The following is a 72,089-nucleotide window of genomic DNA, read 5'->3' as shown; positions in this document are numbered from 1 at the left end:
CCCCTTCTACCGCCCAATACCCTCACTTCCTTCCCTACCCTGCAGCGCTGTATAGTCCTTGTGGCTTAGCGCTTCTTTTTGATTATTTTTTTTTTATTATCACACTGGCCGATTCCCACCAAGGCAGGGTGGCCCGAAAAAGAAAAACTTTCACCATCATTCACTCCATCACTGTCTTGCCAGAAGGGTGCTTTACACTACAGTTTTTAAACTGCAGCGCTGTATAGTCCTTGTGGCTTAGCGCTTCTTTTTGATTATAATAATAATATGCATCGGCGATTTCACCCACTTCATGCCCTATTTTTGGCCCATTCCATTGTTCCAGTCTACCCAACTCATAGCTATTTCACTAGTATTTCTTCTATTCTGTTGACTGAGTACAAGAAATTGCCCATTTACCTATTTCAACTACTCAGTAAAATGGTCAAAAATCAGTAGTTTCAAGAGATGCCAATTTCAAAATAGGGCTCAGAATAAACAGTGCAGACATTCCTGGCACTAAAATAACATTTTCTCTGTTCATCAGTCACATCTCCAGGCCCCTATTATATTATGCTTGCTTTCCATTTTGAATTTTTACTCACACAAAAAATAAAAGATTTGTTGTTATGCAGACCACTGCATTACTGTAATAATTATATAAATAATATCAACCCATTTGTGACCATGTATTAGACAAAAATCAAACATTTCTGCTACTTTGAGCTCAATTTCAAGGTACTTCATGAAACCAATTAAAATCATGTCTATTTCTGTAATATATCTTCCATTCTATCAATGAGGCCACAAAAACAAGAATAAAACCATAAAAACCATCCGAAAATACACCAAAAACATGGTCGCAGTTTTTTTCTCATGCACTGCATGCTGCAGGATTATTTTTGTATAGTGCACACTTACCACACAGATATACTCTCTCATATGTAGGTCCAAATTTACCGGTCACAGCTTATCTGAGTGAGCTGAGCTCATAGCAACCAACAGTAGCTTCAGATCCACCTTATCTTTTATGGACAGTGTACTGTGTATGTGCTGTACACAATGAGAAGCATTTCTTTTATTCGTTAGAACCATGGCTAGGGCTAAAAGTGAGCAGGTTATAACAAATGGAGAAAAAGAAATTGGAGTAGTTTATGCAGCAAGTAGCAGCAGGTTGGTGTGGCAGCCCCGGGAGTTTGAAATTATTATAGCCCAAATTAATGCCAGATTATTGATGGAACCAGGTTACTAATTTCTAGACTAGCGATGGTCGACCTGTTTAAAATACAGCAGACATAGTAAGCGTTTATGAGTGATGGTCGACCTGTATAAGATACATTGGACACAGTAAGTGTTTGATTGTTACATATTACACATTACATACAGTTTAAGAGATGTTTCCTTATAGCATTTTTTTTAAAGATGTTAAGAAATAATTTTTGATCCTTCAGGTAGGGTATTCCAGATTTTTGGCACTTTGATATATATATATGGAATGTTTACTCAGATTGATAGGTTCACATAGAATATCAGAGATTTTTTCCATTGTTATGCCTGTGTGATCTGTTACATATACTTTAGATGGAACAATTTCCTCCTCTTTAGGGTTAAGGAAAAATAGTAATCACACTCAGTCAAGTACTTAAAGGTGTGGCTGGAAATTTAACCTGAAAAATCCAAATTTAATTATTAGTTGAATTGAGTAGAATTTATATGCAAATCCTGTAGTGTCCTAATGAATGTCTTCCATGTCTAACTCTTTTTTTTTCATGGTGGTTGACTTATGATCTTTGTCACTGCCTTGGGTCATGGGTCTTCCTTAGTAGCCCTCAATAGTGTGACAATGTTTGCAGAGACTTAATAAAGTGCTGCTTCTGTGTATCTGCCTTTCCTGGAGGCTTGTAGATTTTGTCCTTGCACTTTCCTGAGAGTTGAGCCTGTCCATCACATGGCAGCACTGTTTTTAGGTGTGTGAATAGAGATAAAATGGGAAGTAGAGTACTAGCCCTGGTGTTTGTATTTGATAAGGGTTCATTATGCATTGAATGGTATTTCATTCTTTTGACCTAGTGGTTGCTAACAAGCCTTTTGAAAGTTACTTGCATGTATTTTTCCATTCACCCTGGGGCTGTTAATATTTTAGTATCTCCTCTTGTTGGGCTCCAGGGATGGCTCCAAAAGTTTTATATAGGAATTTCTTAGGAGTGGCACTATAATTAAAAGAGGGACCTGGGGGACTTTTTTTGAAGTGGTTTTATTATTATTTTTATTTGGAGGCTTTGGGTCCCAAAGCTGATGGAATTTTTAAGGAGCCCTCCCTTGCACCCCTTGTTGTTGCCGCTGTTGGGCTTAGTGGCAGTAGAGAGAGGAAAGCTGAAGTTATATTATTGTTAAAGGTGTTTTATTTCTCTTGAGACACGTAAGGTGGATGACCAGGCCTACGAGTGTGATTTCTGGAAGTTATGCAAGAGATGATTCTCTTCATCCTATTGCACCCAACAAAATGTCTTGCCGGCAGTGCACTTAGTGTTCATCCTATTGCACCCAACAAAATGTCTTGCCGGCAGTGCATTTAGTGTTCCTCCATTGTCCTTCCTAGTTTCCTTTCTTCTCTTAGAATCTGCCCACTGGAGTGCCCATCATTTGAATGTGTTGGTCCTTAACCCTTAAACGGTCCAAATGTATATATACGTTCTTACACGTACTGGTCAGCATAGAATTGGTCTTAAACCTTGGTGTGTGCAGTATTAAAAAAATCTGGGACCACTTAGTACCTTGTGGGAGCGCCAGTTAAATTGAGCGCCAGCTAGAGCAAACAGTGCGGTAAACACCAAGGATTCACTGATGTAATGTCATATTAACACTTCTCTTTTAAGAGGAAAGTGATGTTAACCCCAAGTTTAGGGTCTGTCTATCTCTATATCTGTCTCTGCCTATCTGTCTCTGGCTTTGTCTATCTGCCTCTGTCTATCTCTTTCAATCTGTTTTTGTCTGTCTCACAGGTACACATAAATACAAGTATACATAGTATAAATTACCTAGGATAACCCAAAAATCCAGACAAAGTGCTATACTCTGCTTGAAGATGTGAGTAAAGGTGATGACAAAGTCTTGTGGCTCTATCTGAGACAGAGAGCTAGACGGATAGACAGATAGACAGGGAGCTTGACAGACAGAAATGTTTATGTACCAGCAAAAAAAAAGGGAGGGGGATGGTCATCTAATCTTTTCTAATCTAATCAAGTCCGGCCTGCCGGTTTCCCTGAACCCCTTCATAAATGTTACTTTGCTCACACTCCAACAGCACGTCAAGTATTAAAAACCATTTGTCTCCATTCACTCCTATCAAACACGCTCACGCATGCCTGCTGGAAGTCCAAGCCCCTCGCACACAAAACCTCCTTTACCCCCTCCCTCCAACCTTTCCTAGGCCAACCCCTACCCCGCCTTCCTTCCACTACAGACTGATACACTCTTGAAGTTATTCTGTTTCGCTCCATTCTCTTTACATGTCCGAACCACCTCAACAACCCTTCCTCAGCCCTCTGGACAACAGTTTTGGTAATCCCGCACCTCCTCCTAACTTCCAAACTACGAATTCTCTGCATTATATTCACACCACACATTGCCCTCAGACATGACATCTCCACTGCCTCCAGCCTTCTCCTCACTGCAACATTCATCACCCATGCTTCTCACCCATATAAGGTCTATATCCATGAGTCTATATCCATCCTGTAGTAAGGAGACCAAAACTGAGCAGCATAATCTAAATGAGGCCTCACTAGTGATGTATAGAGCTGCAAAATAACTTTTGCCTCCAAGGACAAAGTTCTTTGTCTCCACAGACTCCTATGCACCACTCACCCTTTTCCCCTCATCAGTTCTATGATTCACCTCATCTTTCATAGGCCCATCCGCTGACACGTCCACTCCCAAATATCTGAATACATTCACCTCCTCCATACTCTCTCCCTCCAATCTGATATCTAATCTTTCATCACCTAATCTTTTTGTTATCCTCATAACCTTACTCTTTCCTGTATTCACTTTTAATTTTCTTCTTTTGCATACCCTACCAAATTCATCCACCAATCTCTGCAACTTCTCTTCAGAATCTCCCAAGAGCACAGTGTCATCAGGAAAAAGCAACTGTGACAACTCCCACTTTATGTGTGATTCTTTATCTTTTAACTCCACGCCTCTTGCCAAGACCCTTGCATTTACTTCTCTTACAACCCCATCTATAAATATATTAAACAACCACGGTGACATCACACATCCTTGTCTAAGGTCTACTTTTACTGGGAAATAATTTCCCTTTTTCCTACATACTCTAACTTGAGCCTCACTATCCTCGTAAAAACTCTTCACTGCTTTCAGTAACCTACCTCCTACACCATACACCTGCAACATCTGCCACATTGCCCCCCTATCCACCCTGTCATACGCCTTTTCCAAATCCATAAATGCCACAAAGACCTCTTTAGCCTTATCTAAATACTGTTCACTTATATGTTTCACTGTAAACACCTGGTCCACACACCCCCTACCTTTCCTAAAGCCTCCTTGTTCATCTGCTATCCTATTTTCCGTCTTACTCTTAATTCTTTCAATAATAACTCTACCATACACTTTACCAGGTATACTCAACAGACTTATCCCCCTATAATTTTTGCACTCTCTTTTGTCCCCTTTGCCTTTATACAAAGGAACTATGCATGGTCTCTGCCAATCCCTAGGTACCTTACCCTTTTCCATACATTTATTAAATAATTGCACCAACCACTCCAAAACTATATCCCCACCTGCTTTTAACATTTCTATCTTTATCCCATCAATCCCGGCTGCCATACCCCCTTTCATTTTACCTACTGTCTCACAAACTTCCCCCACACTCACAACTGGCTCTTCCTGGCTTTATCTTTTAACTCCACGCCTCTTTCCAAGACCCTCGCATTTACTTCTCTTACAACCCCATCTATAAATATATTAAACAACCATGGTGACATCACACATCCTTGTGTAAGGCCTACTTTTACTGGGAAATAATTTCCCTCTTTCCTACATACTCTAACTTGAGCCTCACTATCCTCGTAAAAACTCTTCACTGCTTTTATCTACCAAACTACTGTCATTTCGCCCTACATCATATCTTGTATACTTATTTATCCTCTTTTTCTTAAAATATGTATTACCTATAACTAAACCCCTTTCTATACAAAGTTCAATCAAAGGGCTCCCATTATCATTTACACCTGGCACCCCAAACTTACCTACCACACCCTCTCTAAAAGTTTCTCCTACTTTAGCATTCAGGTCCCCTACCACAATTACTCTCTCACTTGGTTCAAAGGCTCCTATACATTCACTTAACATCTCCCAAAATCTCTCTCTCTCCTCTACATTCCTCTCTTCTCCAGGTGCATACACGCTTATTATGACCCACTTTTCGCATCCAACCTTTACATTAATCCACATAATTCTTGAATTTACACATTCATATTCTCTTTTCTCCTTCCATAACTGATCCTTCAACATTACTGCTACCCCTTCCTTTGCTCTATCTCTCTCAGATACTCCAGATTTAATCCCATTTATTTCCCCCCACCGAAACTCCCCTACCCCCTTCAGCTTTGTTTCACTTAGGGTCAGGACATCCAACTTCTTTTCATTCATAACATCAGCAATCATCTGTTTCTTGTCATCCGCACTACATCCACGCACATTCAAGCATCCCAGTTTTATAAAGTTTTTCTTCTTCTCTTTTTTAGTAAATGTCTACAGGAGAAGGGGTTACTAACCCATTGCTCCCGGCATTTTAGTCGCCTCATACGACACGCATGTCTTATGGAGGAAAGATTCTTTTCCACTTCCCCATGGACAATAGAAGAAATAAAGAAGAACAAGAGCTATTTAGAAAAAGGAGAAAAACCTAGATATATGTATATATATATATGCATGTGCGTGTCTGTGAAGTGTATTATTATTATTATTATTATTATTATTATTATTATTATTATTATTATTATTATTATTATTATCCTTCTCCTCCTCCTCCTCCTCCTCCTCCTCCTCCTCCTCCTTCTCCTTCTCCTTCTCCTTCTCCTTCTCCTTCTCCTTCTCCTTCTCCTTCTTCTCCTTCTCCTTCTCCTTCTCCTTCTCCTTCTCCTCCTTCTCCTTCTCCTTCTCCTTCTCCTTCTCCTCCTCCTCCTCCTCCTCCTCCTCCTCCTCCTCCTCCTCTTCGTCTTTCTCCTCGTCCTCATTGTCATTATATACTTCCACATATCCAGAACATTGCTGGGACATATTAATACTTTGTAGATAGTGTTCCAAGACAATAGTAAATGGCTAGGGCAGGTGTAAATGTCTGCCTGTCAGTGTGTTTGTGACAATTTGAGTACAATTTCAGTACCTAATATATACTAATGTCAGAACAATGATTGGTTATAAAATGACAAGAAGAACTACAAATTGTAATTATCAGAACATAAAAATTACATAAAATATGAAAAATAGAAAAAAAGGTATATTGGCAACACTTCTGCAAGCCGCAGGACTTGATGTTGCTGTCAAATGAGCATCCAGTGCCAACTTCTTGGCCTCATATCTTGGTAAGTACTGACCCTAAAAAAATTTTTTTATTCTAAAATACTTAAAAAAAAGTGCTCTTTTTTTCTTAAAAAAAAAAAACGATTTTTTTTTTCAAAGTATTCGGGGCGCTGCGTATATATACGTTTGGACCGTTTAAGGGTTAAGACTCATATACAGGCCTCCCTCCACATTCAGGAGGGTTAGGGGATCAAGAACCTCAGGAATGTTGAAAAATCACGAATGTTTGGTGCCCAAATATATTGTAGGGTAATATAATAATAGCATTTACTTTACAGTGATTTTGTGCGAGTGAGGTGAAAGTGTTGAATGATGATAAAAGTATTTTCTTTTTGGGGATTTTCTTTCTTTTTGGGTCACCCTGCCTTGGTGGGAGACGGCTGACTTAAAGAAAAAAAAAATTACTTAGCCTAACAATACTGCTTCCTTAACCTATTGAACCATGAAGAACCATAAAACACATGAAGACAATGTAAAATATTGTACTAGTGCCAGCCCTTTGGTAAAGAAGGTGAGAAAGACTATAGAATTCAAGAAAGAACTCATAACAGAGTACCAAAGTGGAGGAGGAAGAGAGAGGGGAGAATATGCCTTCTTCAGCGATTCTACGATATCTAGGATACTAAAGCAGCACGAGTCGATAAAGGATATAGCACCAGCCAGTGATAATGTAGCATTAACACTGTAGCAAGTAAATTAGGCAGTTAACTGATAGAAAAAGGACAGCACAAACCAAACCCCTCCAATGTTGTTGGAGTTAGTTTAGTTAGTTTAATATCTTTATTATGCACCCCATACCCATCCTGTGGGTGGTAGTCAAAAGATTACAGAGGTACATAATGGGTCCAGGGACTGGGCCTCAAAGTTTTGATAGCTGAACAAGTTAAAAAGGTAATTAACTCACAATTTACAAAGGTAATGAACTCCAGGTAGGTCTGGTTACAATCATGACAAGTTACAAAGGTATTTACAGATTACAGAGGTATGTAATGGGTCCAGGGACTGGGCCCCCAAAGTTTTGATAGCTGAACTAGGTACAAAGGTAATGAACTCACAAGTTACAAAGGTAATGAATCCTGTAAGAATGGTTACTTACGTTTATACATAGAGCGACTTACAACACCACTGTTTCTAATCTCTACTGCCTCCACCACCACTATGTAAGGCTTATGTCTCAGTGGCCCTTATGCACCCACCACCACCAACATAACACTCGTGACATACTTAATGACGTATTTTATTCATTCTGAAGTATACGTTGTGTTTCTGTGTTATTAATATTGTTTATTATGTCATACTAGAGTTGATAGTGTCATAATGAAGGACCATCTTGTCCTGTCTCCAAACAAACTCTGCCACCACCACAATTCCTAACATATATAATGACATATTTTAAATATGATTGGGCAGCTGGGAATTCGCGAATGTTCGAAGTCCGCGAAAGTGGAAAATGCGAATGTTGAGGAAGACCTGTAATTTTTTTACAGTTCAACCAAGTGATGCAGCATGGACATTAATCCTTAAACTGTTCAAATGTAGATCTACGTTCACTCGCATAGTGCTCCGAACGTAGATCTACGTTTTATTTTACATCGCACTCATTTAAACATCTGGACAAGCTAATGCCCTCATAAAATTGTAGAAACTGAGTAGTGTCTATTATGATTTACATTTATGTATATAACTTTACTCAGAATGTCTAACTGTTGTCCTCTCACACAAGGTCTCACAGCTACATCCTTTTCAGGACTGAGCATTGGACTTTTGCAGCCAATTTCTGTGTGATATCTCTCCATTGTTAAAGGAAGACATTTTTGCTACCCACAGGGTGTTGAGCTGCTAAACTTATCTTTTACTTTCATGATCTTGCTGCTGTCTATTTGGATGATCACAGTCTGTCAGTCTGCAGTCAGTGCTGTTTGGCATCTTGTCAGTGCTGTAACTGGTGGCACTTTTGCTATCCTCTGAAGTACAGTAATTTATGTTCTCAGCCAAGTGCTCTACTTGCCAAGTTATATATTATATTGATGTTTCTTGTTCACTCTGCTTCATTGCTTAGAAGCTTCCCTATCTTCATCAACATTTAACAATTCCTCAAAATATTCCTTCCATCTTCCCAATACCTCTAACTCTCCATTTAATAAACTCTCCTCTCCTATTTTTAACCATACCTCCTATTTCCATCACTGATTAGTGTTCTTATGGGAATGTGCGGATAAAATAAAAGAGAAGGTATGTAAACACGGCCAAGACTTAGCCAATCTCCGACAGACTGATTGTTGTCATTAAAGTTTCAAATTCCCTTATGGATTTGGCCCACTACAATTTAGCTGCAAATCCACAAACTTCTGATTCATCTCTGAGTACCATAATGTAATGTGATGACTGACACCTTCAGCTTATCTTGTTTCTGATACTTCCTTATAGTTATCCTTCACTCTGAATCCCATATGTTTGACTTCCATGACTGTCCTACAACTGACTCCATGCAAATCCTCTGCATGATTCTGCCAGTTGTCAATCTCCATAGTGTTCTGTCTGCCTTTTAGTGTTTTTCCTGCATGTTATCTATGTTCAGCCATGTGATTGGTTGGTGCATCTCTGGAACATCAGTAGGCTAACTGACTAATGTTCCACTTACCTGATTTGAGTCCAAACTCTGAAGTACTATACCACTGCCTGTGTTTAATTTGATAAGTGGTATGGAAATAAATGGTATAAAATACCGACACAATGGAAATATAATCACTTAAGCAGTATAATGTGATCCTTTATTGACAATGTTTCACTCACACAGTGGGCTTTATCAAGTCACAAACAGATCTACCTGGGTGAAACATACGTGAGTATTTATAGGATGAGAATGCTGGGTCAGGTGGAGAAAGCTGCAGGTGACAATCTTCCGAGTAGGGTGATAGTCTAAAAACTTAGGTAGCTTTGACAAGAGATTGGATAAGTATATGAGTAGACCTTCTGCAGTGTTCCTCGATTCTTACGTTCTTATGTGGGATAATGACGAAGAAGTTTCTTGGCAAGGGGTTCAGCTATGTTATAGAAGCCGTTGTTCAGGTTGAAGTTGTTAGATGTACAGATAAGTGACGATTCCAGGATTCTTCGGTATTGAGTGTTGTCTTCTCTGGTGATAAGTCTTGCATTTCTGTAGTTGATTAAATGGTTGTGTGAATTTCGGTTTTGAACACAGTCATTCCTTAGATCTGCCTGCGTACTGGTGTTCTGAAATACGTGTTTGGAGGTCTCTGGATGTTTCGCCGATGTATAATTTGCTGCAGTCATTACAAGGGATTGTGTATACGCCTACATTGGATTGAAGCTTTTCCTGTCTATTACTGGTAATGTCCTTGATGATGGTGGATGTAGAGGTAGATACTTGGAATGAAGTTTTGGAAAAGATGTTGGAAACTTGTTTGGCAATGGAGTTGGTGGGGAGGACTATGTATCTCTTCTCGGCAGTGTCTTCTCTGGGTGTGTTAGTTAAAGATGTTTAATGCCCGTCATCTGCACTCTCCCCTGGAGGGAATGGTCTCAAACATGAACACTGAACAAAAGATTTGGCAGATAGTGCAAAATACCTCTGTTGAAAAGCAGGGGATCAGTGAGTACACTAAGAGAGGCCTTGATGAGTGTCAGAAGTCCCCCAACTCTTTAACGGCCTCCTGTGCAGAATAGAAAATGTTGTCTTCCTGACCAGCCGGGCTGTGGTTTGTATGCAAGACTGTTCAGTCAGCAGTAACAGACTGGTCGATTAGGCCTTGATCCACCAGGAAGGGTTATCTGGGTCTTGGGGGCATTGACCCCTGGAAACATCCTTCAGGTATTTTTCAAGTTGAGCTCCTGGCTATCCTCCCTTCATTTTTGTAAGCTGTGGGAAAATGTACTCTTGTGACTGCAAATTAGTCACACCAAGACCTATATATACATGGTCATTACATAGGGAGATTGGGAAAGCAAAAAGAAAGGCAGAGCTACTTGGAGAGAATTTCAAGGTTCTCCTAACAATACTGTATCATTTGATATTTTCCCATTCATCAAAGAGGACTCAAGATTCATTCTCACCCTCTCTTTCAATGCCATGACAGCCTTACTCTGTCTTCTATACTCTTTGAAAGTATGTACTACTTTTAATGAAAATAATGAATTTTTTATTTGAAATTGATCTGTTACACCACCTGCTTTTGTACTTATACTCAACATGTCCGAATTTACCCTTAATCATTGTCTCCTCCTCCTCCCCCCCTCTTTCTTCTTCAGGGTTTTAGGGGCCACTGACAGCTTTCATCATATTGAGTTCTTCTTCATAATGTATGAGGAAGAAGTATTGCCCAAAGTGGGTGATGAAAGAAAATGGAACAGGAATTACTCCTGCAAATACTTACAGGGACAAAATGTTCACGTTAGTTATTGTCAAACACCACAAAATAAGCTACTTACTTTCTTAACACTTTACATATCTAAATATATTTTTTTTCAGTGCCTAAATTTTTATTTAAATAATGCAGTTGTCTTGTAGATTATCTATTAATGAGATTATTTTAGAGTAGTTTCACTTCCAATGTTGTCACTTAAATGTGAATTACTGTATAAAGCTTGTTAATATTGTAATACTGTACAGATGATTTTTTTTCCAGTAGTTGCAGGACTTAATTGGCAGTGCTTAACAAGTACAGCATTTCTCACATTATATTGTCTTTTGGAGGTCATGACTGGAAATCGTTTTGTTTTGCTAATTTTGATATGGTCCACAATATGTCGAGATAAATTATTGTGGACTGAGGAAGCTGCTTTATACTAGAATTTATCTTCACCTTTAAATCTTACTGTTTACTTGTGTGTTACAGATTTTCTGAAAAATATTTCACTTGAAAGTATTGTATATAATGCTGTGGCCATGATGTAGAAGCAGTACTAAAGAATAAAGTGTATAGATAAGTTTTGAGGACAGGATATATATATAAACAGGTACATATCTCTCAGTGAGAGATATGTACCTGTGTACATATCTCTCAGTGTATTGAAAGTTTACTTTAATTTGCTATTTTAGTGATTAAAGTATTCTTAACTGGTGGTGAACAGCTGAAATACACCATGTTTGACCTTCATGCATCAGTAGGCTTTAAATCTAAGATAGCAACCAACACAAGACCACTTACAGAGTGATTGAGTGTACACTACTGCTGGAGAATTAAGTGCTATTTGTGGAGCATTCTTGGAATAAACAGGTTTCTCTTTAAGCATGCTCTAATTATCTTCAGTAAATACCATTTTTTTATTTTAGTGTTTGTTAAATCCTCGTAGATTAAATTTTATTTCCTTTGATTTGAATGAACTGATAAGTTACTTGATCTTTAGTTACAGTATTTATTTTGTTTGGCAAACCATATTAACTGAATTTTCACCTTTAATTTCTCACAAAAATCTGAAAACAGATAATGTAATTCCATATACTGTATAACCACTCTTGAGGAGACTATACAAGGCAGGAGAATGATAAAACATTGTTAAAATTAAACCATGAGCCTTTGCCACATGATTCAGTACTTTAATCAATACAAAATGGCACACTACTAAAATATGTCATACAGGTTATATAGGAATAATAATAGGAATATTATGTTGTCTGGTATAGAAGAATCTGTCCATGTATATAAAAGATAGAAAACATACTCTCAAGAACCACCCTCCTGAGAGCATCACTCAAAATTGGTGTAATAATCTGGCTCGAGCAAGAGGTAAGTGACCACCCTATGTTATTAAGCCATCACACCTACCCCTCAGGGAGCATAATGAAGTGCATATGTTGACTACTTGCTTTATTCAAGGTTGGGTTCTTTCTCTGATTTGTACAATTGATGAAGTGAACCAGATAATCACTGGTGTTCTTCATAACCCTACTCGAGAAACCTTAGATTTTTTATCCCAGTCTATTGTGCACTTAATTATTTACCTTCAGAATGTATAATTAATAATCACTTTGATCTGATATATAGTCTCATGAGAAGAACTCAACTTTATTAGCATAAACCACCAGTTTGTCGAAAGGTGCAACTTTTTTTATATAAGATACCATATGATCTCATTATAATGACAAAAGTGGTTATGGAGTACTCAAGTCTCCTGTGCATAATATTTATGGTGCATGTACAGTCATCGTTTCCCCCTGCATGATGAGTATTATACTTCAGTCTTCACTGCCATAACATTTTTTTAGCCATTACTAAAGGATTACATTATGTAAGACATTTAAATATATTTAAAATTCAGGTGTCAACCATAAATATATTGCACTAAAGTAAAGTGGCTGTTGTATTTAAGTTCTTTTACAGTGCATTAACAGTAGTGCAGTACTTAAATAATGTTGGCATACATCCGTATCCATAAGATAATTGCACAAAAAAAAAATCTAATGCAACAAGACTATACAATAGTCTATTGATATAAAGTTGAGATAATTCTGTTTCTATAAAACTTTTCATTCTCTGATGGTAAATATGTGAGAAGACACTAGGAGACTACTAGTTCAGATACCGTTGTACTTTTAGACAGGTGTATACAAATAAGAGACCAGTCTGGGACACTGGGACCTTGCCTTCTTCTGTACTAATATGTGTTTTGTCCCCACACATCTGCAGAAGAAGATAATGATCATGGTGTGTGTGTCGGTTCTGTGTCTTGTGCTGAGCCTCAGCGGCGCCTCCTACCTGGGTCTAATCTAACCTTCTACTGCTTCGTTGTAACTAAATTAATAACTCTACTACCCTCTACTGGTAATGAGCCTCCAGTGAGTATGTCTTTAACCTCTCTCTGCAGGGAATGAAAACTGAGTGGTTTTGCAAAGTGCCCTGCAGTTTCCAGCCATCCAGCATGTGGAAGGTTCCTTTTCTTACTAATTTTTTTTTTTTTTATTTAGGGATATCAGTCTAACACCACTTTAGTGCTGGAGCCTTCTTTAGCATTTATATTTGTCAAATTTTGTGCCAGAAATATAGTATAAACAATACTTTAAAAGTAAAAGCTTCCTGTACATTGAATATTTTCATTTTTTTTTTTTTAATAAAAACCAGCATGTCAAGTGGTGTTTAAATCTTTACTCTCCCATATCCCTGGAAGATCTTCAAAGGAACCTCTGGGATACCCACAGGCTTATATTATGTTTCCACCTATCAATTTGCATTCAAATTAAAAATTCTGGAAATTTAAGTTTAGTGAATAATTATTGCAAAAATTTCATTTAAACTATTTTTATTACTAACTTTTATTCTTCATTCTTTCATAGTCCATATTAATAGAACTGCTAATGAAATGTGTGCTACACTTCACTGGCAGTTATGTTTCTTCTTTATTCTTGCTGTGGATAGCATGATGGTCAATGCTTAACATTTCTAGTTCTTTTCCTGGCCTCTCCTCTCTTTATCTTTGTAAGGCCACCTACTTGGAATGCGTTTGGTGTGGTATACAAAATTTAAGAAAGAAATACAGAAGTGGTTGATGGGCCAAGTTAGTGTTTGTCTTGAGTTTTAATGACAGCTGTCAGTTTCTCCTAATATTAATTATTAGTGATAGTCTACCAGGGCATGATCCTGCTTGGCACCTAATAAATTTTTTCTTCTTTCTTTCTTACTTTTTTACTCCACATCTAGTGATCCCAGGACAAACACTGTTGCTGCAGCAGGTGCATGGGTTCCACTGTCCCAGTCAAAGGTAGCCCATTAGTAGCTACATTCTGCTTAAGGCTTCTGTAGAGGGGTGGTGACTTTTTAACCTTCATGGAGGTTTGTTTTTTTATACGTACATCTTTATGACTTTTAATGAGTGCTGTGCCTGTGCACCCCTTGCAGAAGAAGATCATGATCATGCTGTGTGTGGCAATACTATGCGTGGTGCTCGCTTCCACCATAGGAAGCTACTTCGGCTTGTAACTCAACCTTCAGGCACCTTGTAAGTATGGCAAGTCGAGAGTAATATCTCATGCTCGTGCTGGAAGAGAGCAAATTTAGCAATATTTTATATTAGACCTTACTAAATAGAGCAATTTGAATTTTTAAATATTTTTGACACTTAATATATACAGGAGTTTCCTGTACTGTATACACACACTCTTCTGGTGCCAGCATGATAAACTGAAGTGTTTTGTGATCGTGGTAGTAATTGGCTGTACGTGTTTGTTTCATTTTAAATCAAAAGAAGACGTGAGTAACTAATCACTGTCATTTAAGAATTATTCCCAATGCAAACATTTTGCAAAGGTACAAATGTACCCTATCAAGTTGTAAAACTTAGTTACAGTTGAAGTCTAAACACCATTAGGATGTAAAGTCAGATATCACACTTGTCTGAACATTCATAAGTCACATTATCCACCAAATGCAAGGTAAGTTTGACCTTTTTTTATTTAAGTTTCCTGTCCTTTTTTTGCACTTTCATTAGTGTTAAATCTCATTCAAGTAGCAAGCTTGTACTTCAGGAAAACATGATTCCCATATCACTGTAAGGCATAAATGGAATGTCCTGTTTTCCTTTTATTGTGTGTATTATTGTTGTATGAAAGATTCTTCCTTTCTATAAGACGTACTGAGCTATTTTCTTGTATTTTCTTTATATGATAAATGATTACTTTGCTATGTTGTAATATATAGACCTGAAAAGTAAGGCTTGAATCAATGCTGCTTGATACTTTGATGTTAAATTTGTTTTGTACCTAGAGTGCTGTCTTCTACATAATAGTTCATTGCTTTAGCTATATAATGACTGTACTGTATATCCAAAATATTTAATAATGAAAACTCTTCATTCTCATGGATTCATTTTCTTTGCCTCTATTCTGATTTTCATTTTCAGATTAATACTGTACTTTAACAATGTATTAGCCCTTTCACTGTCGCAACCTCTGAAATTAAAAATGCTGAAAGTGTCATGTTTGAAATAAAAATCTGAAACGGTAGAGAATCTTTTTCTGAAAGTAATGACACCAAAAATGCAAAATTTGATGGAAACTTGGAGAATTAATGATTTCAGTGGCCATCACATAGAGAACAAAAATGCACAATACTGTGACTGGAACAATATACAAATAACCCACACTGTGACAGTGTAACTTTATAAATGGTCCAAGTCAGACCAAAACGTTGTCATAAACTGCTCTCTCATGTGTGGGTTATTGTGCATCAGGTAGAGCTACGTTATGAGGTCAGCTCGTTCAGATAAATTCAATTCAATTCAATTCAAGTTTATTCTCTATAAGGGTTACAATGTGGGGCTTAAAGGTTTTGGGTATTGTGTGGTTTACATGTTATAAAATACTAATTACAGAGGGGGCCACTAGGACACGTAGCCTGGCTAGGCATTTCGAGCAGACTTAGATTAATTCTTAACATTAAATCCTTACAGATTATGGTATTAAGGCTAAGTGACTACATTATAATTTGTGAGTTTAGCAATGTGAATGCTTTTGTTTTGGCACAATACAAAGTGTCTATATTGGAGTATCATAGGCAAACTTATGACTAGTTAGGATTTATTATTTTAAGATTAAGATTTGTATTTCTGGGTTTATAGTCAGTGGGTGAGTGAGTGTAATTGTGAACCACCAGGTGGTTATCATGTAGTTAGTTGTCAGGGTGGATCAGGGAGATAAGATGTTTTCTAACTGTAGTTTTGAAAGTGATGAATGTGTCTGCAATTCTAGAGTTTTCAGGTAGGGTGTTCCAGATTTTAGGTCCTTTGAAATACATTGAATTTTTGTAAAGGTTTAGTCAAACACGGTGAATGTCATAGAGATGTTTGTGTCTGGTGTTATGCCTGTGGATTCTGTCACAACTATCAAGAAAGCATTTTAGGTCAAGGTTAATATTGGAATTTAAGGTCCTGTAGATATAGATTGCACAGTAGTAAGTGTGGATGTTCTGAACAGGGAGTAAGTTTAGATCTATGAAGAGTGGGGGGAGGGGGGTGTTGCCAGGGATGGGGTTTAGTGATTATACTTACTGTGGCTTTTTGTTGGGTTATTATTGGCTTTAGGTGTGCTGCTGCAGTTGAACCCCAAGCACAGATAGCATAGGTGAGGTATGGATATACAAGTGAATGGTATAGTGTGAGAAGTGCAGTTTGCGGCACGTAGTATCGTATCTGGGAGACGATCCCCACTGTTTTGGATACTTTTTTTGTTATGTGTTGGATATGGGTGCTGAAATTTAGGTTCTTGTCGAGGTATAGGCCAAGGAATTTGCCCTCATTATGTCTGGCAATTAGAGTGTTGTCGATCTTAATGTTAAGTTGTGCAACACCTGCTTTGCTACCAAACATATTATTATTATTATAATCAAGGGGGAAGCGCTAAACCCGGAGGATTATACAGCTCTACCAAACATAATATAGTAGGTTTTGCCAGTGTTAAGTGTAAGTTTATTGGCTGTCATCCAAGTCAATATTTTGAGCAGCTCCTCGTTAACAATGGTGTTGAGGGTGGCAAGATTAGGGTGGGAGATGACATAAGTCGTGTTGTCAGCAAAGAGAATGGGTTTCAGGTGTTGGGATATGTTTGGAAGATCATTGATGTAAATGAGGAAGAGCAGGGGTCCAAGGACACTTCCCTGCGGAACTCCAGTATCAAGTGGCCGTATTGATGAGGCTGTGTCTTTAATGGTGACATACTGATACCTATTAGAAAGGTAGGATTTAAAATATGCAAGCGCATGGCCTCTTATACCATAGTGGTCAAGTTTGTGGAGTAGGATGCCGTGGTCTACTGTGTCAAACGCTTTTCTTAGGTCAATAAAAATTCCTAGCGGATATTCCTTATTTTCGTGAGTGGTAGATTTTGGTCTAGATATGAGAGTGGGGGTCTGTGCAGTGTGTATGCACAGTATTAAAAAAAGACCTGCCCCATGTGCTGCATGGGGCATGTTTGTACAGAGGTGAATGACATTTAGGTGTTCATGCAGAAAGCCCCTTAATATGCAGAACATTTCGGGCAAACTTAAGACTAACTAAAAATTAACAAGGCAATTGCAAAATGAGTGGCATTATATACAGTCTCTTAGGTGGTTGTAAATATAAATGAATACATGAGAAATAAATACATGTATCCTATGCTATATGGCTTTTATCAAGTTTAATTGTTTAAAGAATTACAGGTTTGACTTTGATTATAGGGTGTGAGGATTCTAGCATATTAACATAATGTGGACACAATCAATGTTTCAATGGTTGTGAGGACTACAGATATTAAGAATAAGATTACATATATTGTTTTCCATATGTTTGCAACATTGAGAATATGAATATATAGTTTTCACAGATTTAGCTGATGTTGGGATATGTTAGGGAGAGAAGGTGTTTTTAATGGTAGTTTTGAAGATGCTGGCTCAGATGATAGCTCTGAAGATTTCCGGTAGTTTTCCAGATTTTGGGCCCTTTTATGTACATTGAATTTTTGCAGAGATTTAGCTGGACATAGGGTATGTTAGTGATTTTGGTGCCTAGTACAGGTTGGCCATCACTAATCCAGTATCATTGGGACCTGTAGGTTGCCAGATTCCAGAGTGGTTAGGTTAGAATACACCTAACCCAAAGGCGATATTTACACATGGGGGATTTCCATCACTTTACGCCCAATTTTTGGCCCATTCCATTGTTCCAGTCTAGCAAACTCGTAGCTATCTTACTAGTATTCCTTCTATCTGTCAATTGAGTACAAGAAACCACCCATTTAGCTGTTTCAACTACCCAATAAAGTGGTCAGAAATCAGTAATTTGGCCAATTTCACACAAATTTCAAGAGATGCCAATTTCAAAATAGGGTCCAGAATAAACAATGCAGATATTCCTAGCACTAAAATAATATTTTCTGTTCATTAGTCACATCTCCAGGCCCCTCTTGTATTACGCTTGCTTTCCATTTTGAAGTTTTATTCACACAAAAAATAGAAGATTTACTGTTATGCAGACTACTGCATTATTGTAATAATTGTATAAATAATGCCAACCCACTTGTGACTTTGTATTAGACACGGATTGGATGGTGACGTCAATTGTTTACTCTTGAACATCGGCAAAAATTGAACATTTCTGCTAATTTGAGCTCAATTTTAAGGTATTTTCCAGTATGATACCAATGAAAATTATACCTATTTCTGTAATATATCTTCCATTCTATCAAATAAGGCCAAAAACCGAGAATACAACCATACAAACCATATGGAAATACGACACAAAGTCACCATTTTACACCAAAAGCACAGTCGCCTATTTTTCTCATTATGCACTGTGCACTGCAGGATTTTTTATACACTGGTACCTTGACTTATGAATTTAATTCGTTCTGTGACCAAGCTCGTAACTCAATTTGCTCGTATATCAAGTCAATTTTCCTCATTGAAATTAACTGAAATGCCATTAATCCGTTCCAGCGGAATTCCTGGCTCTCAGGAGGCAGAAAATATGTCAATATAATGCTAATATCAACTCTATGGCTTATTTATCTATCACAATTGATCTAACATGACATAAATAATATAAATAACATAGGAACATGATATATACTCTAGAATCAATAACAACACTGCACTAGCCAAGGACTTGAACCCATGCTGCTTTGGCCTGCCTCAGGGTGGGCAAAAACACATGATGCCCTTATTCAATGGATAAGGGCGTCATGTGTTTTCGCCCACCATGAGGCAGGCCAAAGCAGCATGGGTTCGAGTCCTTGGCTAGTCCAGTGATGTTATTGATCAATACCACTCGTTTGTGGTCACAATAATACTCTAGAATGAATAATTATCGCTCTAACCATACCTTCCCATTCTTGCCCTTCTGAGATCTTATAATAAGTGAAAACAGTGTGTTTGTGAGGCTAACTGCACTAGATCGAGTGGCGTCATAAGGGGGGGGGTGCCCCGGGTGACACCATAGAGCCTCTAAAGATGGTGACACTAATGCCCAAAAGAGTGCTGCAGCAACATACGAGAAAAATTATTTGTTTCTATGGAGCCTATTATATGATTACAGAGTACAAATAGGCCTATATGTATAGGGAAAAGCATTGATTTTGATGGTAGATGATTTTTGCAGGACTGAAGGCAAGGAAATATAAGATCAGATTCATTGAGATGTTACCTGTACTCAAGGTCAAATCAGAACTAGTGTTTCTCTGATACTGCAATGTTTTTCTTTATTTTTCAAGTATTTTTCATTGTTGAAGATGAATAAATGTAGGATCTGTTGCCTGTACTCAAAGTGGTATTTGAGTTTGTTTTCTCAATATTTCTATGATATATCTTATTAATAAAGTTGAGAAGTATTCTCCTGTTCAGTTTATGGCCCTTAAACATTCTCATTGCTAAACATTAGTCACTAGGTGTGCAGTAGTGACGTAACTGGAGTTTACTCCCCCCATCCCCCCACCCTTGGATTTCATGGGGGTGACACCAACCCTAGCAATGCCACTGACTAGATCACTAGTTTCATGAGGAAAATATACTGAAACAAATGCGATTTTCCTGCGTTTTTCTATGATTTCATGCTTTAATTCAATGGACATCATCCTCTTCTCAGCACTGTCCTTTGCACTTACTTTCTTAGGACCCATGGTTAAAAAAAAATAAATTTGGCAATATAACTTCTGTGCACTTTATAGGATAGCTAAAATAATTGAATGGGTGGTTTCTCATTCTCAGTCATTAGAATGGAAGGCATACTAGCCAAATAGCTAAGAATTTGCTCGAATAAAGTAATGGAATGGCTTAAAATAGGACTCAAAATCAGTGAAATTGCAGATTCATAAATTGCACTAAGACCACTAACTTTGTGCCTGCATAATTCCATAAGTTTTCCAATAATTTTTATACTTTTTGTGTCATTACTTTTGGTCCAGTCGGACTGAAATGTCGTCATAAGCTCTCCTATGTGCGGGTTATTTATGTGTTGTTTTAGTTATGGTGTTGTGCCTTTTTGTTCTTTGTTGTAACTTTTTTTAAGAAAAAAAAAAAAAAAGGAAAGTGGACACTAAGAGTAATATTAATTTCGGGGGTCTAGACAGTGAAAGGGTTAAGCAAATGGAAAGTTCACAGTCTGAGCGCAATTTATGTATCTGTGATTTCACCTATTTTGAGTCCTATTTTTTAAGCCAATTCCATTGCCTAATTCGACCTAATTCATAGCTATTTTCCTTGTATGCCTTCCATTCTACTGAGTGCAAGAAACTGTCCATCCACCTATCAATACTACCCTATAAAGTGCATAAAGTCAGTAATTTAGCCAGTTTTATGCAAAAATATCCAGTTAAAAACATGAGTCCAAAGAAAAAACTATGTATTCCAGCCACTAAAGCAACCTTACTTCTGTTCATTAACCCTTTCAGGGTCCACAGGCCCTCTCAGAGACTTGTTCTCAGGGTCCCCCAAATTTAAAAAAAAAAAAAAATATTTTTTCTTATGAAAAGATAATCTTTTCCCGATCATAATGACATTAAAAGTATGAAACTTGATGGGAAACTTACGGAATTATGCTCTCACGAAGTTAGCGGTCTCGACGATGTTTACGCATCGGCGATTTTGCCCACATTGAGCCCTATATTCGCCCAATTCCAATGTACTAGTCGACAAAAATCATAACTATTTTGTTAGAACTCTGTTTTTTCTATCAAATGAGTACAAGAAACCACCAATTTACCAATTTCAACTATCCAATACAGTGGTCAGAATTTAGCAATTTTGCCAATTTCACACAAATTTCAAAAGATGCTAATTTCCAAATAGGGTCCAGAATAAACAAGAAAGACATTCCTGGCACTAAAATAACATTTCCTCTGTTCATTAGTCACGTCCCTAGGCCCCTCTTACATTTCTTTTGCTTTCCACTTTGAATTTTTATTCTCACAAAAAAAAAATAAGATTTACTGCTATGCAGACTACTGCATTAGTATAGAAATGGTATAAATAATATCGCATGATTTGTTTACTTTTGACCTTTGGTAAAAATCGAACATTTCTGCTACTTTGAGCTCAATTTCAAGGTACTTTTCATTGTAAAACCAGTCAAAATCATCTCAATTTCTGTAATATGTCTTCTATTCTATACAATGAGACCAGGAAAACTAGAATACAACAATTAATACCATATGAAAATATAGCGCAAAGTCGCTGTTTTAATCCAAAAACACGGTCAGTTTTTTTTTCTCATTACGCACTGTGTGCTGCAGGATTTTTTTTTATACTGCGCACACTGACCACGTAGACCCATTCTTTCACATGTAGGCCTACCAGCTTTCTCTCACTAGATTTGAAGGCGCTAGAATTTATGCGTACTAGTACGTCATGGACACTGGCGCGTAAACCGTACTAGTACGGCCAAAACCCTGAAAGGGTTAATCATGTCCCCAGGCCTCTTATATAACATTTGCTCTCCATTTTGAATCCATCGTCACACAAAAAATTGAAGTTTTATCTTATTTCTTGGATAATAAAGTTTAAGAATGATTGGGAAGGGTTTAGGCCAACCTAATAATTGAAGCAGACCTAGTAACAACACAAAATTATCTAAAACTGACCAAAAATTATCTTTCACTAGTATGACTTCCATTCTATCACTGACACTAAGAAACAGCCTTTCTTAGAAAATGCCTCAAATTTGCTGTTTTAAACCAAGCTCAAGGTCAGAGGTTTACTTTTTCCACCTTGCACTGTGTTGGGCAGGATTTTTATACTGTCTACATCCACTGCACAGACCCATTTTCTCATGTCATAGGCCAAAATTTACCACTTGCACATTTAAACCTAGACCTTTGTAATGCTGGCATCAATAAGGCAGAGCTACAATGGAAGACAGTGAAAGGGTTAATTAGTTAACTTCAAGGTTAAAGACTGGTATTCTCTATTATGATGCCACTGTCTGGTACACTTTACTCTTTAGATGGTGTAGCTACACATTTAGAAACAAGTTATTCTTGATTTTCTCAATAGTTTACACTAGTGGTATGCTGTCATTAACACTTATTGAAGGTTTGGATTCGGTATTACTGAGCATCACATGGCCTGTTCAGCTGATATGGTAGGTCAGTTGGAGAAACTTTGACATAGTACAATAATACCAGCTCCAATTCTTTGTTAATAGTGGTTTTGTTGTCATTCCTGATTTCAAACCCTGATGCCTTATACAGTGGACCCCCGCTTAACGATCACCTCCAAATGCGACCAGTTATGCAAGTGTATTTATGTAAGTGCGTTTGTACGTGTATGTTTGGGGGTCTGAAATGGACTAATCTACTTCACAATATTCCTTATGGGAACAAATTCGGTCAGTACTGGCACCTGATTATTATTATAATCAAAAAGAAGCGCTAAGCCACAAGGGCTATACAGCACTGGCACCTGAACATACTTCTAGAATGAAAAAATATCGTTAACCGGGGGTCCACTGTATATTGCACTTGCTCTCTGGTGAGAAGGCCCTTGTGCAGGTGTTTATTGATTCACAGGTTTAGCTCTTAAATTTATTATATTATCATCATCATTTGCAAAGTCAGTTATGTATATTCTTGTATTGGCCATGTGAATAATTAAACTAGTTAGTTTGTGCAAAATATGGATTAATCAGCTTACTACAGTATTAAATTCATAATATTTTTATGAAAATTAATATATTTGTGCTAGTGTTATCGTACATTGCATAATTGTTCTCTGTAAATATGAAATTAATATTTTTAAAAAATATTAATAATAATTATTTTAAAATCAAAACTGTTACAAGTGACCCACAAATTTGGTCTAAATTTTTAAGTACAACTTTAATTTGTAGAGAACATTCCAGGTAGGTCCACAAAAATGCCACCACCTCATATTTGTCCATTTAAAAATTAAGAGATAATTTGCTTTTTAATAAATTTTTATTGAAGCAAGCAAGCAATTTGTTTTTTTATAATGGTAAGCATGGCATCATTGCTGTCATTATTTTGTACACATGTTTGTGTTCCTGCAGGTACATGGTAGGTCTTCAATGAAAGGCACGTATGTGTCTCTCTCTCTCCTTCCTGATGTTCCAGTTTTGTGAGCTGTAAATAGTGTAGCAGCCTCGATGGTTAGACCCATCATCTCTCAGCACCAGACACCGTAGCACTGCATAAAACACGCTGTCGATTCTTATTTTTAATGCAGTAATTCTTGACAACCTATATATTCATTGTAGAAAAAGGTCACCTTGTATAGAGTATCTTTTATCTTTGGCATTTGCCAAATCAAAGGTTTCTTTTGTGATTGTGATTGGATTAAGTCAGCTTGTTTAATTTTAAGGTTTAAGTCTGACATGTATGCACTATGCAAATACAGTATATAAAAACTATTATGAAGTGTGCATGGTTCTGATGAATGGTACTGTATACAAAGCTATAAATTTCTTTGTTCATTTTGGTTAATAAAAGTTTAGTAGTGTTTCAACTACTTGTTGAAAGTATTTCCCTATTTGTCATTGAAAGTGCCCTATTACTCATAGAAACAACTCGTATTTATGCCTAAACAGATGTGTAAAGATAAGACATTTGTTTAGAAGGACTCACACCTGGGTGAAATGAGAGGTCTTTACGGAGGTCTGATGCTGGGAGAATCCCAGATGTCTCCAGCATATATGGTCATCAAGGCAAATAGAATATGTATTTCATTGATACTGTATGTCCCAAATTGTTTTAATCTCCTTAATTTTTTGCAAGCCATAGGCAGAAATGCAAATATGTGAAATATTTCACAAATAATGGAGATATCCTTAAAATTCCTAAATGTGCTTGAATTATCATTGGTTAATGTTGGTAAAATGTGTGTCAAAACTCTTTAGAATCGGATATGTAATGCCAAAACCAATAAAGTATTTGACAAATAATACAACTGTTATAAAGTATATTGCTCACAGATTGTGTGGGTATGTACCTTATTATTAACATGGCCAAACATGTTTTACTTCAGAACTTGTAAATTGGGAGTAATTGCCTTTTTTCAAGTGTACATGGGTGCTTGAGTGTAGCTTGTAATAAAGGTTGGGACTTGCAGTATACCCTCATGAAGACAGGTGTTGCTGGTCACATATGTGAGTGGCATTCAGAGTAAACAATATGGAAGGTAGAAGTTACTTTTAACAGCTTTAAACATTCTAGGATTTGTAGTAAATGTTGAAACTGAGAATGATGCACCATCATCCTCATTTTACTATTGTTTTTACACTGTAGAGTGCAATTGTATAAAATGTACTTATTGTTTGTATATGATATAATTTTTTCAGAGCGGGCTATGCTAGTTACTTGTAAGTTGAAAATGTTGAAAATAGTGACTGCCCATGTGCTTTTTATGAAACCAAAGCTTGATATGTTTCAACAACTTATTGTCTGTGGTAGTTTGTTGTATTACTGGGAGACCAGATTCTAAACTTTTTAAAATGAACCCTTTGTAGACTAGTTCATTTTCAATTTATCAGTGATGACTGAACACACTCAACTTAATTCAAAATTGAAATACTGTAAATGTATATGAAAATTCTTGAAATCAGATGCATGAATTGCCCATCAGAATATAATACTGTGTTTTAAATAGTGATATCAATAAATTAAAGATAATATTACACTAGAGTTGATAAACTAATTTACCATAGAGTGAAGCGAGTTATGGTTCATAAAAAATAAATTATTTACATGGTGAAAGGTCTCCCATATTACAAATTTGTTTTGGGGAATCAGATCATAGTTTTATCCTCAGTTACATTATTAGCAGCTGACCAGTTAATAGAGCTGGCTTGTCTGGGGGTGTATGTAAGGTTCGCGGTAAACGTAGAGGAAAATGTTGTTTGTCATAGGCAATAACTGTTTTTTTTTTTTTTAATGCGTTTGAATTATAAGATTCTTATATACATTCATGTGATTAATATTTCATTTTGAAACTAAAGTAAATTTAACTAATGAAAGTGAAGAGTACCTGTTGCCTGTGAATTACAAAGCAAGTTTTCCTTCTAGATGTGGCCTTGCAGACTAAGCATTTTGTATAACTTTAAATAAGGTCAAGTGTAGGACTTGGATACAACAGCTGGATATGCAATAGTATTAAATTCATATTGAATTTTTGCTGGAAATTAATATCTTCATTTGTGGAAATATTATTGTATGTTGCATATTTGTTCCCCATAAATATGAGAGGAACACTTCTAATAATATAATTTTAAATGTGGTAAGACTTTAAAAACTGCCCACAAAGTTGGTTGAATTTTCTGAAACTGTTACTGAGGCACTTAAATTGAGTACAGTTTATAGATCTTGGTTTCTCAAAACTTAACTAGTTGTAACCAATGTCTTAAAAATGCAAAAAAAGTTTTTTCCATTTGTAGCTGATCTGAATAGTTAGAGCAATAATACATTAATGTTCATCAATCAATGCATATCCTAGATTTACTTTTACCTTGATGTAATGTCCATTGAAATACTTATATTTGATATTGTATTTCATCTCTTAGGATTTTTAGAGCAGAACAGTTTGATTACAGTGTAATAACTTCTTGTATACCTATATCCATAATTTCTTTGGTCATTATATCACATGAGAATTGTAAGTAGGACCTTCACTGTTGAAATGCACACCAGTAGTGGATTATAATGTTATAGGATAAACTTTGAATTCACTGCCAAACTTGCAACACAAAAGTAATTAGGAACAAATCTGAATGATTAGCACACTAGGCAAAGACATTCCAGAGAAGTGCACTATTAGGGTTATTGGTGTTGATGGCTCTGCTCATGTGCATTGTAGTTGTTTTGATGAAATGAGGATTATTCTAAAATGGGCAATTGATATAAAAACTTTTTCTTAGAAATCTATTATCCCAAATAGGGAACTTTCAATGTGTTAGTATTTGATGGAAGTCTGTTGAGACACCACCATGAAAGTGTGACGTTATGCATTGACGTTGTCTTGAGCTGCTTCGTGCAAAGCCCAGTAGGTCAACTTACTGATCATACTATGCATTTTTGTGTTTCTCAAATGTTATACTCCTCCTTTTAATGTCAGTTCCCCATTTTTTAGTGTAGAGATTAGATAAAACTAGAGTGTGTTGCTCTACGCAATTTCTGATTAATGGAAGTGTGATGTGATCAGTGATTCTGAGCAGATGGTAATACTTCAATAAGTCTCATTTTTATCTACAGTAGTTTAAGGAAAATGAGCCTTCTTTGAAAATTTTAGCAGAGGCTCAAAATTACTGCATTCGTCACATTTATTTGGCCAAACATTACTCTTGCACTCTTAGTCCAAGTCCCCTAGGATAACAAAAAAAAAAATGTTCCTGCAGCATTGTATGACTATTCTGGAGGCATTGGAACCTAAGGGCTTGTAAAATTCAAATCTTGGAGAAAATTTAGCATTCCAAGTATGTGGCAGGATAAGAATTTTTACTCTTTAAATAATCCAGGGAATAACAAGTTAATTACAAATAATATGAAAGGCTCAAGAGATTCATCATGTCACACATATAGGCTGGCTTTATCAGAGTAATGTTTATATTGTGTGTTTAATAGTTGCCTGTTGAAAAAGCTTGAAGGTAATGATGAGCCTTTTTATCCTTTCCAGTGGGCACATTTTTATATACAGTTAGTAGGATGTTTGTACCTTGTGTTAGAAAGCTATAGATATACTTTAAAAGATATGTAAGACTCATTGATAATGAATTTTTTTTAACGAAAAGTAATTGACTTCGTTATTGCGTGATCACTATCATAATTCAGTATGAGGAATAGCAAGGATCTGAATTATGAATCTTTTTCTTCTTGGCCTGTGTGCTAGTCAAGTGTTAACATTGTTAAATATTAAACAAATAGGCAGTATGTTGGGGAACTGGGTACTGTAGAATGCAGGCATATTCTCTCTATTATCATATTGGAATAAACTTAATGACCAAATAGATATTGTTTACACTTAGGATCCTGAGCGGAGATATCACAAAGACTTCTTACCTAAACCTTCAAGAAACTATTGCATTTAATTGATCTTGTCTTTCCTTTTTATTATTTTCCATAAATTTTTGAGATTCTACTCTTGCTATTCTCTCATTCAGTCCTGTTGTGATGATCAGTTATTGTACGTGCGTGTGTGTGTGTGTCTGTCATTTCCCAGTTTTGCGACCGTTCCAGACCACTGCTCGGGGTCCTTGTATTTGTTATTGTGATAGAGATGTGTGTGTGTATCCAATGACTACAGAGGATCATGTTGTTAAAATATGTAATTTATATTGATAATGTTTGTTTTATCAGAAGATAGCCTTATGTTGTGCGAGTGAAACCCATTATTTATTCTGTATAGATCAGAGTTTTTTTTTTTTTTTTGTAGCAGTGGATATTTGTAGATTACAAATATTCTCTCAACTTGCACACAAGTGCTAATAATCTTCCTGCACTTCATAAGATGCAGTGGGATTACTAAGGGTGAGTCAATTTTGCTGCAAGTGTCAGCAATTTGTGGATAAATGTGATGTGATGACAGCTTGTGTTCTACTATGCTGATAGTCTTGCACATCATAAGATGCAGCGGGGTTTATAAGGGCAAGTCTTATAATTTTGCAGTAATTATCAGCAGTTTCTGAACTAATGTGATGTGATGACACCTTGTGTTCTACAATCCTTATAGAATCGGTTCACCGATTCCACAACTTTATATATATTCTTTTTGTATCTGCAGGTTGCACAAAGAATCTTTAATTTGTTCATTCATAGTACTCACTGTACATGCCAGGAAAATTGTTTAGGCTTTCTTATCTTTTCATTCTTTTAGCAGCTACTTAAAGTATGTGTACAAAGCACATTTTATGATATACACTGCTATTTATTATAACGTATTAAAGCTGCACTGTGGTGAATCACAGTTACTTGTTGCAGCTGTGAGAGAAACCATAAGTATTTTCTTGGAATGTATAGTATGAAGTCTCATATGTTGGTTTCATGAACTACTATTACCCCCAGCACTAGTTTGGGATGGCGACTCTGCGATTCAAGTCTTTACCATGTACATTCCAAGCTTACAAGTTACAAAGTGAATATAGTTGATAAGCAATATAAAATGTTTTCTTTACCTTTGCAATCAGAAACTTGCTTTAAGATACTCATTTTCTTAGGTATTATTATTATTATTATCAAAACAAAGCACTAAATCTACTAGGGTCATACACCATTTCTTAGGTGTTGAAGCTAAGAAAGATGGTAACTGAGGTGCGTATAGCACATACGTACTTTAAAAAAATCGGCCAACTGCCATGTTCAAGATCTCTAAAACCCAGAGCCAGATTAAGATTTTGTAGGCCCCTCCTCTTCAAGGGGGGCTCCTTGGCGTGGTGAAGAGGCTCTTGGTCTGAGGAATTAGCCCTGTCGGTCTTCTTCCTCAGACCGAACCTAATTACCCCCCATTCTCCCCTCCCCTATCCCATCCTCCCCATCCTCCCCTTTTTCCATTCCTCCTCCTCCTCCTCACCCCTCCCTTTTGCCCTTCCTCTTTTTAGCCTTCGTGATTTCTCCCACAGGCGCGCTAGTTCCTAGGTAGGGGAAAGGACACCGGGGTCGATCCCATTCCGTTGAGGTTTCTTGGCGGTGGCGTAGTTTGCCGTGGAATCTGGATTGCCTAGGGATGTCCCGATCCCTCTCCGGTATCCCGGAGTAGCTTTGGGTGTCTTTTGGGCGACGGGTGTATCTCTGGAAGCCACCTTTCGGATTCCGGGGGTGGTGGCTGAAGGAGGTATGCTTTGTGGCGGATATCCGGCCGCCCTCTCTTTTGTCCACCGAGGTAGCTCGGCAGATGTGAGGTTGCTATCCCGGATTGCTGGTTTACTGGCATGAAGGGTAGGGTATGGCACGGGTTCCATGCTGCATCTGCACTACTAGCGGTGTCGAGTCCTCTTGGGCGCGGAGGGAGATTTCCGGCCCTTTCATTCCTCCTGGGAACTATTCCTCCCCGCTCCCCCCTTTTTTTATTCTTTTTTTTGTTTTTATTTTCTTTTCTTCTTTCTTTTTTTTTCTTAAAAACAAAAAGCAAAGGAGTAACCTAACCATGGCAGCCCTAGTCCATGAAACCACTACCCCCGGGCCCCTTCTTGATACCGCACCCCATTCTGACCCTGCCTTGTGTTTAGACCACTCTTCGGACACTCCTGATGCCCCTGTACCTCTTGCTGGTGCTGTTTCCTCACCCGCTTCAGGTACCGGAGCTTCGACTGACTCCTTCGATTTGTCTGAACTCCGCTCTCCTTTGACTATGCTTCCGGCTTCTCCCTCTACGGTACGGCAATTTTCGAATCGCCCACCCATTTCATGCCGGACCAACTCCGGTCCTACTCCTAAACGCCAACGTCAATCTCCTGATGATGCTCCGTCGTTACCTTCCCATTCTACTCGGAAACGACCGACACGTCAAGCACTCCCTCTCCACGCTCAGTTTCGGACCACACAATGGACTAAATTCTTTACTTTAAGACCAACTTCTTCTTCTGCCTACCTTTCTGACCATAGTATTGCCAAAGCGCTCCTGCGTCATGTTGGCAGAGATATTTCATTTCACGCTCTCAGGAGCGGTACGCGCATCGTCACTGTCCAGAATGCTACCCAAGCTCATGATCTTTCTCTCCTTTCGAATATCGATACTACTCCTATCACTATTGAAAAACATCTTTCTCTCAATTCTTGTAGTGGTACTGTCATTCTGCCCCATACCATAGTCCAACAGAATTTCCAGTCATGTGGCAATGACATTTTTGAACAGCTGGAACTCCAGGATCTCCCAATCCTCAAAGTAGACACTTATGTCCTTCCTGCCCGGGGGCGGAGACGTTACCCTTGCAATGTGGCTCGTTTAACTTTTGACAGCCGAGAACTCCCGTCCTCTGTATATGTCGCGGGACATCGGTTACAAGTTCGAAAGGTGATACCTACACCGCAACAATGTAGAAATTGCTGGCGTTTTGGTCACCCAGCGAAATATTGCAGATCTATGGCCGAATGCCCAGTCTGTGGTGCCGACAACCATTCTAATACATCTTGCAGTCAACCTCCATCTTGCCTTAATTGTAATGAAGCTCACCCTTCGTACTCCCGCCGTTGCCAGGTCTACTTAAATGAACGTGAAATCCGTTGCCTCAAAGAGGCAGAAGGTCTCCCTTATGCTATGGCAGTTACTCATCTCCGCCTCCAAGGGAGACTACCCCGTGTTTCTTATTCTCGTGTTTCCAAACATCCCCCCACTTCTGGGGTCCCATCTTCTGCAGCCTCCTCTGTTGTTACCCCTCCCATAGCCATTACGGCATCTAATCCTTTTGCTGTCCTTGGCTCTGACGTCCCGACTACAACTCAGTCTGTTCTCACATCTTCGCGTCCTTCCTCACAAGCCCCAGTATCGACAAGACCTCGTACGACACCTAATACCAATCGCCCCTCTACTCAGAAGTCCAAAAAATCCACATTGCTCAAATCTTCTTTGCCCCTTCCTTCCCTTCTTCCACCTCCACACGTTACCTTTCCAGTCTCTGTACCTAGTTCTTCCCCTCTCTCTGGCTCTATTACAAGTGTGGAGATTCACCCTCCTCCTCGTACTATGCCTTCCACCCCCGTCCCCTCCCAAGTTTCTCCCTCTTCTGTCACCTCCCAGGTTTCTACCTCTTCTGTCCCCCCCCACACTTCATCTCCAGTCCCTTACACTTTTCCCTCCCCCTCTACTTTGGTACAGTCCATTACTGTCCCAATCTTTACTCACCCTCCTCCTCCTATCTCCAATATGGTTTCCCATACATCTTTGAATTCAGAAACACTTGAAGCCATTTCAGAATATATTGCAGAGACTAAACCTTCAATGGACACTGATTCACTTCCTGTTCCTTCTCTTCCCTCTCCTCCATCTTCACAACCCCATTCTTCGCAACGCTCCGTTCCTTCGCTACTTGAACATCTTCCAATGCCACCACACGTTGACTTTTCTAACCCCTCTAGTCCGTAGGTGCCTTTACCTACAGATTCCTGATATTTTCTTCATCGCCAATCATGGCCTATTTACAGTGGAATATCCGCGGCCTCAGGGGTAATCGGGGTGAGCTTCAGATGTTGCTTTCCAGGTTTTCCCCTGTTGGTGCTTGCTTACAAGAACCAAAATTACACTCGGCTGTTTTCCAACCTATCTCAGGCTATAATTTATTGTATTCTTCGGATCCTTTCTCAGATGGGACCTTTAATGAAAGTGCCCTTCTTCTACGCAATGATATTCCGTACTGTCAACTATTTGTCCATACCTCGCTGCATTACACTGCAGCCCGTATCCACTTGAATAAGTGGTTTACAATATGTTCTTTATATCTCTCTCCTTCTCGAGCATTTTCTATCCCAGACTTTGCCTTTCTTGTTTCATCCTTACCACCACCACTTCTGTTACTTGGTGATTTTAATGCCCACCATTTCCTCTGGGGGGGGTCTCATTGTGACTCACGTGGCATTCAGTTGGAGGCTTTTCTTGCCTCTCACCCCCTCCATGTTTTAAATACGGGTACTCCCACCCATTTTGATCCTCGTACTCATACTCTCTCTTGCATCGATCTATCAGTCTGCTCTTCCTCCACTGCACTAGACTTCACCTGGTCTGTTCTACCAGACTTACATGACAGCGATCATTTTCCGATCATTCTTACTTCTCCTTCCTATTCACCACCTTCCCGTAGCCCTCGCTGGCAATTTGATCGGGCAAATTGGGATCTTTACTCACACCTCACTGCTTTTAGTGAGGTTCCTTCTTCATCCTCCATTGATGAGCTCCTACACATCTTCTCGACATCAGTTTATACCGCGGCTTCTCATTCTATACCCCAAACCTCAGGCAGGCATTCTCAGAAGTGCGTGCCTTGGTGGTCTCCTGCTTGTGCTCGTGCAGTACGTTTGAAACGTGCTGCATGGGGCAGGTACCGGTACAATAGAACCGCTGAGAGACTTGTTGATTTTAAGCAGAAGCGTGCGATCGCTCGCCGTGTCATCCGTGAAGCTAAACGCACTTGTTGGCGAGACTATGTTTCCACCATCACCTCTGCTTCTTCTATGAGTGCAGTCTGGAAAAAAGTGAGGAAATTGAGTGGTAAATACTCTCCTGACCCGGCTCCTGTTCTACGGGTCACTGGTGTTGATATAGCAAACCCTCTCGACGTTGCCATTGAACTTGGCACACATCTGGTCCGTATTTCCCGAGGGCTCCATCTATGCCCCTCGTTTCTTTCCTCAAAGTCTGCCAGAGAGTTAGTACCCTTGGACTTTTCTTCTCTCGGAGAAGAACAGTATAATGTGCCTTTTACACTTCAAGAACTGGAGGCAACGCTCTCAGCTTGCCGATCATCGGCAGCTGGGCCTGATGACATTCATATTCGTATGTTACAACATTTACATCGGTCAGCCCTTGTAGTCCTCTTACACCTCTTCAATCTTATTTGGGCACAAGGAGTTCTTCCCCAGCTGTGGAAATCTGCCATTGTTCTCCCTTTCCGCAAACCGGGTACTACAGGACATGATGCCTCCCACTATCGCCCCATCGCTCTTACAAGTGCAGTTTGCAAAGTGATGGAACGCCTCGTAAATCGACGTTTAATGTGGTATTTAGAGACTCACAACAGTCTCTCCGCTAGTCAATATGGCTTTCGTAAGGGTCGTTCTACCATAGACCCCTTACTACGCTTGGATACGTATGTTCGTAATGCCTTTGCGAATAATCACTCAGTTATTGCCATATTTTTTGACCTTGAGAAGGCATATGACACAACTTGGAGGTATAATATTTTGGCCCAGGCCCATTCCTTAGGCCTCCGAGGCAATCTACCATCCTTCCTTAAGAACTTTTTAACTGACAGACATTTCCGTGTTCGAGTCAATAATGTTCTTTCCCCGGACTTCGTCCAAGCTGAAGGTGTCCCTCAGGGATGTGTTCTAAGCACAACACTTTTTCTCCTTGCTATGTACTGCTGTATAGCCCTTGTGGCTTAGCGCTTCTTTTTGATTATAATAATTCTCCTTGCTATAAATGATTTGGCCTCTGTTCTTCCACCCAATATTTGGTCATCACTCTATGTTGATGACTTCGCTATTGCTTGTGCAGGCGCTGACTGTCACCTTATTGCAGTTTCTCTCCAGCATGCGGTCGACCGTGTTTCCACTTGGGCCACCACACATGGGTTTAAATTTTCAAGTACCAAAACTCACCAAATTACTTTCACTAGACGCTCTGTTATCTCCGATCATCCTTTGTATCTCTATGGCTCCCGTATCCCCGAACGTGATACAGTCAGGTTTCTAGGCCTTCTCTTTGACCGTCGGTTAACCTGGAAACCTCACATTACCTCTCTGAAGGCAACTTGTCACAGCCGGCTAAACCTTCTTAAAACCCTTGCTCATCTTTCCTGGGGAGCTGATCGTCGAACTCTGCTTCGCCTACATTCAGCCCTCGTTTTATCGAAACTCGATTATGGTGACCAGATTTATTCCGCGGCCTCTCCTGCTACTCTCTCTAGCCTGAACTCTATCCATCACCAAGGCTTACGTTTGTGCCTTGGTGCTTGTCGCTCTTCCCCTGTTGAGAGCCTCTATACAGAAGCAAATGTTCCATCCTTGTCTGATCGCCGTGATGCCCATTGCCTTCGTTACTATGTACGCTCTCACGATCTACACAATCCTTCCATTTATAGAATGGTCACCGATATTAGTAGACATTCTTTATTCGTTCGCCGCCCCTGTTTGCTCCGTCCCTTTTCTCTTCGCCTACTTTCACTCTTGTCTTCCCTTCAGTTACCACCTTTATATGTTCATGTAGCATCTCACTTTTCCCTACCCCCCTGGGAAGTTCCAGCTGTTCGGGTCTGTTCTTTCTCACTCCCTTGCTCGAAAGCTCAACTGCCTACGGTGGCTTCCCGCTCTCTTTTTCTTGATCACTTCCACTCTCATTCTCATGCTACCGCTGTGTACACAGATGGCTCTAAGTCTTCAGACGGCGTCGGATTCGCAGCAGTGTTTCCGGACAGCGTCGTACGAGGGCATTTACTATCTTCAGCTAGCATTTTTACTGCTGAACTGTATGCCATTCTTGCAGCACTTATTCGTATCGCATCTATGCCTGTGTCATCATTTGTAGTAGTCTCAGACTCCCTTAGTGCTCTACAGGCTATACGAAAATTTGATACATCTCATCCCCTAGTTCTCCGTATCCAACTTTGGCTACGCCGTATCTCTACCAAACATAAAGATATTGTTTTTTGTTGGGTCCCTGGTCATGTCGACGTACAGGGCAATGAACAGGCAGACACTGCTGCGCGGTCAGCAGTATATGACCTACCAATTTCCTATCGAGGTGTTCCATTTCTGGACTATTTTGCTGCAATAGCTACCCACCTTCGCACCCGTTGGCAACAACGTTGGTCAAATCTGCTCGGTAACAAACTTCATTCTATTAAACCGAGCATAGGTTACTGGCCGTCTTCTTGTCATCAGTGCCGAGGTTGGGAGACCACTCTCTCCCGCCTTCGCATTGGCCACACTCGTCTTACTCATGGGTATCTCATGGAGAGGCACCCTGTTCCTCTCTGTGAGCAGTGTCAAGTTCCAGTATCGATTAGCCACATTCTGTTAGACTGCCCTCTCTATCAACGAGCACGCAGAATTTACCTCCAACGTCGTCTTCGTTCTCCTACTCTCTCTTTACCTTCCCTTCTTGCTGATGGACCCTCCTTTAATCCTGACTCTCTCATTGACTTCTTGACAACGACTGATTTACTCCACAAACTCTGATGATACTTTTCGCACTCCCCTCAGCCCTTTCTGGTTCAGTCTCTTGCTGCCCTTTACCCTTTCACCATCCACTGCCCCGCTGTTATCCGTAACCTGTTGCTCATCCATCTCCCTTTTGCCACCTGATGCCCTCGCTTCCTTCCTGCCCTGCAGCGCTGTATAGTCCTTGTGGCTTAGCGCTTCTTTTTGATTATAATAATAATAATAATAATTGTAGGCCCCTGGGCTACAGGTACTGCAAGGCCCCCCCAGTGATATTTTCAAAATGAAAAATACTTAGAAATAATTTATTTTCAAAAGGCTAACCACAGTTAAAATTCAAACACTTGCTTTGCATAATTTCTTGGAAAAAAATTTCCCGGCATAATGCACTAATGAAAAAAGACCCCCCTGTATGGTAGGCCTTCGATTTTCATCACAGCATTATGCCAGGGTGCTCACCTGGCATAATGCCATGACTAGCACTGTACACAAATAACCCGCACATAAAAGACAGAAGCTTACGACGACGTTTCGGTCCGACTTGGACCATTGACAAAGTCACACTAACAGAGGAGGAGCAGGACCGCTATATATAGGCAGGAAGAGGTGGAGGTAGTAGTAGTGGTAGTGGTAGTAGTAGTAGTAGTAGTAGTACAAGAATTGTATATAATACCGACAGGATGAAATGATACATGCACAACACCCGGGCATCCCCACCGTAGACGTTTCGCCATCCAGCCAGCCACTGGATGGCGAAACGTCCACAACAAAGACAACCAGACGCCGCACATGTGTCTAATTTCATCAGTAGATGTAGTAGAAGAAGAAGAGGTAGTAGTAGTGGTAGTGGTAGAAGTGGGAAATAAGGAAGACGAGCCAGTCAAATACAAAGGAAGGGGAGCACTGCAAGAGAGCTAGAAACCCACAGAGGGAGAGCAAGCGCACCGAGGTGCGTGAAAGGGGAAGTGGTGAAATAAAATATGTGCGGGTTATTTGTGTATCGTTCCAGTCACGGTATTGTGCCTTTTTGTTATTTACTAGCACTGTATACAGCAGGTTAGGTTCCAGGCTACTGCCTTAAAGTGGAACACCATTTTTTCCACTTATAAATACCACAGAACAAGTCTATACTAATTATATTAGGTTAGTAATAGATTTAGGCATTAAAAAACACAATAAGAAGTAAAATACACACAGAGTACACCCATTACTTACCTTAAAATATTTTTAGTATTAATGTTGGGTGAGAGGTGAGTCATATTTTTTTGTAGAAGTCAGGTATGGGAAGTATGGTAGCCAGCCAGGGCAGCCCAACCCACCCAACCCCACCCCACCCACACATAATATATGACATTTAAAGTGCCCCAGAGCAATAAAATACATACACAATACATTCATTACCTTAAAATATTTGTAGTCTTAATGTAGGGTGAGAGGTAAGTCGTGTTTGTTTGTAGGAAGTAAGGTGTGGGAAGTATGCTAGCCAGCTAGGGCAGCCCTCACCACCCAACCCACACACAATGTCAACAAACAAATGTGTCTGCTGTTGGTTGATACACGTTCATTCCCATGTCTGTGAATATTATACCATAATACAAACACCTTACATTGTGTACAAGTGGTCTCCATGTTGATACAGTAGAATAAATAAAGAGCAACACTCCTATTCTCATATAACACCATTTTGAGAAGAAATGACATTCTGAATGAAGGCATAATAAAGTAATAATTTTCTAGTTACCCCCTGTAATATTGCAGTCTACACGCTTTCTCTGATGTTGAACTAGAGAAAACGTTATTCTTGCTGTTCCTCCTACAAGTCCCCTGGCTACCACATCTCATATTTATGTTAATTTATACAGTGGACCCCCGCATAGTGACTTTAATCCGTGCAAGAGGGCTCATTGTTATGCGAAATGATCGGTATGCGAATGAATTTTCCCCATAAGAAATAATGGAAATCAAATTAATCCGTGCAAGACACCCAAAAGTATGAAAAAAAAAATTTTACCACATGAAATATACATTTTCCTACACACAAAGAGAAGGATACATGCACAATAGTAGAGTAGTACATGCACAATATATATTGTGCATGTACTATTCTACTAAATGAAGAATAAATGACACTTACCTTTATTGAAGATGCAGCAATGACTGATGAGACACTGTGTCCTGGGAGTGCCTTTTCCTCCTGAGTACTGTAGGTCCTGTTTGGCATTTTCTTCCAGAACAGGCCTTATCACACTGTGTATGCCACTACGATTCTTAAATCTCTCAAACCAACCTTTGCTGGCTTTAAATTCACCAATATGAGCACTAGTTCCAGGCATTTTTCCCTGTTCACCTGGGTGTTAGTCGACTGGTGTGGGTTGCATCCTGGGAGACAAGATTAAGGACCCCAATGGAAATAAGTTAGACAGTCTTCGATGACACTGACTTTTTTGGGTTATCCTGGGTGGCTAATCCTCTGGGGTTAATTGTTTCTTGGTATTCTCAATAAGCCACACCAACAACGGTGCTACAGCAGCAGCAGCAGCAGCTGACAGTGCTACAGCAGCAGCAGCAGCTGACAGTGCTACAGCAGCAGCAGACGATGCTACAGCAGCAGCAGACGGTACTACAGCAGCTGACAGTGGTACAGCAGCAGCAGCAGCTGACAGTGCTACAGCAGCAGCAGACGGTAATACAGCAGCAGCTGATGGTGGTACAGCAGCAGCAGCAGCTGACAGTGCTACAGCAGCAGCAGACAGTACTACAGCAGCAGCAGACAGTACTACAGCAGCAGCAGACGGTACTACAGCAGCAGCAGCAGACGGTGGTACAACAGCAGCAGCAGCTGACGGTGCTACAGCAGCAGCAGCAGCTGACAGTGCAGCAGCAGCAGTAGCAGCTGGCAGTGGCCGTGACGAACTCTAGCTCAAGTCCCTTCACTGCCGTCAACATGACTTAAGAAATCGTAATGACACGATTGCAAATAAACCATACCCCCGGCCGGGATTGAACCCGCGGTCATAGAGTCTCAAAACTCCAGCCCGTCGCGCTAACCACTAGACCAGCTAGCCACAATAAGATTCATCCAACTAGGTATATTTCTACACCATAGGAAGGTTAGCACAGGCACCTCTGTGACCACAAATGCAAGTTTTTACAGACGAATCTCCAGCTAGCGTGGCCGTGACGAACTCTAGCTCAAGTCCCTTCACTGCCGTCAACATGACTTAAGAAATCGTAATGACACGATTGCAAATAAACCATACCCCCGGCCGGGATTGAACCCGCGGTCATAGAGTCTCAAAACTCCAGCCCGTCGCGCTAACCACTAGACCAGCTAGCCACAATAAGATTCATCCAACTAGGTATATTTCTACACCATAGGAAGGTTAGCACAGGCACCTCTGTGACCACAAATGCAAGTTTTTACAGACGAATCTCCAGCTAGCGTGGCCGTGACGAACTCTAGCTCAAGTCCCTTCACTGCCGTCAACATGACTTAAGAAATCGTAATGACACGATTGCAAATAAACCATACCCCCGGCCGGGATTGAACCCGCGGTCATAGAGTCTCAAAACTCCAGCCCGTCGCGCTAACCACTAGACCAGCTAGCCACAATAAGATTCATCCAACTAGGTATATTTCTACACCATAGGAAGGTTAGCACAGGCACCTCTGTGACCACAAATGCAAGTTTTTACAGACGAATCTCCAGCTAGCGTGGCCGTGACGAACTCTAGCTCAAGTCCCTTCACTGCCGTCAACATGACTTAAGAAATCGTAATGACACGATTGCAAATAAACCATACCCCCGGCCGGGATTGAACCCGTGGTCATAGAGTCTCAAAACTCCAGCCCGTCGCGCTAACCACTAGACCAGCTAGCCACAATAAGATTCATCCAACTAGGTATATTTCTACACCATAGGAAGGTTAGCACAGGCACCTCTGTGACCACAAATGCAAGTTTTTACAGACGAATCTCCAGCTAGCGTGGCCGTGACGAACTCTAGCTCAAGTCCCTTCACTGCCGTCAACATGACTTAAGAAATCGTAATGACACGATTGCAAATAAACCATACCCCCGGCCGGGATTGAACCCGCGGTCATAGAGTCTCAAAACTCCAGCCCGTCGCGCTAACCACTAGACCAGCTAGCCACAATAAGATTCATCCAACTAGGTATATTTCTACACCATAGGAAGGTTAGCACAGGCACCTCTGTGACCACAAATGCAAGTTTTTACAGACGAATCTCCAGCTAGCGTGGCCGTGACGAACTCTAGCTCAAGTCCCTTCACTGCCGTCAACATGACTTAAGAAATCGTAATGACACGATTGCAAATAAACCATACCCCCGGCCGGGATTGAACCTGTGCTAACCTTCCTATGGTGTAGAAATATACCTAGTTGGATGAATCTTATTGTGGCTAGCTGGTCTAGTGGTTAGCGCGACGGGCTGGAGTTTTGAGACTCTATGACCGCGGGTTCAATCCCGGCCGGGGGTATGGTTTATTTGCAATCGTGTCATTACGATTTCTTAAGTCAGTAGCGATGGTTGATTGGGGTTTATTATACAACCTGGCCAGCTCGGAGACACGCACTCCACTTTCATACTTATCAATGATCTTTTTCTTCATCTCTATAGTAATTCTCACCCTTATTGCTGTAGGGTTGGCACTAGAAGCTTTCTTGGGGCCCATGGTCACTTATTTTGCAGATAAAATCACCAAAAACACTGTAATAATACGAAATGTTCCGATTGTATGCTTGGATGTTACCGCGGAGGCTGGCTGGTAAACAATGCCACCGGCGGCACATGTGAGGCTGGCTAAGGGCGCACATTGGACGCGTCTCGGACGAAGAGCGGTGAGCGGGTTTTTGAGCGGTATGCGAGGCAAAATTTTTGCGATAAAAGCGAGCGGTATGCGGATTGAACGTTATGTGATGCCGACGGTATGCGGGGGTCCACTGTATATAACTTTAAAACAACATTAACATACCCATATTAGTAATGTACTAGAGCCTAACATTTAACAAAGGCTCAAAATGATATTTAAAGGGTAACACAAAAGAAAAAACTGATTTCACAAAAAAAAAAGGAAAACCCATGCATATGCATACGTGTACACAAACAAAACAGTATATAAAAATATTTTAATCTACAAAAATCTAACACATATCATGACCCCATAACCAATAATAAACATAACCAATTACAGTGGACCCTCAACCAAAGATAATCCGTTCCTGAGAGCTCATCGTTAATCGAAATTATCATTAGTCGAGTTAATTTTCCCCCTAAGAAATAATGGAAATCAAATTAATCCGTGCAAGACACCCAAAAGTATTGAAAAAAAAATTTTTACCACATGAAATATTAATTTTAATACACACAAACTGAAGAAGACATGTACAATTACATGACACTTACCTTTATTGAATATCTGGTGATGATTGATGGGATGGGAGGAGGGGAGACTGTGGATGGTGTTTGTGTTTAGAAGGTGAATCCCCTTCCATTAGGACTTGAGGTGTCAAGTCCTTTTCTGGGGTTACTTCCCTTCTTTTAATACCACTAGGACCAGCTTGAGAGTCACTGGACCTCTGTCGCACAACATATCTGTCCATAGAGGCCTGTACCTCCTGTTCCTTTATGACATTCCTAAAGTGTTTCACAACATTGTCATTGTCACAATTAAACACTTGCTCAGGTTTCAGTTCTTCACTGTCTATGTACTCCTTGAATTCCTGCACATATTTTTCAGCTGCTTTTTGGTCCAAACTGGCAGCCTCACCATGCCTTATCACACTATGTATGCCACTACGATTCCTAAATCTCTCAAACCTACCTTTGCTGGCCTTAAATTCACTCACATCACCACTAGTTGCAGGCATTTTTCTAATTAAATCCTCATGCAACTTCCTAGCCTTTTCACATATGATCGCTTGAGAGATGCTATCTCCTGCTATCTGTTTTTCGTTTATCCACACCAATAACAGTCTCTCAACATCTTCTATCACTTGCGATCTCAGTTTCGAAAACATAGTTGCACCTTTGGCAAGAACACCTTCTTTGATTGCCGTTTTCTTGGCCACAATAGTAGCGATGGTTGATTGGGGTTTTGTGTACAACCTGGCCAGCTCGGAGACACACACTCCACTTTCATACTTAGCAATGATCTCTTTCTTCATATCCATAGTAATTCTCACTCTTTTTGCTGTAGGGTTGGCACTAGAAGCTTTCTTGGGGCCCATGGTGACTTATTTTGCAGGTGCAATCACTAAAAACGCTGTGATAATATGAAATGTTCCGATTGTATGTTTGGATGGGACTGCAGTGGCTGGCTGGCTTGTAAACACTGGCCACAAGTGGACGCGTCTCAGATGGAACGAATCATGTTGGTCGAGTTTTTTAGCGCCGCTAGCCGAGGCAAAATTTTTGCGTTAAAATGTATCGCTAGTCGGATTTACGTTAGACGATGCCATCGTTGGTCGAGGGTCCACTGTACATATACCATTAAAAGCATATGACTCAAGAATCGGGTCATTACAAGACAGGAATACTTCCAAATACATGACAAAACCTTCAGGGTTGCACTTTCATTCATTACACAAAAGTAACAATAAGTGTCAATGAGCTCTCAAAGCTCCACAACCACATATCCATGACAACCAGGAAACACAATCCATACCAACATTCACCACACTCTCATGCCCCCCCCCCCCAGAAGACGAGCCTGCTATTGCCCACTGACTTACACTCAACTAAATTAAATCCCATAAATAAAAAGAACCTTACCCTTCGTACATTCATATTCATTTACAGATTCACAAGGATTTCTAATGTAAGCCTCCTGTATCCTTCCGAAAATACCTGATCCCAACTCTCCCTGTACAACTTCCGGTTACGACACATCGTACGATAAAACGTTATCGCAAGAACGCGCCTTCGCACCTCACTAACCCCTTTCCCCCTCATCACCCACGATATGTAGATATACAGTGGACCCCCTCATAACGATATTAATCCGTGCATGAGAGCTCATTGTTATGCGAAATGATCGGTATGCGAATGAATTTTCCCCATAAGAAATAATGGAAATCAAATTAATCCGTGCAAGACACCCAAAAGTATGAAAAAAAATTTTTACCACATGAAATATACATTTTCCTACACACAAAGAGAAGGATACATGCACAATAGTAGAGTAGTACATGCACAGTATATATTGTGCATGTACTACTCTACTAAATGAAGAATAAATGACACTTACCTTTATTGAAGATGCAGCAATGACTGATGAGACACTGTGTCCTGGGAGTGCCTTTTCCTCCTGAGTACTGTAGATCCTGTTTGGCATTTTCTTCCAGAACAGGCCTTATCACACTGTGTATGCCACTACGATTCTTAAATCTCTCAAACCAACCTTTGCTGGCTTTAAATTCACCAATATGAGCACTAGTTCCAGGCATTTTTCCCTGTTCACCTGGGTGTTAGTGGACTGGTGTGGGTTGCATCCTGGGAGACAAGATTAAGGACCCCAATGGAAATAAGTTAGACAGTCTTTGATGACACTGACTTTTTTGGGTTATCCTGGGTGGCTAATCCTCTGGGGTTAATTGTTTCTTGGTATTCTCAATAAGCCACACCAACAACGGTGCTACAGCAGCAGCAGCAGCAGCAGCTGACAGTGCTACAGCAGCAGCAGACGATGCTACAGCAGCAGCAGACAGTACTACAGCAGCAGCTGACGGTGGTACAGCAGCAGCAGCAGCAGCTGACAGTGCTACAGCAGCAGCAGACGATGCTACAGCAGCAGCAGACGGTACTACAGCAGCAGCAGCAGCTGACAGTGGTATAGCAGCAGCAGCAGCTGACAGTGCTACAGCAGCAGCAGCAGCAGCAGCTGACAGTGCTACAGCAGCAGCAGCAGCTGACAGTGCTACAGCAGCAGCAGCAGCTGACAGTGCTACAGCAGCAGCAGCAGCAGCAGCAGCAGCTGACGGTGGTACAGCAGCAGCTGATGGTGCTACAGCAGCAGCAGCAGCTGACAGTGCAGCAGCAGCAGCAGCTGTACGGAGACACGCACTCCACTTTCATACTTATCAATGATCTTTTTCTTCATCTCTAAAGTAATTCTCACCCTTATTGCTGTAGGGTTGGCACTAGAAGCTTTCTTGGGGCCCATGGTCACTTATTTTGCAGATAAAATCACCAAAAACACTGTAATAATACGAAATGTTCCGATTGTATGCTTGGATGTTACCGGGGAGGCTGGCTGGTAAACAATGCCACCGGTGGAACATGTGAGGGTGGCTCAGGCCGCACATAGACGCGTCTCGGACGAACAGCATTGAGCGGGTTTTTTAGCAGTATGCGAGGCAAAATCTTAGCGATAAAATGTAGCGGTATGCGGATTTAACGTTATGTAAGGCCAACGGTATGCGGGGGTCCACTGTAATCCACTCCCTCCCACCCTCTGTACCAACCTACCTAACCAACCCCTGACGTCTTCTAACCCTTCATTATTATTATTAATATGGCATCAAGACTAGAGAGACTCTTAGTGATTTTGATGTGTACATGCATGTCAGCACAGTGTGTAAGTATATTTAGGTACAGGTACACACAAGTATAATTATCAGAGTACATATAAAATATGCAATAACTTTAAAACACTTGAAATTTTGGAAAGTTCCCAGATATAATAGAGAGATGTGCTCACAGAGAACGTAAACAAACCTGGTGGGGTGTGCCGTATAAGAAAGATGGGTTGCTATATAGCGAGTTTTGGCCATAATTTGAAATCGCCACATTAGAGGAATGCCATAAGGCGAAACGCCATAAAGCAGGGCCCTACTGTAGTATTTTGTATGAAAGTTTTTATGGTTTAACCCCTTGACTGTCGCAACCCCAAATCCTGAGGTGTCTCCTGGTGTCGTAAAATTTCAAAAAAAAAAAAAAAAAATTATTTTTCTTATGAAATGATAGAGAATCTTTTCCCAATTGTAATGACACCAAAAGAATGAAATTTGATGGAAAACTGATGGAATTATGCTCTTGCGAAGTTAGCGATCTCAGCGATATTTACGAATCGGCGATTTCGCCCACTTTGAGCCCTATTTTCGGCTAATTCCATTGTTCCATTCGACCAAACTCATGGCTATTTCTATTTTTTCTATCGATTGAGTACAAGAAACTGCCCATTTACCGATTTCAACTACCCAATAATGTGGTCAGAAATTGGCAATTTGGCGAATTTCACAAAAATTAAAAAAATATGACAATTTCAAAACAGGGTCCAGAATGAACAACGTAGACATTCCTGGCTCTAAAATAACATTTTCTTTGTTCATCAGTCACGTCTCCAGGACCCTCTGATAATATTCTTGCTTTCTACTTGAATTTTTATTCAAACAAAAATAGAAGATTTACTGTTATGCAGACTACTGCAATATTGTAATAATTGTATAAATAATGTCAACCCATTCATGACTACACATTAGAATGGCTACCTGGACATTTATTGGAAAATGACATCATTTGTTTACTTTTGAACATTGGCAAAAATCAAACATTTCCCCTACTTTGAGCTCCATTTCAAGGTTCTTTTCATAGTAAAACCAATCAAAATCATCTCTTTTTCAATAATATGTTTTCCATTCTATGAAATGAGACCATGAAAACGAGAATACAACCATAAATACTATATGAAACTAGACCACAAAGTAACCATTTTAATTAACCCTTTCAGGGTCCCCAGGCCCTCTCCGAGACTTGTTCTCAGGGTCGCCAAATTTCAAAAAAAAAATTTTTTTCTTATGAAAAGATAGAGAATCTTTTCCCGATCATAATGACACCAAAAGTATGAAATTTGATGGAAAACTTACAGAATTATGCTCTCGCGAAGTTAGCGGTCACTCTGACTTTTTTGGGTTATCCTAGGTTCTCTACACATATGCTGCTATGTATGATAATTCTATGTAACTGTATTTGTGTATACCTGAATAAATTTACTTACTTACTTATGCATCAGCGATTTTGCCCACTTTGAGCCCTATTTTCAGCCAATTCCTGTGTACTAATTGACAAAACTCATAGCTATATTGATAGAACTCCATTTTTTCTATCGAATGAGTACAAGAAACCACCAATTTACCGATTTCAACTATCCAATAAAGTGGTCAGAATTTAGCAATTTTGCCAATTTCACACAAATTTCAAAAGATGTCAATTTCTGAATAGGGTCCAGAATAAACAAGAAAGACATTCCTGGCACTAAAATAACAAGTTCTCTGTTCGCTAGTCACATCCCCAGGCCCCTCTTATATTTCTTTGGCTTTCCACTTTGAATTTTTATTCTTACAAAAAATAGAAGATTTACTGTTATGCAGACTACTGCATTAGTGTAGAAATGGTATAAATAATATCAGCACACTTGTGAAAGAATATTAGACTCACCAGTTGACGTGTATTGGACGCTTGGCATGATTTGCTTACTTTTGAACTTTGGTAAAAATCGAACATTTCTGCTACTTTGAGCTCAATTTCACAGTACTTTTCATTGTAAAACCAGTCAAAATCATCTCAATTTCTGTAATATGTCTTCCATTCTATAAAATGAGACCAGGAAAACTAGAATATAACAATACCATACGAAAATACAGTGCAAAGTCGCTGTTTTAATCCAAAAACATGGTCAAAGTTTTTTTTTCTCATTACGCACTGTGTGCTGCAGGAATATTTTTATGCTGCGCACACTGACCACATAAACCTATTCTTTCATATGTAGGCCTACCAGCTTTCTCTCACTAGATTTGAGGGTGCTAGAATTTAGGCATACTAGTACGTCAAAAACCCTGGGGCGTAAGCTGTACTAGTATGGCCGAAACCCTGAAAGGGTTAAAAAAACGGTCGGAGGACTTTTTTTAATATGGTGTACACTTACCACACAGACCCATTCTCTCACATGTGGGCCTACCAGCTTTCTCCTGCTTGATTTGAAGCCGTTAGAATTTATGAGTATATATACGTCAAAAGTAGGTAGTAGGTTGGTAGACAGCAACCGCCCAGGGAGGTACTACCGTCCTGCCAAGTGAGTGTAAAACGAAAGCCTGTAATCGTTTTACATGATGGTAGGATTGCTGGTGTCTTTTGTCTGTCTCATAAATATGCAAGATTACAGGTAAGTCTTGCTACTTCTACTTACACTTAGGTCACACTACACATACATGTACAAGCATATACAGTGGACCCCCGCATAACGATTACCTCCGAATGCGACCAATTATGTAAGTGTATTTATGTAAGTGCGTTTGTACGTGTATGTTTGGGGGTCTGAAATGGATTAATCTACTTCACAATATTTCTTATGGGAACAAATTCGGTCAGTACTGGCACCTGAACATACTTCTGGAGTGAAAAAATATCGTTAACCGGGGGTCCACTGTATATACACACCCCTCTGGGTTTTCTTCTATTTTCTTTCTAATTCTTGTTCTTGTTTATTTCCTCTTATCTCCATGGGGAAGTGGAACAGAATTCTTCCTCTGTAAGCCATGCGTGTCGTAAGAGGTGACTAAAATGCCGGGAGCAAGGGGCTAGTAACCCCTTCTCCTGTATATATTACTAAATTTAAAAGGAGAAACTACAGTTTTTTCTTTTGGGCCACCCCACCTCAGTGGGATACGGCTGGTACGTTGAAAGAAGAAGATATACGTCAAAAACGGTGGCTCGTAAGACGTATACGACCAAAACAGTCAAAGGGTTAACTGGCTGTTTCTTGGCATCATTTGATAGAATGGAAAACAAAATACTGAAATAGAGATAATTTTTAGTTCGTGACTGGAAGCAGCTTGAAATAGGGCCATAAGTAGTGGAAATATTAAATTTTGACTATTTTCCTGAGGAGAGGTAAGGGCTTTTCCTACACCCCCCCTCACCCCCAATCTATTTTATGGGTTTTACTAAGTCTGTTTCAATTATTGGGATGCTGTAAACCACGACTAATCATTCCTAGTTATATTTTATTATCTGAGAAATAGAATAAATCTTCAATTTTTTTGAGCATTTGTATTGTAAGCATGCCTCTGGCAAGACAATGGTGAATAATGATGAAAATTTTTCTTTTTCAGGCCACCCTGCCTTGGTGGGAAATGGCCAATGTGTTAATAAAAAAAAATAAAATAAGAAATTAAATAAACATCACCTAATAATTGCTGGAGACTTCAACATTAATTTCATCATCCAATTTGAAGACTCACAAGCAGATGAAATCCTGAACAGTATGTACAATTGCTTGTTAATACCATCTATAATTAAGCCCACAAGAATTTCAGAGATCACTGCATCTTCAAATGTCCACATCTGGACCAATATAATAGCTCCTTTCAAAGAAGGAATAATCACAAACTATACTACTGATCACTACCCTCCACCTTCCTCCTAAAAAACAAATGTAAATTACCATTGTAAACTAGTAAGATCTCATTCCAACTCCATGACGAGACATCAGTTAATAACTTCATTACAGCAGTTGGTGACACTGACTGGCAGAGAGAGAGTTTACCGACAGCCAGAAAACTCATGCACATGTTAGTGTTTTTTCTGCAAAAAATACAAAGCCTCTACAAAAGGCACTTTCCTACAAAAATTAAACAGATCACAACAGAGATTAAATAGCACATGACTAACAAATAGCATACTCAGGTCCATGGATAAAATCCATGACTATGAAAAGCAATACAGACTGGGATTAACAACTAAAGAGCAAACTAAAATTTACACAACAATACTTATCAAACTAATAAGAAAGTACATGTATTATACAAGCAGGTTTGATGAAATAAAAGATTTAAAAAAGACATGGAGAACACTGGCAAATCATGGGCACTCAAAAACTAAGCAAAACCAGAGAAACTGTTCAAACTTAACCAAATGAACCTCACATTAGCTTGTTGAAACAGTCAATAAACTAGACAATTTCTTCTTCACTATATGATTTAAACCTAGCCAGCAAAATTCCAAATTCCAATGCCCAAGCTGGTGACTACCTTGCTGGAAACTCCTCAAGCTCTCTATATCCTCCAAGAAATCCTACTAAGGTTCTGTTGATAATAAATTCAATGAAAAAAAAAAAGGCAGGAAACTTTGCAAATTTGCCTCCATTAATGTATAAGAAAGCAGCTCATATGCTATCACCCACCACTGAAACACTATTCAAAATATTATTTAAAATTAAAACTTTTTCAATCGCACTTAAGATGGCAAGGGTTACCCAAATACATAATGGTGGATACGCAATCAATGTCAATGACTACGGGACAATATCTAACTTGCCATTATCTAAAATCTTTGAAAAACTAATTCATAAATGAGGTTAACTCTTTCTTAGAGTTCCACAATGTACTTGACTTTTGCCAGTTTGATTTCAGGCCAGGAAGAAGCACATATGATCCAATAATCAAAATACTTGACTTAATTTATTCATCTTCTGAAAATAGTGAATATTCTATGGGCCTCTTCACAGACCTTAGTAGACCACAACATCCACTTCTTAAATTAGAACATTATGGTATCAGGGGTCATACTCTTGCTACCTACCGTCTATGCAGAAAGTCATGACACTGGCTGTGGGACAAACTTTTGATCATTGCAACATACGGCAAAAAAAACTTGTACACCATTCGCAAGTGGGGCCATGCACCTTTGAGGCAAACTCCAAACTATGTTCAATGAAGCTCAGATGATGGTATATGTGATGGATAATAATTTTAGAAGAGAACAATGCTTTGTTCTCAGCTTCATGGCTATTCCAGAGGTAGGGGTGAAGTGTGTGGGCACAATCAGAACACCATCAGGAACACATTTCAGCAAATGTTTACCTGTTGCCTAGGACTAAACCTTCTTAAAACTTTAGCCCATTTATCATGTTGAACTGACAAACTCTTCTTTGCCTTTCGGCAGCCCTGATTTAGTCCAAGCTAGACTACAGAGACCAAGTACATTCTATAGCTTCATCTGCCACTCTTAATAAACTTGACACCATTCATCATCGGGGGTTATGCTTATGTCTCAGAACCTTTTAATTCTCCATAATGGAAAGCCTGTTAACAAATACGAGCATCCCTTCCTTACAGGATAATGTGATGGCCATTGCCTTCCTTATTTTGTTCACTTCTACATCCTTCACAATCCATTCACACACAGAATCATAGATATAATAAAGCAAATTTACTTAATCACAGATTCCATTTATTACAACCCTTTAATCCCTGCATCTGATCTCTGGTAACATCTCTTATTTTCCCACTCCTATATATTTTTTTTTTATTATTATCACACTGGCCGATTCCCATCAAGGCAGGGTGGCCCGAAAACGAAAGACTTTCACCATCATTCACTCCATCACTGTCTTGCCAGAAGGGTGCTTTACACTACAGTTTTTAAACTGCAACATTAACACCCCTCCTTCAGAGTGCAGGCACTGTACTTCCCATCTCCAGGGCTCAAGTCCGGCCTGCCGGTTTCCCTGAACCCCTTCATAAATGTTACTTTGCTCACACTCCAACAGCACGTCAAGTATTAAAAACCATTTGTCTCCATTCACTCCTATCAAACACGCTCACGCATGCCTGCTGGAAGTCCAAGCCCCTCGCACACAAAACCTCCTTTACCCCCTCCCTCCAACCTTTCCTAGACTGACCCCTACCCCGCCTTCCTTCCACTACAGACTGATACACTCTTGAAGTCATTCTGTTTCGCTCCATTCTCTCTACATGTCCGAACCACCTCAACAACCCTTCCTCAGCTCTCTGGACAACAGTTTTGGTAATCCCGCACCTCCTCCTAACTTCCAAACTACGAATTCTCTGCATTATATTCACACCACACATTGCCCTCAGACATGACATCTCCACTGCCTCCAGCCTTCTCTTTGCTGCAACATTCATCACCCATGCTTCACACCCATGTAAGAGCATTGGTAAAACTATACTCTCATACATTCCCCTCTTTGCCTCCAAGGACAAAGTTCTTTGTCTCCACAGACTCCTAAGTGCACCACTCACCCTTTTCCCCTCATCAATTCTATGATTCACCTCATCTTTCATAGACCCATCCGCTGACACGTCCACTCCCAAATATCTGAATACATTCACTTCCTCCATACTCTCTCCCTCCAATCTGATATCCAATCTTTCATCACCTAATGTTTTTGTTATCCTCATAACCTTACTCTTTCCTGTATTCACTTTTAATTTTCTTCTTTTGCATACCCTACCAAATTCATCCACCAATCTCTGCAACTTCTCTTCAGAATCTCCCAAGAGCACAGTGTCATCAGCAAAGAGCAACTGTGACAACTCCCACTTTATGTGTGATTCTTTATCTTTTAACTCCACACCTCTTGCCAAGACCCTCGCATTTACTTCTCTTACAACCCCATCTATAAATATAATAAACAACCTCTGCCAATCCCTAGGTACCTTACCCTCTTCCATACATTTATTAAATAATTGCACTAACCACTCCAAAACTATATCCCCACCTGCTTTTAACATTTCTATCTTTATCCCATGAATCCCGGCTGCTTACCCCCTTTCATTTTACCTACTGCCTCACGAACTTCCCCCACACTCACAACTGGCTCTTCCTCACTCCTACAAGATGTTATTCCTCCTTGCCCTATACACGAAATCACAGCTTCCCTAACTTCATCAACATTTAACAATTCCTCAAAATATTCCCTCCATCTTCCCAATACCTCTAACTCTCCATTTAATAACTCTCCTCTCCTATTTTTAACTGATAAATCCATTTGTTCTGTAGGCTTCCTCAACTTGTTAATCTCACTCCAAAACTTTTTCTTATTTTCAACAAAATTTGTTTATAACATCTCACCCACTCTTTCATTTGCTCTCTTTTTACATTGCTTCACCACTCTCTTAACCTCTCTCTTTTTCTCCATATACTCTTCCCTCCTTGCATCACTTCTACTTTGTAAAAACTTCTCATATGCTAACTTTTTCTCCCTTACTACTCTCTTTACATAATCATTCCACCAATCGCTCCTCTTCCCTACCGCACCCACTTTTCTGTAACCACAAACTTCTGCTGAACACTCTAACACTACATTTTTAAACCTACCCCATACCTCTTCGACCCCACTGCCTATGCTCTCATTAGCCCATCTATCCTCCAATAGCTGTTTATATCTTACCCTAACTGCCTCCTCTTTTAGTTTATAAACCTTCACCTCTCTCTTCTCTGATGCTTCTATTTTCCTTGTATCCCATCTACCTATATAGTCACCTCATATTTCTCCCTAATCCCTGGAAAACATCAATGATTAAAGTTTGCTCCTGTCCCCTTCCATGCCTGAAAGCTTACATACCTGTTACGAACTCCTGCTCTCATTCCTCAAACACTTCCAGTCACGCTGACATGCTGTAGCAGTGTACAATTATGGCTTCGAATCCCTGAAAGGAGTAGGATGTGAGATAATTTTTCCAGATAAAGTAATCCAGCAGCATTAACAAGGGTTAGCCATCATTTTCACAGAGTTGTATACAGTACTTGTTGCTGTTATACAAATTGTAACTATGCCCGCCCTCCTTCACTATTGTTTCATACACAGTACTTGTTGCTATTATACACATTGCAACTATGCCCACCCTCCTTCACTATTCATATACAGTACTTGTTGAAGATTGAGACACTTATGCAGCATATGGGAATCTTTATTCAGGAAACGTTTTGCCACACAGTGGCTTCATCAGTCCAATACAAAGAGGAAGGCGTAAGGAGAGGAGGAGTATGAGGTAATCAGTCCCTCAGCCTGGAGTCGATGTGTTCAGTCCATCAATCTTGGATGGACTGATGGACTTGATTGATGGACTGAACACATCGACTCCAGGCTGAGGGACTGATTACCTCATACTCCTCCTCTCCTTACGCCTTCCTCTTTGTATTGGACTGATGAAGCCACTGTGTGGCGAAACGTTTCCTGAATAAAGATTCCCATATGCTGCATAAGTGTCTCAATCTTCAACTTGTCGGTTTTTCAAACCATTCATCACACAGTACTTGTTGCTATTAAACACATTACAACTATGTTCACCCTCCTTTGCTATTGTTTCATATACAGTACCAGTTGCTATTATACACAATGCAACTATGCCCACCCTTCTTCACTACTGTTTCAGACTCCCAAGGTGTATTACTAGCTATTCAGAAATCTAACTCCCCACATCCACCAATCCACCATTCATAATTTACCATTCTCCCACAAAGGGTTCCTTCTTTTGGACTTAAAATAAATTCTCAACCGCTTTGAAATCAGTGACAACAGCACTAGATAAAGTTAAAGCACAATAATTGTTCATTAAAACATTGTTCCAATGTTGTCATAAATGAGAAACTATCCCATATATAATGGCCAAATGCCCCTCACACACTGCCATTTTTGTGAAAGTCCTACCTTTAAAGGAGAAACACATGATTTTTTGATGGAAACTGACCTTTACACCAAGTGTAATATTTATTTTACACATATAATCCCAAACTCTTCCAACCTCCACCAAATTTATATACCTGGAGTTTACCTGGAGAGAGTTAAACTCCAGGTATATAAATTTGGTGGAGGTTGGAAGAGTTTGGGATTATATGCACCAGTGTATGACCTGTAGGGGTTTAGCATTAATTTTTAATACATACAGTTATGATACTTAATCTTTCCTTGGTTTAATCCTGATCCCTTCTCATTTTTTAAGTACTGTATGACCCCTATGGGTTTAGTGATCCCCCATCCCCTGATTACAATAAAAGTTCAATAATAAATTTGTCAAAAATCAAAGTAAAAGAAAATGCAATGGACATTAATTTGCATGGGTTACATTTCTTAAAACTGTGCTACCACTGATTTCCGTGACTTATGGATTGAAAAACATGGGGGTATCTAGGGTTATATTCCTCAGACTTCGAAACCCCTGCCCCCCAAATTTTTTTTTCCTGTCATAATTCTTCAAAAATCTCAGTGGGGAAGCAGAAAAGAATTTTTTCTCTGTAAGAAGTGACTAAAATGCTGGAAGAAAGGGGCTGGTAACTCCTGCTGCTGAATAAATTACCAAATTTAAAAATAAAACCTTCATTTTTCTTTTTACATTTTTGGGTCGCCCTGCCTCAGTGGGATACAGCCGGTTTGTTGAAAAAAAAATCTTCGAAAAATAATACTCTTGTCTACCTAATTTTATCAGTGAATATGCTGTGAAATACCTGAAATCTAGTGAGGTTCAGACAGTTAACCCTTAAACTGTCCAAACATAGATCTACGTTCACATGTGTAGTGCTCCAAAAGTAGATTTACATTTTGATACATTTTTCAAATATAAAAAAAAAAAAAAAAGTAGATCAAAGTTTTTTTTTACATGCTTTCAAATGTAAAAAAAAAAGAAAAAAAAGAAGATCTACGTCTTTTTACATACTTTCAAATGTTGAAAAAACGTAGATCTATTTTTGGACAGTTTAAGGGTTAAAAGAAAGAGTACATGTAGCCTTAACCCTTAAACTGTCCAAACGTAGATCTACCTTTATGCGCATAGCACTCCAACCTTGATTTTCCCCATTTGAAAACACGTAAAAAAACATAGATCTACATTTGGAGAGCTACACGAGCAAACGTAGATCTATGTTTGGACAGTTTACAGGTTAAAATGCTTATATGTATTAATAATGTAGTATATTATTTGTTACTTACCTTAAAGTTGAGTTTGGGATATTTAATATCTTGAAGTGAGTGGAGAGGGTGGCTGTGGCCCTACTGGGCCAAAGCTGAATGTTGGGGATATTGTGGTGCTGAATGTTGGGGATACTGTGATGCTGAAGGTTGGGGATACTGTGATGCTGAAGGTTGAGGATACTGTGATGCTGAAGGTTGGGGATATTGTGATGCTGTAGGTTGGGAATACTGTGATGCAGAAAGTTGGGGATATTGCAATGCTGAGGGTTAGGGATACTGTGAAGCTGAAGGTTGGGGATACCATGATGCTGAAGGTTAGGGATACTGTGATGCTGAAGATAAAGATTTTATTTCTTTGTAAAGGTTACAATGTGTAATTACAATCATGATTTATTAAGTACAAAGAAAGCCACTATCATGCTGGGGCATTTTGGGCAGACTAATCCTAATACAGGTACCATCCGACTTATGACCACGCTTAGTTCCAACCAACCGGTCGTAAGTCAAAATGGATGTAAGTTGAACCTCACTACTGAATATCAACATCACACTTTTGTAATGATTTTATTTTATTGTTTAATTTTGGTATTTTATTTTTTACTTTACTTTTTATGCTGTTAGTACTGCATTTTATACAGTAAGGTTTAGGATAAACACTCTGTACAACACAAACAGTTGTAATAATGTTGGTAGAATTACCGACAATATGTAAAGTAAGAGGACACAAGTGCAACTAATGTGACATTTTATTGTGGCAACGTTTCGCTCTCCAGGAGCTTTGTCAAGCCGTTACAAACAGTACATGGGCACAGAGGGTATATATATAGGCTCAGAGTGAGGTGCAATACTAGTGGTAGTAGTAATACAATATGGTAGAACAATTAACTCGCACATGAGTAAAAGGACATAAAAGCTATTACAGTGAACCCTCGCCTAACGAACGCATCGCATAACGTTAAATCCGCCTAGTAATACATTTTAACGCAAAAATTTTGCCTCAGCTAGCGCTAAAAAACTCGCTCAATGCGATTCGTTCGAGACGCGTCCACGTGTGGCCTGAGCCCGCCTCACTTGTTCCGTGGGTGCCAGTGTTTACAAGCCAGCCACTGTGGTCACTTCCAAGCATACAATCAGAACATTTCATATTATCACAGCATTGTGGAAGCTATTATAACATGTAGAATACACAATTTACCTGGAGTTACCTGTAGAGAGTTCTGGGGGTCAACGCCCCCGCGGCCAGGTCTGTGACCAGGCCTCCTGGTGGATCAGAGCCTGATCAACCAGGCTGTTACTGCTGGCTGCACGCAATCCAACGTATGAGCCACAGCCCGGATGGTCAGGTACTGACTTTAGGTGCTTGTCCAGTGCCTGCTTGAAGACAGCCAGGGGTCTATTGGTAAGCCCCCTTATGTATGCTGGGAGGCAGTTGAACAGTCTCAGGCCCCTGACACTTATTGTATTGTCTCTTAACGTGCTAGTGACACCCCTGCTTTTCATTGGGGGGATGTTGCATCGTCTGCCGAGTCTTTTGCTTACGTTGTGAGTGATTTTCGTGTGCAAGTTTGGTACTAGTCCCTCTAGGATTTTCCAGGTGTATATAATCATGTATCTCTCCTGCCTGCATTCCAGGGAGTACAGGTTCAGGAACTTCAAGCGCTCCCAGTAATTGAGGTGTTTTATCTCCGTTATGCTCGCCGTGAAGGTTCTCTGTACATTTTCTAGGTCAGCAATTTCACCTGCCTTGAAAGGTGCTGTTAGTGTGCAGCAATATTCCAGCCTAGATAGAACAAGCGACCTGAAGAGTGTCATCATGGGCTTGGCATCCCTAGTTTTGAAGGTTCTCATTATCCATCCTGTCATTTTTCTAACAGATGCGATTGATACAATGTTATGGTCCTTGAAGGCGAGATCTTTCGACATGATCACTCCCAAGTCTTTGACGTTAATTTTTTGCTCTATTATGTGGTTGGAATTTGTTTTATACTCCGATGAAATTTTAATTTCCTCACGGAATTTCTCATCATTGAACTTCATATTGTTTTCTGCAGCCCATTTAAAGATTTGGTTGATGTCTGCCTGGAACCTGGCAGTGTCTTCAATGGAGGACACTGTCATGCAGATTCAGGTGTCATCTGCAAAGGGAGACATTGCACTGTGGCTTATATCCCTGTCTATGTTTGATATAAGGATGAGGAACAAGATGGGAGTGAGTACTGTGCCTTGCAGAACAGAGCTTTTCACTGTAGCTGCCTCAGACTTTACTCTGTTGACTACTACTCTTTGTGTTCTATTTGTCAGGAAATTATAGATCCATCTACCAAATTTTCCTGTTAATCCTTTATCACAGATTTTGTGCGCTATTACACCATGGTCACACTTGTTGAAGGCTTTTACAAAGTCTGTGTATATTGCATCTGCATTCTGTTTGTCTTCTAGTGCATCCAGGACCCTGCTGTAGTGATCCAGAAGTTGAGACAGACAGGAGTGACCTGCTCTAAACCCATGCTGCCCTGGGTTGTGTAACTGATGGGTATCTAGATGGGTAGTGATCTTGCTCCTCAGAAACCTTTCAAAGATTTTTATGATATGGGATGTTAGTGCTATCGGTTTGTAGTTCTTTGCTATTGCTTTACTGTCCCCTTTGTGGATTGGGGCTGTGTCTGTTGTTTTTAGTAACTGTGGGATGACCCCAGTGTCCATGCTCCCTCTCCATAGGATGTTAAAAGCACGTGATCGGGGCTTATTGCAGTTCTTGATGAACAGGGAGTTTCACGAGTCTGGGCCTGAGGCAGAGTGCATGGGCATGTCATTTATTGCCTGTTCGAAGTCATTTGGCATCAGGATAATATCAGATAGGCGTGTGTCTACCAAATTCTGTCTCTCTCATAAAAATTTGTTTAGATCTTCGACTCAAAGTCTGGTTAGCAGCTCGCTAAAAACCAAGTCATATTGGGACTTTAGTAGCTCACTCACTTCCTTGCTGTCATCTGTGTAGGACCCATCCCTTTTAAGTAGGGGCCCAATACTGGATGCTCTAGACTTTGATTTGGCATAAGAAAAGAAATACTTTGGGTTTCTTGCAATTTCATTTATGGGTTTTAGTTCTTGCATTTCTTGACTCCTGTAAGATGTGGGGCAAGATTTTTTTTTATACTGTGCACACTTGCTGCACAGAATCATTTTTCTTATGTTTAGGCCAAAATTTATCACTCACAACTTTCTAAGGAAGCTGAGCTCAAAAGGTAGAACTACATAAGAGACCCCGGCATCTGTAATGTGAATATACATACGAGACAGTGAAAGAGTTTAAGTCCAGTGAATCAAAAGCAACCCTTTTAATCCAAATCATATTAGTATTCACAATGATGTTCTCACTATCATCTATACACAATAACCCAGCATATGTACAGTAATAACCATACATGTGTTTTACTTCGGTATTCACCACTGTACCAAATTGTAACATAAAATATCAAATTGTCATAAATCATCAACCATATTATTGTATGAAATGTTAAAAATTGCAGTATGATAAGATTTGTTTGGATTTTTAACCCACAGGGTTAACCACACAAGAGTCAGTGAGTTATCAAGAGCATTGCCACTGAGCCATGAGGCACTATAGCATTAAAAAAAACTAGGCTATTAGACAATTGTTAAGATAAGACTTTGTTTGAATTTTTAACTCAGATGGTTAGTTACTCAGAATAAACCAATAAAGTCCATGTGTCTTCAAGGACTATCGAACTTATTCTCATTGGGGTCCTTTAATCTTCTCTCCCAGGAAGCAGCCCACAACAGTCTACTAACAATCAAGTAACAACTTACTGCTAAGTGAACAGGGACAGCAGGTGTAAGGAAATATGTCCAATGTTTTATCCATGTCAGGCTGAATCCTTGGGCCCTCATGTGTGAGCAGTGTACAGCCTCTTCTCATTTAGCAACATACTCGTTTACCTATGACTCGGACTTGTGATGGGCTCTCTGACTAGCATGCACACCTAAATAATGTATATTAGAGCTGATTTCCTCTATTCTGTTTATTACAATATACAGTACAATACTGTATAAACATTTAAAAATATAGTAAAAATGTTATAAATGGTGCAAAGGTCAATATCAAAGCTGGCTGACACAAACCTGCTACCATCATCGTATGCTTCATGTTTAGCGACAAATTCGTTTACCAACGAGGTCTTAGGAACAGAATTCTGTCATTAAGTGAGGAGAGGCTGTACATTATCAACTGAGCTACAAGCAATAGTATAATAATTATAAGTTAATTTTAATGCTTATCAAAATGTTCTGCAGAACAAAGGGCTTGCTATAGTGGCTAAAGCTCTTGCTTCACACAGTGACGTCCAGGTTCGATTCCCAGTGAGGGTAGAAACATTGGACGTGTTTCCTAACACCAGTTGTCTATGTTTCCTATCAGTAAAATGGGTACCGGGGTGTTAGTTGACTGGTGTGGGTGGCATCCTGGGGGACAAGATTAAAGACCACAATGGAAGCATGAGAAACAATCCCTCGATGACGCACTACCTTTAAACAATCCCTCGATGACGCACTACCTTTCTTGAGTTATCCTGGGTGACTAAAACCTTCCGGGATTAAAAATCCGAACGATATCTCATCTTAAAGACCTCTCTCTTTCTTTCTTTGTTGGGTTCTTTCTGTCTCCCTTCTTTGTTGGGTTTATCAGGGCCACTGACAGCATAAGCCGTATCGAGCTCGACTTCTCCATGTTAAGTAAGTTTATTCAGGTATTCACAAATAGTTACATAGATTATCATACATAGCAGAATATGTATAGAGAACCTGGAATAACCCAAAAAAGTAGACAAAGTGACTTATTTCCACTGGGGTCCTTTCGATACCTTATTATTATACCATAAAGGAGATAATATCTTATTATTGTACTATAAAGGAGCTGATACTTTATTATTATACTTATTATCTTGCTACTCCTACTTACACTTTGGTCACACTTCACAGACACGCACATGCATATATATATATACATACATCTAGGTTTTTCTCCTTTTTCTAAATAGCTCTTGTTCTTTTTTTATTTCTTCTATTGTCCATGGGGAAGTGGAAAAGAATCTTTCCTCCGTAAGCCATGCGTGTCGTATGAGGCGACTAAAATGCCGGGAGCAATGGGCTAGTAACCCCTTCTCCTGTATACAATTACTAAAAAAGAGAAGAAGAAAAACTTTATAAAACTGGGTTGCTTAAATGTGCGTGGATGTAGTGCGGATGACAAGAAACAGATGATTGCTGATGTTATGAATGAAAAGAAGTTGGATGTCCTGGCCCTAAGCGAAACAAAGCTGAAGGGGGTAGGAGAGTTTCAGTGGGGGGAAATAAATGGGATTAAATCTGGAGTATCTGAGAGAGTTAGAGCAAAGGAAGGGGTAGCAGTAATGTTAAATGATCAGTTATGGAAGGAGAAAAGAGAATATGAATGTGTAAATTCAAGAATTATGTGGATTAAAGTAAAGGTTGGATGCGAGAAGTGGGTCATAATAAGCGTGTATGCACCTGGAGAAGAGAGGAATGCAGAGGAGAGAGAGAGATTTTGGGAGATGTTAAGTGAATGTATAGGAGCATTTGAACCAAGTGAGAGAGTAATTGTGGTAGGGGACTTGAATGCTAAAGTAGGAGAAACTTTTAGAGAGGGTGTGGTAGGTAAGTTTGGGGTGCCAGGTGTAAATGATAATGGGAGCCCTTTGATTGAACTTTGTATAGAAAGGGGTTTAGTTATAGGTAATACATATTTTAAGAAAAAGAGGATAAATAAGTATACACGATATGATGTAGGGCGAAATGACAGTAGTTTGTTGGATTATGTATTGGTAGATAAAAGACTGTTGAGTAGACTTCAGGATGTACATGTTTATAGAGGGGCCACAGATATATCAGATCACTTTCTAGTTGTAGCTCAGGTATTCACAAATAGTTACATTGATTTATCATACATAGCAGAATATGTATAGAGAACCTGGAATAACCCAAAAAAGTAGACAAAGTGACTTATTTCCACTGGGGTCCTTTCGATACTTTATTATTATTAAGAGTAAGACGGAGAATAGGATAGCAGATGAACAAGGAGGCTTTAGGAAAGGTAGGGGGTGTGTGGACCAGGTGTTTACAGTGAAACATATAAGTGAACAGTATTTGGATAAGGCTAAAGAGGTGTTTGTGGCATTTATGGATTTGGAAAAGGCGTATGACAGGGTGGATAGGGGGGCAATGTGGCAGATGTTGCAAGTGTATGGTGTAGGAGGTAGGTTACTGAAAGCAGTGAAGAGTTTTTACGAGGATAGTGAGGCTCAAGTTAGAGTATGTAGGAAAGAGGGAAATTTTTTCCCAGTAAAAGTAGGCCTTAGACAAGGATGTGTGATGTCACCGTGGTTGTTTAATATATTTATAGATGGGGTTGTAAGAGAAGTAAATGCGAGGGTCTTGGCAAGAGGCGTGGAGTTAAAAGATAAAGAATCACACACAAAGTGGGAGTTGTCACAGCTGCTCTTTGCTGATGACACTGTGCTCTTGGGAGATTCTGAAGAGAAGTTGCAGAGATTGGTGGATGAATTTGGTAGGGTGTGCAAAAGAAGGAAATTAAAGGTGAATACAGGAAAGAGTAAGGTTATGAGGATAACAAAAAGATTAGGTGATGAAAGATTGAATATCAGATTGGAGGGAGAGAGTATGGAGGAGGTGAACGTATTCAGATATTTGGGAGTGGACGTGTCAGCGGATGGGTCTATGAAAGATGAGGTGAATCATAGAATTGATGAGGGAAAAAGAGTGAGTGGTGCACTTAGGAGTCTGTGGAGACAAAGAACTTTGTCCTTGGAGGCAAAGAGGGGAATGTATGAGAGTATAGTTTTACCAACGCTCTTATATGGGTGTGAAGCGTGGGTGATGAATGTTGCAGCGAGGAGAAGGCTGGAGGCAGTGGAGATGTCATGTCTGAGGGCAATGTGTGGTGTGAATATAATGCAGAGAATTCGTAGTTTGGAAGTTAGGAGGAGGTGCGGGATTACCAAAACTGTTGTCCAGAGGGGTGATAATATAATAAAAATACTTATTATTGTACTATATAGGAGATATCTTATTATTATACTATAAAGGAGGTATACTAGGAATAAGGTAAAATGAGTTATTTATATTTACATGTGTGTTAGATAAAAAACTAAAAAAATCATTCTTTTCCTTTTCTGTCCCTACATTGATTAGGCACCTTTTGGTTGTCTTCTTGAACTGGTTCATACAATGACTGGCTTTGACATGTGCAGGCAGTCTGTTCTATTCCTTTATTGCTGTACAAACAAAGGTATTTGAAGCCTGGCCACTGATTGTGGCTACTACAAAGTTGTGCTCTCTCCCCTTAGTACTATGTTTGCTTTAGCACACAGCCTTGACAAAATTGGCAGTAAGATATTCTGGACACTGTTTGTGAGCAATTTTATAAACTTCATTTAACTTTTACTCTGTCTTCAACATTCAGCATATCCACGTAGGCCAATTCATCCTGGCCTACATGCTCTCTTGGACCCAGGTACGAGAGAGATTTGTTGCCCAAAGCTGGGCGATGAAAGAAAAGGAACAAAAGTTCCTTTGTAAATAGAGATAGAAACTTTACGATTAGATCCGGTGGACGCCCTTGCCAAGCTTTAGCAGAGCGGGACGCCCACACCCCCACCTGACTACAGTAACCGGCTTCCCACCAAAGACCGTTAAAGAATTATCTGCAGAGCCGATCCATAATAATAATAATAATAATAATAATAATAATAATAATAATAATAATAATAATAATAATAATAATAATAATAATAATAATAATAATAATAATAATAATAATAATAATAATAATAATAATATCTTTATTTACTACAAGGTGCTTGTCCAGTGCCAGCTTGAAGACTGCCAGGGGTCTATTGGTAATCCAATCCCCCTTATGTATGCTGGGAGGCAGTTGAACAGTCTCAGGCCCCTGACACTTATTGTATGGTCTCTTAACGTGCTAGTGACACCTCTGCTTTTCATTGGGGGGATGTTGCATCGTCTGCCAAGTCTTTTGCTTTCGTAGTGAGTGATTTTCGTGGGCAAGTTCGGTACTAGTCCCTCTAGGATTTTCCAGGTGTATATAATCATGTATCTCTCCCGCCTGCATTCCAGGGAATACAGGTTCAGGAACCTCAAGCACTCCCAGTAATTGAGGTGTTTTATCTCCGTTATGCGCGCCGTGAAGGTTCTCTGTACTTTTTCTAGGTCAGCAATTTCACCTGCCTTGAAAGGTGCTGTTAGTGTGCAGCAATATTCCAGCCTAGATAGAACAAGTGACCTGAAGAGTGTCATCATGGGCTTGGCATCCCTCGTTTTGAAGGTTCTCATTATCCATCCTGTCATTTTTCTAGCAGATGCGATTGATACAATGTTATTGTCCTTGAAGGTGAGATCCTCCGACATGATCACTCCCAGGTCTTTGACGTTGGTGTTTCTCTCTATTTTGTGGCCAGAATTTGTTTTGTACTCTGATGAAGATTTAATTTCCTCGCGTTTACCATATCTGAGTAATTGAAATTTCTCATCGTTGAACTTCATATTGTTTTCTGCAGCCCACTGAAAGATTTGGTTGATGTCCGCCTGGAGCCTTGCAGTGTCTGCAATGGAAGACAATGTCATGCAGATTCGGGTGTCATCTGCAAAGGAAGATACGGTGCTGTGGCTGACATCCTTGTCTATGTCAGATATGAGGATGAGGAACAAGATGGGAGCGAGTACTGTGCCTTGTGGAACAGAGCTTTTCACCGTGCCTGCCTCGGACTTTACTCTATTGACTACTACTCTCTGTGTTCTGTTAGTGAGGAAATTATAGATCCATCGACCGACTTTTCCTGTTATTCCTTTAGCACGCATTTTGTGCGCTATTACGCCATGGTCACACTTGTCGAAGGCTTTTGCAAAGTCTGTATATATTACATCTGCATTCTTTTTGTCTTCTAGTGCATCTAGGACCTTGTCGTAGTGATCCAATAGTTGAGATAGACAGGAGCGACCTGTTCTAAACCCATGTTGCCCTGGGTTGTGTAACTGATGGGTTTCTAGATGGGTGGTGATCTTGCTTCTTAGGACTCTTTCAAAGATTTTTATGATATGGGATGTTAGTGCTATCGGTCTGTAGTTCTTTGCTGTTGCTTTACTGCCCCCTTTGTGGAGTGGGGCTATGTCTGTTGTTTTTAGTAACTGTGGGACGACCCCCGTGTCCATGCTCCCTCTCCATAGGATGGTAAAGGCTCATGATAGGTGCTTCTTGCAGTTCTTGATGAACACGGAGTTCCATGAGTCTGGCCCTGGGGCAGAGTGCATGGGCATGTCATTTATCGCCTGTTCGAAGTCATTTGGCGTCAGGATAACATCAGATAACATCTGTGGCTCTCTCATAAAAAATTCATTTTGATCTTCGACTTTCAGTCTGGTTAGTGGCTTGCTAAAAACGGAGTCATATTGGGACTTGAGTAGCTCACTCATTTCCTTGCTGTCATCTGTGTAGGACCCATCTTGTTTAAGTAAGGGCCCAATACTGGACGTTGTTCTCGACTTTGATTTGGCATAGGAGAAGAAATACTTTGGGTTTCTTTCGATTTCATTTATGGCTTTTAGTTCTTCCCGCGATTCCTGACTCCTATAAGATTCCTTTAGCTTAAGTTCGATGTTTGCTATTTCTCTGACCAGTGTCTCCCTACGCATTTCAGATAGATTGACCTCTTTTAGCCGCTCTGTTATTCTTTTCCGTCGCCTGTAAAGAGAGCGCCTGTCTCTTTCTATTTTACATCTACTCCTCCTTTTTCTTAGAGGAATAAGTCTTGTGCATACATCGAGTGCCACCAAGTTAATCTGTTCTAGGCATAAGTTGGCGTCTGTGTTGCTTAGTATATCTTCCCAGCTTATATCGGTTAGGACTTGGTTTACTTGGTCCCACTTTATGTTTTTGTTATTGAAGTTGAATTTGGTGAATGCTCCCTCGTGACTAATCTCATTTTGTCGGTCTGGGGCTCCGCGCATACATGTCTGAACCTCAATTATGTTGTGATCTGAGTATATTGTTTTTGATATGGTGACATTTCTTATCAGATCATCTTTGTTAGTGAAGATGAGGTCTAGTGTATTCTCCATTCTAGTAGGCTCTATTATTTGCTGGTTTAAATTGAATTTTGTGCAGAGATTTAAAAGCTCTTGTGAGTGTGAGTTTTCATCAGAGCTGCCTCCTGGTGTTATTACTGCAACAGTATTATTTGCTATATTCCTCCATTTTAGGTGCCTTAAGTTGAAATCCCACAGGAGCAAGATCTTGGGTGCAGGAGCTGGAAGATTTTCCAGACAGTGGTCAATTTTTAACAGCTGTTCCTGGAATTGCTGGGATGTTGCATCCGGAAGCTTGTAGACTACCACAATGACTAGGTTTTGGTTCTCGACCTTTACTGCTGAAACTTCCACTACATCATTTGAGGCATTAAGCAGTTCTGTGCAAACAAGTGACTCTGCAAATAGGTCAGTGTACCAGGATGTGACCCACACCAGTCGACTAACACCCAGGTACCTATTTTACTGATGGGGAACAGACAACAGGTGGAAACAAACACGCCCAATGTTTCTACTCTGGCTGGGAATCGAACCCAGGCTCTCGCCGTGTGAAGCTAGAGCGTTAGCCACCAGGCCACCAGAGTCCATAATGTGCTAATGTTTTAGTAAGTTTATTCAGGTATACACAAATACAGTTACATAGATTATCAAACATAGCAGCATATGTGTAGAGAACCTAGGATAACCCCAAAAAGTCAAACAGATTGACTCATTTCCATTGGGGTCCTTTAAATGATATGGTGAGATGGTGTTTCATTCGCCAGGAATGAGCAGTGTCTCAGGACACGGGTCTTAATCAAATGATGACCCTTTAACTGATTGAATATCTGCTGGCCTACAGGAGTTGAGATTTCATCACTACATAACAGTGTATCCTAAGACAGTGGTTCCAGGAGTTATGTCTGAGGTGTACAATAATGGTATAAATAGAGTGGATGCAAATAGAGTACTGCGGCTAAGAGATCGGCGCGACACACTGACACTCAGTTAATTAAGAAAAATACCCCTGATGTTGGTGAAGGGCTCATGAATTAAAGGAATTTGAGCTGTTGTACCTTTCTCCGTGTCAAACCTGGTTAAGATTAATGGGGCTTAAAACCTATCGACTACAAGAGGGTCACTAAGGCTTCAGTGACCCTCTGAAGAATACTTCAGTGCCTAAAATAGGGATTAAAGTAAACTTCATCATTTATACGCTGAGAGAAATACACCTCTCAGGGTATATAACCTGTGGCATAGATTTAGATTTTGCCACCGAAGTGGCTAGTTTATTGTGCACCCCATATCCATCCTGTGGACGGTAGCGCGAGAGCATATGGATACACAAAAGGCCTAGGAACTAGGCCCCAAAGGGTTAACAGGAATACATATGGATTTATATCTACATATCTATAGTTCACTTATCTGTTACAAGCAAATTTAGGAAATTTGCTTAGTATATCTGGTATCTTATTTTCATTAATAAGATATCTTGACATGTCACATAGGTTATTATACTGTTTGTCTCTGTATTCCTCAATAAGTGGGCAATTAAGCACATAGTGTTCAAGAGTGACCATATGCCTCCCAGCATACATAAGGGGGATTACCAACAGACCCCTGGCAGTCTTCAAGCTGGCACTGGACAAGCACCTAAAGTCGGTTCCTGACCAGCCGGGCTGTGGCTCGTACGTTGGTTTGCGTGCAGCCAGCAGTAACAGCCTGGTTGATCAGGCTCTGATCCACCAAGAGGCCTGGTCACAGACCGGGCCGCGGGGGCGTTGACCCCCTGGAACTCTCTCCAGGTAAACTCCAGGTTACATTTAGTTTGATCATCATCTGTGTGTCTCCCAAACTGCCAGAAGTACTTGTAACCAAGCCTAAGCCTGGCCACTACAACATCAGTCTGTTCACATTGCACGTGGCATAGTCAAATCTGAAAGCCCTTGTTTTTATCATTTCTCAGGCGCAGTTATCCCAGGTTCTCTACACATATGCTGCAATGTATGATAATCTGTTAGTTAGTTAGTTAGTTAAAGATTAGCCGGTATTCTCCCGGCCCGGGCCTTGTCCAAGTGGTGGCCCGGCCTTGGCTCCCTCTTTAGGGAGTGTCTGAGACCTAAGTCTCCCATGGGAGGAGGCACAAGTACCTCCTCATCTTTGGGACCAACTGTCCCCAGGCCTAGTCACAAGCTAGGCCTCTCTGGTCTGCCATCCCCGCCCCAAGGGGGCAAATGGGAATGACAGTCTTATGAGCTAAAAGCTCGGGCTCAGGCCTGATAATCTGTGTAATTGTATTTGTGTATACCTGAATAAACTTACAGGTTTGGCGAGTCCTATATAATAATGTAATCTTTGCGTTATTTTATGCTGGAATGCGATAAAATTAATTGATTCAGAGAAAACTCACTCAGAAATGTTCGAGAAATGTCAAAATATTACACAAATAACCCGCACATAAAAGAGAGAAGCTTACGACTTACTGTGACTTTGTCAATGGTCCAAGTCGGACCGAAACGTCGTCGTAAGCTTCTCTCTTTTATGTGCGGGTTATTTGTGTATCGTTCCAGTCACGGTATTGTGCCTTTTTGTTATTTATTTGTCAAAATATTTTATATACAGTGGTATGATACCAACTATTCAGGAAAAAAAAATATCCTGATTTTGCCTACTGTAAATAACGCATAACTACTTACTTTTTTTATTATAGGCATCCCTGCTAAAATATAATGTTTTTATATTTTTTGTGTGACGTAATGATTGTCTTCAAAAATAACTTATTACGATTGCAACCAGATATAAACAAGTAAATAGTTCATTACTCCTGTAAATTGAATTTGTAAGTTGTTTAGTTATCAAAACTAAATAACTATAAACTAAATAATCAACTCAAGTTAAACAGATTTAGGAAAGATATAGCAGAGGTTTGTATATAGTTGTAAATAAATGGAAGAGTAGATTAGTGGAATAACTAAAAAAAAGTGGAAAAATCTGCCAAATAGCTTAGATATTCACAATTAGGAAAAAGATCTAAGAAAGATAACGTATTCCTCTTGCATTCTTAGCTTAGATTCATAACCCATTGAAGCTGATATTCTAGAAATATGCATTTTATAAAGCCCTTGAAGGGGCTAACAAAAATTGCCTTAGCCGCCGATATTTCACGTCGACTAGGCGGGGTATTGGGAAAAGTTTTCAAATAGCAATAATCGCACCTCGGATAAACCTCATTGGTTACGATAATGCCACTGCGCAAAGCTAACGATGGTCAGGGAGTCTGACTACCTCATTCAGTGTGCTGAGGTAGCTAGTATAGCCTAATATACTTATGTAATTCACCGTTTAAATTTTGATTTTTTTATATTTCATGATATTTACTAATAGTATTATTATTTATTAATAGATTTTATCATAGATTATTTATAGATTTTATAAACTAGGAAAAGGATTAATTAATAACAGAAATAATTAGCGAAATTTCTTTCATTTTTTTTTCACTTTTATGTATATAGTAATGCAACGCAGGAGAGTTTCAGCTCACAACAGCAAAGTCCTGGGTTCGAACTCTGGGCTGGAGAAATGAGTTGACCATTTGTACATACAAGGCCATTACCCACCTGGTAGTGAAAATTAAGTGTTTGGGTATTAATTTCACAGGCAATAGTGTGTAGTAGCCAGGAAAATTAATATGCACACAGGTTGACTTTACTGGGTAACCGTAGATTAAATGTACATATTCGCTGCCTGACCACGGTAGAGTGCGGTTGTGCTCTGCACCCCTCTGCTGTTTGTAGGCGAGCTCCCTTGTCAGTTACCTGGCTGCAGTGGTGCGAAGTGGTGCTGTCACACCTCGGCTAACAACATAAGTGCACTGTGATTGTCAAGATGGCGGTTAGCCTGAGACCCCGGATAAATACTGTAGGCATTGAGCTACTTAAAGGAACGATAACGCCCAGTTCTGCGCAAGTCTTATTGCCAAAGATCATCCGGGAGACATATGGCGTACAAGATAGTGACTTGTATGGTGTTTACCTGGAGTTTACCTGGAGAGAGTTCCGGGGGTCAACGCCCCCGCGGCCCGGTCTGTGACCAGGCCTCCTTAGGCCAGTGTCCCAGGATGCGACCCACACCAGTCGACTAACACCCAGGTACCCATTTTACTGATGGGGAACATAGACAACAGGTGGAAAGAACCACGTCAAATGTTTCTACTCTGGCTGGGAATCGAACCCAGGCCCTCGCCGTGTGAAGCGAGAGCGTTAACCACCAGGCCACCGGGCCACTGAAATGTTGAGGTACAGTCCCTGGACCCATTATGTACCTCTGTAATGTTGAGGTACAGTCCCTGGACCCATTATGTACCTCTAATGTTGAGGTACAGTCCCTGCACCCACTATGTACCTCTGTAATCCTTTGACTATCCCCCCAGGATGGGTATGGGGTGCATAATCAAGACGTTAAACTAATATATATGAGGTGAATTAATAATTGAGACTATTGTAAAAAGTGAATGTCAGGTCAAGTTTCTCTGTTATATCATTTAGTCGCTACTTTAGGAATGAAAGCTTGAGACAGGTAGAGTGTACAGGCCAGAACAACTTTGTAAGTTTATATTTAGACTTTGGGTTCGTAACATAAATTTATTTACAATAGCACTGAGAGTACACAATGGACTTACATGTACTTCCCTTCCTTGAACTGAACCTGAATGCTTCCCATTCCCAGAATTTCGGATCCGGGAATCGACCCCCCGGACCTCAGAGTATGCAAGCAATCCAGCTGTGTTGACCAATGTTCGCAAATCAGATACAAGATTCTTCTATTCTATTCTATTTGATTCGCCAGTATGGTATCCCGGCCCGGGTCTCTTCCATTTTGGTGACCCGGCGTTGGCTCCCCGGGTAGGGAAGTGTCGTTTATCTTTACTTGCACCTGCGTGGCAGGTCTTCAGCAGGAAACCTCATGACCTCGAGGCTGGCCCCAACCCTAGGGTTGGCCATGGCACTCAATACCCTGACCCTCAGTCTGACTTTTTTGGGTTATCCTAAGTTCTCTACACATATGCTGCATGGAGACCACCCTACAGCTTATCAAGGACCACCTTCGCCTTAACATACGTAGTGATGACCTAAAGGATTGCAAACTGATGGGCTACCAAGCAGGTAAAAAAAACAGTGCTGTTAAAATTCCAAACTAGCCTACAAAGAAACAACCTACTAAAAACATCTATTTCTATGAAAACTGATCTTTACGTCAATGAGTGCCTTACCAAAACAAGACAAAACCTTCTTTATCGGCTAAGAAAATTGCGCTATGCCCAAAAAAAATCCACCAGTGCTTTGTGAGGGATGGAAAAATAGCAGTTAGGAAACAGCCCACTGGGAAGAGATACTTCATCTCCACAGAACATGACCTTAAAACATTCCTAAGTGAGGCTGGACTTACAGAATCAGAGTAAAGTGCAGATAATACCCATAGTCCACCGTTAGTGTTATATTGTCATAAATTTGTGCCCCCCTAAATTTCTAATACCCCAACTACTTTTAATTGTCATTGTTGTATTCAACGACCAGTTTTATTTATTTATTTATTTATTTATTTATTTCCAATTTGTGCACACATACAGAGGTACACAAAAATACAGATAAGAGCAGTATGCCAAAGCCACTTATACTTTGCATAGCATTACGGGCTGGCTTAAAATTAACTTAAGATTAACTAAGCAATGATTATTATTATTATTATAATCAAAAAGAAGCGCTAAGCCACAAGGACTATACAGCGCTGCTACTAAGCCTTGTCCAAGTGGTGGCCCGGCCTTGACTCCCTCTTTAGGGAGTGTCTGAGACCTAAGTCTCCCATGGGAGGAGGTACAAGCACCTCCTCATCTTTGGGACCAACTGTCCCCAGGCCTAGCCACAAGCTAGGCCTCTCTGGTCTGCCATCCCCGCCCCAAAGGGGCAAATGGGAATGACAGTCTTATGAGCTAAAGGCTCGGGCTCAGGCACCTACCCTACCCTAGAAGGGTTAGGCATGGTGTCGATCTTCAACGACCATTCTACCTCATAGTCTTAATTGTGTTTATATCTACAGAATCTATCTCCTTTTTTACAACTTATCACATCACTGTTCCATCTTATTTTATTATAAACTAATCATAACTTGTCTTCAATAATTCTACCTCACTTTAAAAAATACTCTATTGCCCAATTTTATTCTAAATCCCTATTATTGCCCAATTTTACTTTAAACTATATTGATCAAACTTATTGTAAACTTCTTTTATTGACCATTTTTATTCCATAATTTTTTAAACTAGTATTTTCAACTACAACTTTTATATTATCCTGTCTACCATCTTACTAGCATATTATAATCAAGTCATTGCCATTTTTATTTTTATCATCTTTTTTTTTATTATTATTATTTTGCTACTTTAATTTGTGTATTTTATCCTGTCAATTTAAATCTAATTATACTCTAATTCTTGTAAACAACTTATATAAGACCTTAGTGCAATTACAATTGAGAGTCTTGTTTCTTTATTATATTATTAGATTAATCACAGTTTACTGGATCGACACCATGCCTAACCCTTCTAGGGTAGGGTAGGTGCCTGAGCCCGAGCCTTTAGCTCATAAGACTGTCATTCCCATTAGCCCCCTTGGGGTGGGGATGGCAGACCAGAGAGGCCTAGCTTGTGGCTAGGCCTGGGGACAGTTGGTCCCAAAGATGAGGAGGTACTTGTGCCTCCTCCCATGGGAGACTTAGGTCTCAGACACTCCCTAAAGAGGGAGCCAAGGTCGGGCCACCACTTGGACAAGGCCCGGGCCGGGAGAATACCGGCTAATCTTTAACTAACTAACTAACAGTTTACTGAAAGCGGGGAATGCCTGAGCTTGCTACCATCTGCAGCTCATAAGACTGCCATCCCCACGAGCCCCTTTGAGGCGGGGTAGATGGCAGACCAGAGGCATAGCTTCTCCCTACGATCCCCGTGAGGGCGGGGAATGTGGCTAGGCTTGGGGACACTTGGTCCCAAAGATGAGGAGGTACTTGTACCTCCTTCCATGGGAGACTTAGGTCTCAGACACTCCCTAAAGAGGGAGCCAAGGCCGGGTCACCACTACTTGGAAAAGACCCGGGCCGGGAGAATACCGGCGAATAATAAAAAAAAAACAGTTTACTGGATCGACACCATGCCTAACCCTTCTAGGGTAGGGTAGGTGCCTGAGCCCAAGCCTTTAGCTCATAAGACTGTCATTCCCATTAGCCACCTTGGGGTGGGGATGGCAGATCAGAGAGGCCTAGCTTGTGGCTAGGCCTGGGGACAGTTGGTCCCAAAGATGAGGAGGTACTTGTGCCTCCTCCCATGGGAGACTTAGGTCTCAGACACTCCCTAAAGAGGGAGCCAAGGCCGGGCCACCACTTGGAAAAGGCCCGGGCCGGGAGAATACCAGCTAATCTTTAATAATAATAATAAACACAGTTTACTATAGCTCATTCTAGCTCAATATATAGTCAATACCAAATTCACTATACTAGACCATAGTGCAATTACTAGTGAGAGACTGGTGCTATTTGTAATTTGTATTTTTATATTATTAGACTAAACCTAGTTGTACTATAGCTCTTTGTAGCTCAATACATAGTCAATACCAAATTCACTATATTAGACCATAGTGCAATTACTAGTGAGAGACTGGTGCTATTTTTAATTTGTATTTTTATATTATTAGATTAAATTCAGTTGTACCATAGCTCATTCTAACTCAATACATAGTCAATACCAAATTCACTATATTAGACCATAGTGCAATTTTACTAGTGAGAGACTAG

The 72,089-nt window shown here is 39.9% G+C and overlaps 1 protein-coding gene, 1 long non-coding RNA gene and 1 other non-coding gene across 7 annotated transcripts in view; 1 reads left to right on the top strand and 2 right to left on the bottom strand.

Annotated features, from left to right (window-relative positions):
• The window catches only part of Syx1A (Syntaxin 1A), a 466,543-nt gene extending 437,869 nt beyond the window's left edge, over positions 1-28,674 (top strand). For 3 of the 5 annotated variants that reach the window (XM_053785239.2, XM_053785243.2, XM_053785242.2), the window contains 2 exons: positions 14,445-14,544; positions 23,578-28,674. In XM_053785239.2, the coding sequence (XP_053641214.1) occupies positions 14,445-14,525 (81 nt within the window). In that variant the 3' untranslated portion in view covers positions 14,526-14,544; positions 23,578-28,674. Of the gene's footprint in view, positions 1-13,238; positions 13,388-14,444; positions 14,545-23,577 lie in introns of all 5 variants that reach the window. The other 2 variants (XR_008407913.2, XR_008407912.2) reach the window with 2 other exon arrangements.
• Positions 28,675-46,192: 17,518 nt separating this feature from the next.
• Positions 46,193-58,810, bottom strand: LOC138854008 (uncharacterized). Its single transcript, XR_011393184.1, has 3 exons — positions 58,659-58,810; positions 51,771-51,855; positions 46,193-47,983 (listed from the first exon to the last, which is right to left on the bottom strand). It is a non-coding gene; the product is annotated as an uncharacterized lncRNA (long non-coding RNA).
• An 8,559-nt stretch (positions 58,811-67,369) lies between these two features.
• On the bottom strand, positions 67,370-67,510 carry LOC128705892 (U4 spliceosomal RNA). The gene has a single exon (XR_008409779.1). It is a non-coding gene; the product is annotated as a U4 spliceosomal RNA (small nuclear RNA).
• Between the last annotated feature and the right edge of the window lie 4,579 nt (positions 67,511-72,089).

The sequence above is a fragment of the Cherax quadricarinatus genome, chromosome 45 (genome assembly GCF_038502225.1).
Source record: "Cherax quadricarinatus isolate ZL_2023a chromosome 45, ASM3850222v1, whole genome shotgun sequence".
NCBI lineage: Eukaryota > Metazoa > Arthropoda > Malacostraca > Decapoda > Parastacidae > Cherax > Cherax quadricarinatus.
Note: the sequence above shows the minus strand (reverse complement) of the source record. Positions and strands in the feature narration are given on the sequence as shown.